This window comes from Lissotriton vulgaris, chromosome 11 (assembly GCF_964263255.1).
Source record: "Lissotriton vulgaris chromosome 11, aLisVul1.2, whole genome shotgun sequence".
Lineage (NCBI taxonomy): Eukaryota > Metazoa > Chordata > Amphibia > Caudata > Salamandridae > Lissotriton > Lissotriton vulgaris.
Window position 1 is genome coordinate 687,692,710 of NC_141699.1, and position 72,089 is coordinate 687,764,798.

Genomic DNA, 72,089 nt, shown 5'->3' on the forward strand with positions numbered 1-72,089 from the left:
AAGCTGGTGCACACTACCCACTTACCCCTTTTACAGATAATTTGTTGTTGTTTCGGAAACAAAATTGTTTGTCACCTAGTGACGTTGGCGTGATTGAAACATGGTGCTCTACGGGTGGAAGAAGCCTTCACTGTAATCAAGAGAGTTAATCATTTCAATTCAGATAAGGTTGTATACAGCAGAGTGGAGATAGCAGCGTCCAAATCTTTAAAAAAGAAAGAGAAATGATGTGATAGATTAAGAAAGAGAAAGGGAAAAGGATATTAAAACGTGGGAGAGACACACACGACAGCTTTAAAGGACCTGTCACGTACTCGGGGGCCTAGAAAGCTATCTCATCCTTGCTGAAGCCCCGTTAGCCCAATGTTTTTTTTGCACCTGCTGCATACTACATATTCTCTCCATTGACAGAAAACTTGTTGTTGTTTCAGAAACAAGCTTGTTTGCTCACCTTGTGCTATTGCTGTTGTCCGTGTTACATAATCCATCCTGAAACTGTACATCTAAAAGATATTAAAAGAAAGATGTTATGATGGGCAATTCTTGCTATATTAATTTGGAGTTAGATAATATTGCGCTTTTATAGACATTTGATTGTCAGATTTCAACGAATTGTTTGTATTGTGATTATGTCTTGGAAATGTCAGCGATTATAAAAACGTTACTGCTATTGGGGAAAAAAATTCAACATGTAAATTAATACATTATGTAGGAGTGTGTTTGTCTAAAATACTAAGTCGCATTTTTGTATGTAGTCAGCTACAACCCTTTGACTCCTTCTGATGCATACTCAAGCCTCACTGCTTACCTTTTCGTGGAAGACACTTTCTTCATGAGGTAGTTCTGATCTCCAACAAAGAAGTCTCATATATGGTGCCGAGTCTTGATTTCTCTATGGCTAACAACATATTCGTGCTCCCTTCATCATCATCCCAGGTTCTTCACCCGCTCAGTGCTTCGGGCACCACTTACTCAGTGACCAAAGAGGCCACGCATGTGCTAGTGGGCCCCTTGTTCGGTGCTTTGGGAACAACTCTAAAATGGCGTAGAACACGTGCGCCCAGTCTTTTTTATACATAGGGGTCACATGTGTAGTGACGGATGTGCTGGATTGGTGTGGTGTGGGTGTATACCAGCCATGATAGAGTGTGTGTCGATCTGACAACTAAACCTGCAACTAAGAAATCACTATAATGGAAATCTGGGCTTTGTACTGTTGTTGTGTTTTTCTGGTAGCGTAAGAGTGGCCTGCATTAACGTATTCAGTCTCGATTAATTTATCACCTCCCCCAGGGGCTTTTAAATGTTGGGAGATAGGTCAATAATTGTGTTGACTTTTCTTCTTTAGTGTGCAGTGCTATATTGTTTTATAAAATGTATAAGTCTTCAAACTATCTTTACTCTTACGATGTACGTGCAATATTTCCGTACTTGATTTTAAAAGTAATATACGCTTTTTTAAAGTTTAAAAAAACTATTTTTATGATTATCCCATATAATGTCTTCTCTTAATATGTACATTAAATACATAAATATATGTTTTTGAATAATTAGAATCTTACATGGAGTACGTGTACGGGGCGCCGTATATGACGTCACACGGGATATTATTTTTTTTATTAAAAAAATGCAGGGTACGTGTTTTGGGTGAAAAAGAAAAAATAAACGCGAAGCCTGCTTTAATGTTAATTAGCCTCGGGGTGGTCAAATCTCTGGGGCTATTTGTTTTTCATAATGGGGGGCCTAGATGGTCTCCCCTGCGCGGGGATCGCTACCCCCGGATGTTTACCTATATGTATGCGGGGGGACTCATGCCCCCCGGAGTTCCAGGGACTGCTTTCTCCTGCACTCGATTCCCTCCCCCTCCCCCACCTCCGGGGCCTCTTTTTATTAAAAAAAATTGTGCAAAGGTGTTGCAAATGAGGTATTTTGGTTTCGTTTCTGTCTTGTAGAGGATCCAAGGGAAATATAACTTTTTTTTGTACAGCCACTACTTTTCTGCCTGTTACTATAGTAACAGTTCATGGATCAGTTGTGTGAGTACAGAGGTTAGAAGTTCACCACCATATGTTGGTAATTGAAATACTTACTGTGCTGGAGATTTATATATTTTTTTTCATAGGAACCATTAGTCGTAGAAGAAGTTTGTGGAAAGGTTTTATTAAGGATTCCTTCCTGTTCGGGGAGTATTAGGGTAACATGCTCCAAGCGGGACTTTACGAAGTTTATTGTTCATTGGCTGTAAAGTATTAAAAGTAGAAGGCTTAGCAGTCATTCCTTGCTCGTCTTTGGAGAACATGGACATTTTATTAGCTAAAGTGTTCCGAACACAAGTTTGCTCCTTATTGGGTGGGAACGGTTCACTGTTGTCAGTGATATTGTGATGCATTTTCCAAAGGAGTATGGGGAAAGAAAGTAGTAGAGGGTAGGTTAGGAAAACTATTAACTGTGTATAGTGCCCATACGGTGGTGGAGAGGAATTATGAGGTAAACAATGTTTTATATTTGTTTTAAGGGCCATTTATATAATTGCAGTGTGGGGTATAAATCACGGCGGAAAAGTGTTTTGTGCCGTTTTCTTTTATCAAGTTTGTAGGTGATATACTTCTTAGTACTACTATTTAATTATAATGTGGTGTTTAGTTTCATGATGGGGAGGTGTGGTTGCGCAGCAAATAATTCAGTCTAGGTTTGAAACAGTTTTTATTAAGCAAATACAAATAAACTTAATTCAGAAACTGTCATAGTATATATTAAAGGGGTGACAATTAAAAATGGAATTTGATAAAATATCAGTTAAGCGTGGCTATATAGTTCATTTTTGTGCTACAGTTTGTAAAAGTGTTGTCCCACATTCTTGTTGATGTAAGAGGGCATCAGTTACTTTTAGATAAAGTAGAATAGAAGTGCTACAACAAACACTCCTGCACTACATTATCTCAGATCAAGAGAACAAGTAAAACATTAAAATCTAAATAGTTTCATATTATTTAGAAATGCATGCATTATTATTTTTAAAATTTGTGTTCTGTACAATTCAGAAACATGCTGTCATAGTGTTTACAAGTTGCAGCCTGTTCCGCTAATAAATCACATACTCACCAAAGAATATACAGAATGTTACTCTTATAATATATAGTAGAGGTCATATATATTCTTTAGGGAGAAGGTGAATAGGAATCGCAAATAAGAATAGAAATTAGAAAATAACATCCAGAAATGTAGGGTTTATTAAATATTTAAAGTAACAAAGTATTCATGATAGCTATATTTTAATATATATAAAAATAGCTGATCAAGCTTTTAAAAATATTTGATAATTATATTACAGATGGCGCTGAAAAATCTCCCATTCCTCTTCTGTAGCAATAGGACAATCTAAAAAGAAAAGGAAAATAAAGTTATGTATTTAACAGAACATCCATAATGAAATAGTTTCGAGCAGTAATTATTTACTGAACTTCTTTTCTCCGGGAGGTGAAAAAATTAGATCTTCGTGGCGACGGGTCATAAACTCCTCTGAGATCATGACGTTGAGAATAATAATATGTATATATTCTCACAGTATATGATCACAAGGGGAAAATAGACTGAAAGCCGCAAGCCGGTAACGTTGCTTACTTATCGTTACTGTTTGCGACGACGGTTTGTGAATTCCACTAGGATCACTAAGACTGTTAATGTTAGAATGTACATATAAACAGTATGTGATCTTCAGGGAAAAAACATAATAACAAGTGTATCATTGTCACGTTGATTGTAAATGTTTAGAGTTTGAGCCAACGGGTTAGCAACACCTCTCGAGTGAAGTACAGTACGAATATTATAATGTAAAAAGTCACTATATATAAGGTAAAAGGAGCCAGAAAAGGAGTAATATTTATTATAATATATCTGTTTCTAAGAACAAGTGGCTGACATTACAGAGAAAAAGAGAAAAACATGCAATACATTTTTTTCTACCAATAAATGTTTAAATATTGACAAATAGTCACAATTTATAACTAAGTACTATGCCTATGCCATCTTGAAACAACTTACAAATCCCAAATATGTTTGTTGACGCAAAAAGAGAATCCGATGCTGGAGAACGGAACCTGCAACAGAGATTGGGGATTCAGAAATAACTCGGGAAAACGAAACTAATTGCACAGTAGGTGTGGTTTATATCTTTTTTTGTTGTTTAGTAGTCTATGGAAGGAAGATGTGGATTCGCCTATGTGGATGCCACGTTTTGCAGTTTACACGTGCTCACGTTTGAACTGTTTTTCATCTGCATGTTTTCGGAAAAGTTTCAAACTGTGAAGCTGTAAAGGTTTCGATTTTGACAGTAACACGTATAAGGTATTATTATCAACATACGTTGGAGTTTTTAAAAAGTGTTACTCGGTAAACTGTGTCCTTTGCATTTTCATGATGAAAAGCATCTAAATAGAAGACGTATAGAAAAATATTGTTATCATGAGAAGAAAAAAAAAGGTTTAATATTTGTTATTTTTATGGTTCTTAATTTAAAAAATTCTACCATTTGTAGATCGTAATCCTACCCTCGGAAGGGTGTGCTGGCGCTTGGGGTTTTGGGAAGGTTATTAACCCCTTCGATGCTCATGACGAGCTCAGCTCGTCATGAGGTACACCTCTCGTGTGCACATGACGAGCTGAGCTCGTCATGACCACTCCCTTTTACATTGAGTCCCAGCACAGCAGAGAAATATGTGCAGCATCCATGTGGTTAAATAATAAATGCCCTTTTCTATGCACCTGTAGACTTGGCTTTTAAACTTTCAATTGCCTAGTCTGTATATTTACACTTCCTCCAAACATTTTGGCACTGCTATTTTAGTATTGCAGTGAGCCATTCAGCAGTATGTGTTTATGTATACACTGTTCTAAAAGTGAAGCTGCTGTACATTTTGCCAGACACTCTCCTTGCAGAACTGTAAGAATTCAGCCAGTACCCAAGTAGCCATGGTGCAAAGTGGGCCTTAGGGCATGGACTGCTTCAAAGTCCTATATACTATGTATGCACTCTTCTATGCACAGGCAAACTTGTCTTTTATAGCTTTTATTATCCAGTTTATGTTCTTACACTTCCAGCAAACTTTTTGTGATTGCTGATTCAGTAATGTAGTGAGCTATTCAGCAGAATGCCCTTATGTATGCACTGTGCTAAAAATGAAGCTCTTTTAAATTCAGACAGACACTCTCCTTGTAGAACTGTAATCATCCAGTCCGTACTCAAGTAATCATGGTGCAAAGTAGGCCTTAGGCCATGTACTGCTTTAAACCTGTATAGACGATGCAGGCAGTCTTCTATGTAGCTGCATATTTGTTTTTTATAGATTCAATTCCCCAGTCTGTATCATTAGACTTTCACAATCACTCTCACTCTACTGTTTCAATATTGTAGTGAGCTATTCAGCAGTATTTCCTTATATATGTACTGTGGTAAAACTGAAGCTCTTATAAATTTAGTCATGCACTCTCTTTGCAGAACTGTAGCCTTAGTACATGGGCTGCTTCAAACTCCTATTTACTATGCAAATACTGTTCTATGCACCTCCAAATTTACATTTTATATTTTGACTTCCTCAGTCTTTATCTTTACACTTCCACCAAGCACTCTGTCATTCCTGTTATAGTTTTGTAGTGACTCATTGATCAGTGTGTAGTAATCCATTCACTACATTCAAACAGTAATCAGCAGATGTACAATAAGTGGTACATCCCCAGAGATATGCCAGTTATTGTGGACTGTGATATCACCACAATGGATGCACGGTATTTACAATGTGGTGTATTATAGAGCAAAAACGGCACAGATATGTGATGTATTTGTGTTGTGAAAGTGGTGCATTGCTTGACTTGCGTTCCAAGCGCAACACAGCTCCAGCAATGCTCTTGGGGTTCTATGCTCACAATGCTGTGTCAATCCTTACACCTGTTTCAAGCAGGTGCAGGGTTTTGACGTAGCATAGGCCTAAAAGTGACTGAGTGAAATCTTATAGATTTTACCTAGTCACTTTTAGGAGGCGTTCCTATGCCAGAACACCTCCACTCCCTCTCCCCCCACTCTCTGCGCAGGAAAGTCTCTTTCTGGCACAGGGCTTTAGAATGTGATGCACCTTCCATATGCATCACATTGTAAATATTAGACACCATGGCACATCTTTTGCACCACCACTGTATCACAAAAGTGACGGAAAAGATGTGTAAAAGAGGCAAAAGGGAGTTGTAAATCGGCTCCTAACACATACAAATTCACCCAGGCAGTTTCACTAGCAGTGCAATTTGAAGTATAGACTTCTAACATATTTATATGGATGTGTTACATTGAAGTGCTTTGGAGGTACTACAGTATAGTATAGGTAAACACCTTATACATTTAAGCTGTAGCACTCTCTTATAGTTTTGCACTTTCACATTCACCATACACTACTAATTCATTAATTCATTTATGCACTACACATTCATTCTGACAAACTTTTACACACTAATATATATATATATTTATTTATTTATTTATTCAATTCATATAGCGCGTTTTCACCAATAGATCTCTAAGCGCTTGTACTTGAAAAACCGAAACATTACAGATTATATCACACCCCATGCATCTCGAAAGAGCACCGTTTTTAACATCCGCCTAAACGGCAGTAGATTAGTCTTCTTTCGAAGGCAGAATGGTAGTTTATTCCAAGCTGCCGGAAGAGTGGTCGAAAAGGCCCGTCCGCCAAGGGTGGACAGGCGGTAGTGAGGGCTAGCCAAAAGAGTATCCTCAGACGAACGCAGAGTCCTCCTAGGGGTGTACGGCGGCAGTCTGGCTTTGATATAGCTAGGTGCATTGCCATAGACTTACTTGTGCGCAATGCATAGGCCTTTGAATATTATCCTCTGCTTAATGGGAAGCCAATGTAGTTGACACAGGAGAGGAGAGGCATGCGTGCTCCTGGGTTTTTTAAAAATCAATCTAGCGGCATCATTCATGACTATTTGTAGTCTTGAGAGTTGTTGCTGGGGAAGCCCAACATAGAGGGCATTCCCATAATCCTAACGTCCTAGGATCTTTGCAGACACCACACTCCTTAAGGTGGAAAAGGACACCAATTGGGACATTTTTCACAGTTGCCTAAGGAGGCCAACGCATGAGCCCACCACAGAAGACACTTGCTTCTTCATGGACAAGTTACCATCAATATGGATGCCCAGACTTTTCACCACGCCTGCTGGCACTGGGGTCCTACCCAACTCCTTGGGCCAGAAACAATCGGTCCATGGGTTGCCCGAGATGGTGATGGGCAACACTTCGGTTTTCTCTGGATTGATCTTCAAGGAGTTGGTGGACATCCAGTTACTCGTAAACTTTAGGATGTTATGCAGCCTGGCTTGTGCTCCTGGTGAGTCCTCAATTTGGATGATGATCTGTGTGTCGTCAGCATAGTTGTATATCTGACGGTCCATCTGATTGAGAGCTGAAATCAATGGCTGCAAGTATATGTTAAAAAGGAGCGGTGAAAGAGCAGAACCTTGCGGAACTCCACAGGTTTTGGCCACTGCTGTAGATACTAGGTCTGACAACTGAACCCTCTGGGATCTTCCCTGCAGGAATGAAGTTAGCCAGCCTAGTGCGGTCCCCCCGGGGCCCAGATCTCTCAGATGCTTTAACAGTAAATTATGACACACCGTGTCAAAAGCGGCGGAGAGATCTAAGAGCACCAGGGCCCCGGGATCTTCTTGTCAGCTCTGCATCTTAGTTCATCCAAAATGGATAGCATCACCAGCTCCGTGCTATGATGTTTCCGAAAGCCAGCCTGATTTCGCTCTAACAGATCATTGATCTCCAGATGTTGCGAGAGATACGTCAGAACATGCTGCTCAACCACCTTAGCTAGAACGGGCAGTTGTAAGATGGGCCTATAGTTCTTTAAATTTTTAACATCCGCCCCTGGCTTCTTAAGAAGCGGAATCAACCGGGCCTCTTTAAAGGAAGTTGGAGCCTGTCCCATCTCCAAAGACCTATTAAGGAGAGTGAGGACGTCCTCCTCAATCCCCGGCATGGTGAGCTTAAAGACTCTGGGAGGGCAGGGATCCACCTGAGAGCCAGATTTCACTCTCTCCACCAAGTTAACTAACATCTCCTTAGTAATCAAGGGTAATGTATTTAGGGAGTAGTGGACCTCAGGGGTGTCTGGCATAATCTGTAGTGGGCAGTCAAGGATTGGGGTACAAGATATTTCACCCCGGAGATCTTCAATTTTACTTATAAAGAAATCCTGAAAGTTCTGGCAGTCCTCCTGCGAGAACTCGGGCTTCTGCTCTTTATTATTCTTCAATTCCGTAAGTAGCTTGAAGATTTCTTTTTGCGGGTCTCAGGCTGTCGCAATTCTGGTCCCAAAAAACTCCGCTTTACGAGCCAGAATAGCCTTTTTATAGAGTGCGAGCTCCTGCACATATAAGCTCTGAGCATTCGTATTATAGTTCCTCCGCCAGGCTCTCTCCACTTTCCGTAGAGCCTGTTTCCTCATTCTAAGAGTGTCATTGAACCAGGGTGCCCCCATTCCTTTATCAGCCAATTTCACCTTTTTTGCCGGCGCGACGGCGTCAATGGCTTTCTTCAATTTGTCAAATAGCTTTTGACTACCAATCTCAATGTTCTCATTGGCTGTGTTTGATGCGGTGGAATTTAATAAATGACCACCCAGCTCTTCCTCATTTATATTATTCCATCTCCTCACCATTTTCCACGCTGCTCTCGGTCTATCTTCGCACCTATGGGCCTTCCTCTGGCCCCTAATTAAATAGTGGTCGGACCAAACACACGGCGTAGTAACGACATGTCCTGGGGCAGAATCCGTCGTCCATACCAAATCCAAGGTATGGCCTTTATCATGGGTAGGGCCGATCACCAATTGGACCATCCCTAAGGCCGTTAAGGCTTCTTCTATGTGGTTAGCTTGCCCTTCTTTAGGGGAGATCGCCCAATGGAAGTTAAAATCTCCCATCACCATCAAATTCTTGTAACGGGATCTAAGGTCATGGGCTACCTCCACGAAGAGATCCAAGAATACTGGTTTAGCCCAGGGGGGGACGATACACCAAAAAGATGACCAGGCAAATAGTGCCTGCCTCAAATTTCACTCCTAGGACCTCTGCTCCGCCTAAATTTTCAGCACAAACTCTTTCTGCTCCCCAACAACTATTATAAAAAAAGCCACCCCCCCTTCTCTCTTTATGCCTGTACGATTATGGCAAATAGCCATAAAATTTGGGGGGAGAGAGGCCACCACATCTGGGGTAGAAGATTCCTCAAGCCACGTTTCTGTGACCCCAAGGATATCAACCTCCCCCTCCTGCAGTAACGAAAAAATTTCTAAATTGTGCCTCTGTAAAGATCGAGTATTTAAAAGACCATACTTCAAAGTTGTATCTGCATTCCTTTTGCCCCTACCCTCCCTTGGCCGCAAGGATTTGAGCAGCCCTTCCTGGCGTAACACGATCATACATTCCTGGGTGAGCTGTGAATCTCCCCTATTAAGCTTCATTAATGCGGCTCTATTATACCTGAGGATTTGGCCAGGGGTTGGGGCCCCTGGTCCCGGTTGGTCGTGGATGGGCGTAGATGGGCGAGCCTCTGGCGCGCCTCCAGCGCGCCCACGGCGCACCAGCTGCACGCACACGCTGCACGCTTGCATGTGGCAGGTTTAAGTAGGCGTCGTAGATATCTGCCTGACAGCTAGAGCGCTGCCCCAAGATGGCGCCCACCAAACGTCCCAACTATCCCCAAGATGGCGGGAATAATTGTAGCTATGACAAGAGACCCGCTAAGCAGCGGTGGGGGTACTATTACAGTGCAGGTAAGCGGGGCATCCAAAGTAAAAAGATGTGCAGCGAGAAATTAGATCCCACCAGACTCCTGTTTAAAAATAAATCCTAAAAACAAAATGCCTCACAAAACAAAGCCAAGCGACACGCTAATTCTATGAGCCTTATCCTGAGCAATTGCAGTGTTATTAGAAATATAGGGGCATATTACCAAGAATAAGCGATAAGTATCGCTAAGCTTGGTTAGCGGCTATAATTTTATCGCTGTGCTTCGCCTATTTTTATCGCTTAGAAACCTTGCTATTATCAAGGTTTATCTCCTAAGCGATAAAAATCGGCCGAAATGCATGAATATTGCTGAAAAGTCAGCGATATTCATGCATTACCGAGCTAATGCTCTTAGCCATGTTATCCACCTACCATTGGATAACATGGCTAAGAACTGCTCTGGGCAGGCATCAGCTTTTGGAGATATTCTCGCTTAGCCGAATATTTCCAAAAGTAGGTAATAGGAGATAGCGATGTTAGCGACTGTTTCCAGTCGCTAACATATTGGCAAGCCCACTTTGCATGTCATTAGCGATAATTATCGCTGACATGCAAAGTGGGCCCCAAGATGATCGCTATTTCCTACTAGCTGTTGCTAACTGGTGTTAGCGACAGCTATGTAATAGGGCGATAAAATTATCACCGCTAAAGCGGCGATAAGGCCCTTGGTAATATGCCCCCTAGTTCTTTCTTAAGGCAGTGGAGGTAGTTCTAAAAAAACTGCTTTTTTTTCTTTTTAGTTTTCAATTTTTTTGTATTTTTTTAGCAAGTTTTTAGTTGTTTTTTTTATTTAAACCAAAAAAAAGAAATTGGAAACAAAAAAACTGTGAAACAGGAACAAAAAAGAAAAAAAAATATTATTGTTTTGGGCAACGATGCTCTTCTTTCCTCTTCACAATGAGGTGAATAGAATGCTCACCGTAACAAAGAAGTTCTCTGCAAAATTTACAATGAATTGTAAGATCCGCAAACTGAGGCACAATAATAGGATGTGGACTGCTCGGAGGAGGTGGTGGTGCAGTTGAGGTAGAAGGAACTGCAGGTTGAGGGTTCTCCTGGAACCTTTGTGTTGCCATTCTTGAATAATTATTTGGATGCAAATGTTTGACATGGCGAACCATTGAGGCTGTCCAGAAAGAGTACTTTTTAGTGGGGTCACCCCTGGAAAGTGAAACCTCACAGATTACTTTTGGCGCATTCACCTTTTTCAGTCCCTCTGGATATGAAAAAATCTCCAAATGAAAGCTTCTTTTCTCTTTTTCTGAGTTCTAAAAGACTACAGCTCCACAGAATAGATGTTTCTCCTGGGAAAGTCCAAGTAGGATGATCAAAATGAGAGGGGTCTTTCAACAGTTGGAATAGGAAGTAATATGAAACAATAAAAACTTTCCTTTTATGGTCACATGACTTTGCATACGCTTACAGTGCTCTTTCGGTGCTCTTACGGTGCGAGTACGTACCACGTACCTCTGCGATTTGCGTATTTGCTTTTAAAAGTAATAATCGCTTATTAAAAGTTAAAAAAACTATTTTCATGATTGTCCTAGATTCTGTCTTCCTTTAATATGTACATTAAATACATAAATATATGTTTTTGAACAATTAGAAACTTTCACGCCGTGCGCCATACATGACGTCACGCAGAAGCGTTGATGTGACGCGCAAGGTCAAAGCGTATCCGTAACGAGTGCGCGGCTACGTGCAGATGACCATTTACCGTTCAAAGTGTGGTGTGATAACTGTACGCGTACGGTGCGATTACCCAAAAAAATATGAAAAAGGAATTATACAGAATTTAATTGGAAAAAATTGGAAAAAAACATTTGATTAAAAAAAAATGTGGGATTAACATTTGTTATTATTTTACATTAAGAATATGAAATATAATTTAAAAAATAAAATACATATAAATATTCATAATAAAAATGTAAGAAATATGTATAAAAAGAAAGAAATATAATAATTTATACATTTAAAAATTATCATTTCCAAAACCTTTGAAATTCACTGAAAAAACCATAGGTTTCAGCAACGTTATAGTTAGGAATTAGCATTTAAAAAACCTTAGAAATTCCCTGAAAAAAAAAGGTTTCACACATGTTTTAGTTAGCTGGACATTTCACTCATACAAAACCATTGAAATTCACCCGTTATAGTTAGTTCAGTTAACTATAACTCGCGCGCCCGCAATGCACTGCTGAAGACGTCACATACGACATCACTCATGACCTGGTCAGTGACATCACTCATGGCATCACTGATGACATCTCAAATGACATCACTGATGACATCACTGATGACATCATCCTTGTGAAAGAGTGGCAGACCTCCTCTCTCCCTAATATAACATTTGATACACACATTCAAAAGTAGAACCTAACATTTTCAAAAAAGATACCAATACCAGTTAGAACAACCTATTCAGTAATTTCAAAATCTACATACACATCCACTCATTCACCAATAGTTCTATATAGCCACTCATACATGTACTCACTCATCATATGTACTCATACACCTATACATCCTGTTACACACCTACACTTATACATAGAGTTATTAACACATATACTCACACATGCAAATAAACTATCAAACATCCATTTACTTGCATATACAGCTCTACACACACCACTACCCTTATTTCTACAGAAACGTACACATACTTACTCTCTTAAACAATCAGTTATAGAAACACATACTTATTTATACAGGAACTCTTCCAATCTATCACTGTCATTTATCCTTACTTATATACATCAATACTCACATATACTCGTTTAAAAGATATGTACTTACTAATAAAAACACTATTGAGGCAGTGTTTAACTCACTAACACACCCATACACACAATCATCCACCCATACAGTACTGCACACATGTTGTCTTCAAAACACATACAAACAGTGAGTCGGTGATTCATGCATCTGGGTGCTAAGTAATACCCCCCACCTAACCATACAGACACTCATTCTGATACTCAAAAAACCAACTAATAACCCATATAAACACTCATGTAGCTACTCACTAACCCATGCAGCCACTTATACACAAAGTGAGACACTGATACAGATATTTACATATATAAACATTACTCGCTAATACATGTATTCACTAAGATATACTTAATAAGTCAGTTATACAATCAATTTTAGAAAAAAAACATTTAGACACTTATTTACCCATTTATTCTTACATCAACCTTTAGATATACATATATAAAAAATATTTATTTTTCAGACAGACACACATTCACTGGATGATGTCATCAGTGATGTCGTTTGAGATGTCATAAGTGATGTCATGAGTGATGTCACTGACCATGTCATGAGTGCTGTAGTATGTGATGTCATCAGCAGTGCATTGCGGGCGTACGAGTTATAGTTAGCTGAACTAACTATAACGGGGGAATTTTAATTGTTTTGTATGAGAGAAATGTCGAGCTAACTATAACATGTGTGAAACCTTTGTTTTTTTTAGTGAATATATATATATATATATACTAGCAGCCCGTTCCGACGTTGTCCGGGTATGAATTGCTGCTGGCCAGTAGTATATTGTTTTGTAGGATTTCGTTTTGATAGCATTTCTTATCTGTGACAGGCCTGTGAAATGCTCCGTTTCACAGTGCACTGCTGATGCACTTAAGAGTGCGCGTTCAGTAGTGTGTGAACTCGAGTTTCCTTACTTTATTTTTCCTTGCAATATTATATAGCGCGAACTCAACAACATGGCATGAGCACAATTTACATTACAGAAGAACACATTAATTTGTGGTAGGCACGGGGAGACAAAGCAATTTGCCTTGAATCACAGGATGTTGAGCTGATGCCGAGATTCGAACGTAGCTCCCCAGATCTAAAGTTCGCAATTCTAGAACTTGTGGCTGGAGGTGTGTCTAAAAGTGTTTGTCGGTGCAGGCCATCAATGAGAGAGACCTGTGCATTTTTCAAATGGGTGGTGAAAAATATGAGTATGTTGCTGGAGATGTGGGCCGCCGTGTCACCAATGTACTTATCGGAGGAGGGTAAACACCCATTATTCCGTAACTTTCTTTCCGCATACCATCACTCCGCATACTTTCATTACGAAAGTACCATGACTCTGCAATGCCATTATAACGCATGGCATTACAATTTATATGCTTTTACCATGCATACATTTACAACAAAATTCGTTGTAAATGCATGAATGGTAAAAGCATGTTTTTTTTAATGTTTGGATGAGGTAAGTATGGGTATAGGGGTATATGTTTTGGGGTACTGAGGTATATGTTTTGGGGTGTTTGGGTATTTTAAGGTTTCAGATATAGTTTTGGGTTATGGGGTACAGGGGTAGTTTTAGGGTTTAGGGATAGGTATGGGATTTGGGGTACAGCGGTATTTTTAGGGTTCAGGGCTAGGTTTGGGTTTTGGGATATAGGGATATTTTTAGGGTTCAGGGGTAGGTTTGGGTTTTGGGGTACAGGGGTATTTTAAGGGTTCAGGGCTAGATTTGGGTTTTGGGGTATAGGGGTATTTTTAGGGTTCAGGGGTAGGTTTGGTTTTGGGGTACAGGGTTATTTTTAGGGTTCAGGGCTAGGTTTGGGTTTTGGGGTACAGGGGTATTTTTAGGGTTCAGGGGTAGGTTTGGGTTTTGTGGTACAGGGGTATTTTAAGGGTTCAGGGCTAGGTTTGGGTTTTGGGGTACAGGGGTATTTTAGGGTTCAGGGGTAGGTTTGGGTTTTGGGGTACAGTGGTATTTTTAGGGTCCAGGGCTAGGTGTGGGTTTTGGGGGACAGGGGTATTTTTAGGGTTCAGGGGTAGGTTTGGGTTTTGAGGTACAGGGTTATTTATAGGGTTCAGGGCTAGGTTTGGGTTTTGGAGTACAGGGGTATTTTTAGAGTTTAGGGATAGGCTTGGGTTTTGGGGCACAGGGTATATTTATAGGGTTAAGATGGGTTAGTGTTTAACGGTGTTGTGGTATTTTAAGGAATAAGGGTGGGTTATGATTATGGGGTGCAGGGGTATTTAAAGGTAGCAGGGTGGGATTAGCATACGATATGAGACATGGCATGAAGGGCGGAACGTACCACATGCCCCCAGCGTTTGTCACGCCCCCAGCACGCTCCCACAGCACAACGCAGACACGCCCACAAGGGACTACTTTGCTGGCATGGTTCTTTTACCTTTTAAATGTATATGGTGGGCGTCTGCGTAGCCTATGTCCTTCTGCTGCAACTGCCCTTTCCAACGCTGTATTGGGTGTTGTGATTGGTGCTGTAGTTCCTGAGATTACCCGCCTCAAAGGATTGGGCTCTCTCTTTATTATATTAGTATATATATATATATATATATATATATATATATATATATATATATATATTACCTACTGGCGGTCGCCAGTAGGTAGTTATAGTTAGGATTTTTTTCAATGCAAAATCTCAAAATTCTTTTTGGAATAACTTTGGCACCGGTTGACGAATCTGCCTGAAAATTTCCTCAAATTTGCCTCGCGGAGCTCCGGTCCTTCCTTGAAAGTTGAGGGGGGATTCGTCAAGCGCGGGCCGAGATAAAAGGGGGTCCCAAAATGTGTTTTCCCCATGTTAATTTCCATAGGGCGGTCGAACTCACTTTTAGCCCGAACGGTTGAATGGATTTCCACCAAACTTGGCAAAATTGTAGGGACTGGTAGCCCGATGTGCCTTTGCTATGTCTCAAGATATGTGCTCCAGTGGATTTTGAGTAATTTAGGTTCAAAAAAATATATATATCTATGGCAGCGCCCCGGTACGCGCACCGGAGCGCGTACCGGGCGCGACACGCGACTTGCGCACGGAAAGCTGATTAGCTCTCGGGTGTCTGTAAACATTCCAAACAGTCCGGAGCGGCCGCCATCTTGTGTCTCGGTAGGATCGAGACACAAGAGGTGGCAAAAACAAAGGGGGAAATGACCAAAAGGGGGCAGGATAGACCCCCCCTGACTCCCTAGGTTTGATGTGGGGGCCATAAAAGGGCCCCACGGGGCCCAAAAAATATATTTTTTTTTTATTTTCGCGGGGGGAGCGCCCGGTACGCGCACTTGGGAGCGGACCGGGGAGCGTACCATGGGGAAAAAGAATGACAGTTCAAAAAAAAGTAGCTGTTTTAAAGAAATGTTCTTTTTGTTGTTTTTTTTTTATTTAAGTACCTACATGTAGGTACCAATGCAGAGACTTAAATTTAATGTACACCGTCTCCTCTGTAGATATCTTGCATGTTGTTACAGAAGTAATTGTGGTATATGGAATCCATAACATAGTCTGTCAGGAAAGCAGAAACAGATCCTTTAAGCACTCCCTGAGAAGTGCTAGGGGATCATGGGTAGTCTATCCTTCTCCCTTATGATGAAAAAGAGATGTGAAATACACATACGAGATAATATAGTGGGAGAAAGGTAGTAACTATGAGTAAACTTACTATGTAACACAAAAAAGTTGCAGAGTATACTATAAGTCTCACTTTATAATATAATTATTTTGGTAATACTTCATGAATTACATATAAAAATGAATATTGTCTCAAAAAATTTAAAATTATTAAATATAAATGTATTCTTCTGATTCTTTTTCATAATTTAATAAAACTTGTAACATAATATTGTCCGGTATTTCCTCATAATTATAAGTACATGATTCCATTTGTTCCAAACATTTTCTTAACTGTTGGTCCAAAGAGTCATCCATGAAATAAACTTTATCTTTTTGCTCTTCAGGATTTTTCACCTTTACTTCGATAGAAGTAACATTTGCTTGTTTTTCTCCTTCCATTTTCTTTCTGAAAATTGCATAAAAATTAACTATATTAGTAGAGTTAGGGTACTGTTGGGTTTAAGTTTAGACAGGTACTTCTGAGTTTTTAACAGTGAAGTAATTTTTGGGCAGTGTATGGTTTCAGGCAGGAAGTAGAACTATTAAAAAGTGCATGTGATGAAGTCTAAGTAAATTCATATTTATACCAGAGAAGCCTAACTCAATCTATAACAATTACACAGGGATAGTATATAACTATCAGAAAACGTTTTCCCAAATTAACTTAAAGTGCACAACATAGTTCCCCTTTCAAATTAACAACTTACCTTTTTCAAAGTAGTTGAAGTTTTCTGTCAAAATTCAATCCAAATGTACCTCAGGTAGTATTAGTCAAAATGGCTGTTTCTCTGTCATTTTTCTTATATATTCATGTACTTAACCAATCAAATGTCAGCACATAAAAGTACAAAATGTAAGTAATATTTTAATTGGTTGTAAATTCCAACACTTTTATATGTGTTTTTGTCATGTAATTTACCTCAGGATATTTAGACAGCGCTACAGCCCAAATGGCTCAATGGAATACCATCAAATGGGGGATAATGGTAGGGACTGGTATGTAGTAAGGTCTATGCTATATTTGGTGAAAGTCTGTCCAGTGGTTTTTATGTAATTTCATTTCCCAAATTATTTTGGTGAGCGCTCACCGGTGTGCGCCCCGGTACGCGTACCGGTAAGCGCTACGGGAGTCCGCCATTTTGTTTTTCGGTTGAATTGAGACACAAGATGGAGGACAAACAATGTTGGGAATGGGTAAAAAGGGGCACAGTAGACACCCCCTGACCCTCTAGGTTTTCTGAGGGGAGTTTAGGAGGGGCATATATGCCAAAAAATAAATAAATTGCAAAATTTCGCGGGGGAGCGCCCGGTACGCGCACCAGGGAGCGTACCGGGGAGCGTACTCTGGTGAAAAATAGTGAAAAAAGTTAGAGAAAGATAATCATTTTGAGTGATCAGAGGTAGGGTAGCTCTGAAAAGAGCTTTTGGGTTCTGTGGCTGATTTAGGTACCTAAAAGTAGGTTCAAATGCACAGTCTTAAATTCAGGAGGAATATTCTTTTCCCCTCATCTGAGAAGTGCACACCATCTCCTCTGTAGATATCTTGCATGTTGAAACACAAGTTATTGTTGTATATTGAACCCATTCCATAGTCTCTCATGTAAGCAGAAACAGATGTATTCACATGTTTCCGTGCTTTCTCAAATTGTGAACAAAATTGGTTGGACCAGTTCCATTTCTGTCTTTGGTATGTATTGGAATATACCAAGGCAGTTTGTGGAAAAAGTGTCATCAATTGATCAAAGGTGTCCTTTAAAAGCATTTCCAGACCAACCCCAGTCAAAGTGCCCAAGTCATTTCCACCACAGTGCACTATTAAGAAGTCAGGGTTTGGCAGATACAAAAAGGGTTTCACCAATGGTATCAATTGGTGACATCTCTATCCTCTCTGGCCAATCCACTTGATTTCCACATTTGATAAATCAAGGTTGTGAAAATTTCTGCTAGCTGCATACCTTTGAGCCCAGTAGATGTAGCTATGTCCAATAATCCACACAGAATACATGATGAGAGAAGGTTTTAGTGCAGTCAGATGAAGTGTGGGAATGAAATGGCAGTTGGAATAGTAGGAGTTTACAAAAAAATTATTGTGGAGTTTCACTGCTCTTGAATCACAAGCAATGATTGGTTGATTCAGATAGTTGAAAAGTAAAAGTTAGGGTGCATGGTTGTGTTTTGTGAAAGAAGCAATTTGAATGGTTAAGAAAAAGTCAATTAAAGAAACATTTCATCGGATAAGCTGGTGTATTGAGAGGTCAAACATCCTTGCTTAGTTTATTTGTAACATTGTAGAATAAACTTTTGAACCGGAGAGTTCAGTGAGGAGGGAGTTGCTATGGTAACAGATAGAAAGGGCTGAGGGGGGAAGGGTGTTGGTTTGAAAATAGTGAGGGAAGAGTTTTGATTGGTTGAAATGAGGCATATCTGTGTAGAATTAGAAATTTTCTGTGCCATTCATGGTTGCAATGTCTGGAGTGCATACCTTTTGCTCTGCTAAAGAAAAATTGGTGTGTGTGCCTGACAGTGTTCTTCATCTCCCAAAGCATTTGTAAAGGTAAGAAATGATTCATTTAATTTAGATAGAGACTTGTATGCTCTATGGAGAAGATTTGGAAGCAAGACTGTTTTTAGGTCTTGCGACCTATCAATGCGCATGCGCATTGAGCGGAGCGAGAATTCAAGTGCTCAAAATACTCGTGAAACCACGTTTTTTTTCGTGCGGTTTTCTTTGAGTTCACGTGGCCACAGGCACGCGCTTTTGGGCCATAAACTTTCACGGCCATCTGTTCCCCAATGTCCCTCCCACCCTTCCTTTGATCTTGCCGCGAGTTCTTACAGGCTAATGGCCCTCCCCCTCCCCCAGCAAAGAGCGCGCATCGCTTGTTTACTCCTGTCTGTCTATCCTCGATCACTCCGCTGCTCTCTAGCTATGCTTGTTATTTATTCCTTTCCGTGTCCGTCTGTTCTCCATGTTACTCTAGGGTTCGGCTGCCTCTCTGCTGCCCTCTTCTGTGGCTGTCTATCCTCGATCACTCCGCTGCTCTCTAGCTATGCTTGTTATTTATTCCTTTTCGTGTCCGTCTGTTCTCCATGTTACTCTCGGCTTCGGCTGCCTCTCTGCTGCCCTCTTCTGTGCCTCACCCCCTTATCTATTCTCCTCTGTGCCTCTTTCTCATTTGTGCTTCTCGTTCTGCCCCATCTCTCCCCCACTGTATCTGTCACTCCTGTCTGTCTATCCTCGGCCCCTGTGTCTCCTCTCCACTGCTGTCCCCCCCTATCGTTTCTCCTCGTGTCCGTCTGTTCTCCATGTTACTCTCTGCTTCGGCTGCCTCTCTACTGCCCTCTTCTGTGGCTCACCCCCTTATCTATTCTCCTCTGTGCCTCTTTCTCATGTGTGCTTCTTGTTCTGCCCCATCTCTCCCCCACTGTATCTGTCACTCCTGTCTGTCTATCCTCAGCCCCTGTCTCCTCTCCACTGCTGCCCCCCCCTATCGTTTCTCCTCTCTCCGTGCAGCCGCTCCTCTGTGCCTGTCTCTCTTCTGTGCCTGTCTGTCTCTCATCTGTGCCTGCCTGTCTGTCTCTCCTCAGTTCTGCTCCTCACACTGTTACCCTGCATGCTTCGAGTGCAGCACTCAGCACGCCGCTCGCTTCATCAGCGTTCTCTCTATTTCTCACACTTCCATCTTCTTGCCTATCCACCTTTCCCTCCCTTTTCACCTCTCCTTTTTTTCTTCTTCCATTTTCCCCCTCCATCTGTTTCTTTATTTATCTGTTTATTTCATTCTTTTTTGTTTCCTACTCCTATTTCTTTGGCTTGTGTTTCTTTCTCTTCGTCCCCTATTTCTTTCTTCCTTCTTCTCTATTTCTTCCTATCACATCTATCAACCTTCTTCCATTCCCTCCCTTCCCTTCATTTGTGTAGCACACTTTTACAATGTATTTTTTCCTTGTTTTGTGCCAGGGCTCTCTTTGTGTAGGGGTCGCCCTCAATAAGCAGCATTCCACCTATTTGATTAAAGTGAGGTGCACTATGAGTGAAGTTTAAAAGAGGAGAGGGAGGTGGCTACTTAGAACTCGCTAGATTGTGTACAAACGCAACAGAGCAAAGAGACTGAAAGATTCAAACCTGGATGTGGTGCCACGCAGCTTGGGAGTGGATAGTTAACAAGATTAACAAGCATTGGCATAGCCAATAGGTCAAGCATTTGGGACCTTATAAGTGTTTAGCCATGCAACAGTTGGTGTTGTTGCACCAAGGATATTCTGCTGCATAACTAAATACTTATAGGGTCCAAAAAGCGAGACCTATTGGCTATATTTATACAGGCACGCGCTTTTGGGCCATAAACTTTCACGGCCATCTGTTCCCCAGCTCCAGCACCTAACCTCTCTCTCCCCGCGCACAGCCTTACTTGCATTTCTCCTCCCCCTCCCCAGCCAGCTTCCCCCAGGCCGTGTTCCCTCCCATCTTTCCTCCTCTCTCCCTGCTGGCATCCCCCCTCCCTTCTTGCCCAGTCCTTCTTGTTTGAGTCTGTCTTGCCCTTTGCCCTCTTCCTTCCTCCTCCATTTGTCCTGGCGCCTCCATTTCTCACCCCGCTTGGCTGCACCGCTTGACACCTCCCGGCTCCTGCTCATATCTCTGCTGTAACGCATTAGACCCACGATGGGTATTCGCCGATTCATCGCATTCCTGCCTCTTAGACTTCCAGTTCCAGTGCTTAAAAGCCTCTTTTCCCCCCAACACCGTCTTGTCAGGCCTCCATCGCGTTCTTTCTATTGTCACTGTTATGACTCCATGGCGTCTTTCCACATAGGTGTCCTTTCAGTCAGAATCTCTGCCTCCAGTTTTTCCCCATCCTCAGAGTCTATTTTACGTTTTTGTCTTTTTGCCGATCTTAATTCATCCCCCGTCTTCAACCATCTGTTTACTTCCATTCCTCTTCCTGTAGTCCCTTCACTTCCATCTGCCGTGGCTCTCCCTCGTCTCTTTTCACATCGTTTGCTCTCCCTTGTGCTTTTCTATCCTTTTCTTTGTCCACTTCCATCCCACCCCCGGTCACTCATCTAAACCCAATTCTTCCGTTATGTTTAATCCCCTTCTATCTCGCCGAAATTTCCCATGTCTTCACCTTTACTCGCATTCCGTTCACGTCAGACTAAATTCTCCCCTCATGCTGATCTAGAAGTCCTATCTCCGCCATCTAGGTTTCAGTTCTATCGCCACCCTCGTTCACTGACTAATATCTCTCCCAGGAGTTGAGTTCCTTGAAGTAAGTGGGCGGTCATGTGGGCGCTATCTGCCAGCACCAAATGTGCACACCAGGGGCCGTGGATGCTAAAACACCACGGTGAAATGAAGTCCCCACAGTACCCTTGTGAGCCTTCTGCCTCCTCCCGCGTGCACGACCTGACCTGCCGGTGACTCACGCGCACACACTCCCTGAACCTCGGCCGGTCACACTCTGAGCCGAGACGCGCGCCTTTATTCCCTCATTCTACCCGAGCTGCGCTGTCTTCACAGCCGGGTGATTGATGCTGTAAGGACTTCCCCAAGGTGAATGCCTTTGAGTGCCCCAACCGATCACCGCCGCCTCTGGGGGTGTCTAGTTACACTGGGGTGTACACGCCGCTCAGCTGCCTCATTGTATTGGTGACCCTTCTTTAGTTCAAGGCCTCTGTTTGGTGCATGAACGAAGCAGGCACTAATATTTCTTTAGGTGTTTTTTAAAGCACCTTTTGTAGATTTATACAGTTTAAGTGCCAGGTCGTTCAGAACAATACATCTTGGCTTTAGGGATAGATGCTCCACTGTGGAGGTGCACGTGTGTTCTTTTACATCTAAACCAGCGTACGGTGTACATTTCTCAGCAATCCCCATACAGACAAGCATTTGCAATGCAATTGGTCTCGCATTCACGAGAGTTTGAGCTATTAAAATTGCAAATAACAATGCCTTTTATTTTTGTTTTCATTTTAAAAACATAAAGGGCTTTGTCATTTACAAAACCAATAGCTCCAACTTTCCTACTGCGAGACCTATTGGCAACGCCAGTCCTTGTTTTTAATGTTGTTCTGTGTCATGTTTTTTGATAATGCTTGGTTAAAACATTTTAATGCATAGAGGAATTGTATTTTGGGAAATAGTGAATTTTCAGTATTGAAATTGAATGCTTGTACATAGGACCTGTGCTGTGTTTCTAAAATGTTATTTAAAAAACGATTTAGGGGTAAATGCATGCTTTTTATATTTTTGAGAATGACTTATTAGTGCTTGCCTCAATAAATAAATATATTTGAACCTTTTACAATGATGTCACCTGCACTACCTCAGATTAGGATGCAGATTGAGTTTATATCTGGTTGGTTTGTGTCATGTTTTTGGATAATGCTTGGTAAATAGGTTTTGCAGCATAGGGGAATTGCATTATGTAAAATTAAGAAGTTTCTCTAGTGACATGGAATGCTTGTACATAGGGCCTGTGCTGTGTTTCTAAAATGTTATTTTAAAAACGATTTTGGTGTAATTGAATGCCTTTTATATTTTTGAGGAGGAATTATTAGTGTTTGCCTCATTAAATAAATATATTTCAACCTTTTACAGTGATGTCACCTGCACTACCTCAGATTAGGATGCAGATTGAGTTTCTTTCTGGTTTGTTTGTGTCATGTTTTTGGATTATGTTTGGTAAATAGGTTTTGCAGCATAGGGGAATTGCATTATGTTAAATTGAGAAGTTTCTCTAGTGACATGGAATGCTTGTACATAGGACCTGCGCTGTGTTTCTAAAATGTTATTCAAAAAACGATTTTGGGGACAAATCAATGGTATTTACATTTGGGCCTTATTTATGATTGCTTTGTGCCACCGGTGCATCACTTTTAACACGGGAAAAAAGTGACGCACCAGTGGCGCAAGGCCTCCATAAATAAGGCCCTGAGTTTCTTTGCTGTTGGTTTGTGTCTTGCTTTTTGATAATGCTTGCTATCATCATTTGCAAGATAGGGGATTTGTATTTTGTGAAACAGTGAGGTTTCAGTAGTGAAATTGAATGCTTGTACATAGGACCTGCGCTGTGTTTCTAAAATGTTATTCCAAAAACGATTTTGGGGGCAAATCAATGGTATTTACATTTGGGCCTTATTTATGATTGCCTTGTGCCGCCGGTGCGTCACTTTTAACATGGGGAAAAAAGTGACGCACCGGTGGCGCAAGGCCTTCATAAATAAGGTCCTGACTTTCTTTGCTGTTGGTTTGTGTCTTGCTTTTTGATAATGCTTGCTATCAACATTTGCAAGATAGAGGATTTGTATTTTGTGAAACAGTGAGGTTTCAGTAGTGAAATTGAATGCTTGTACATAGGACCTGCGCTGTGTTTCTAAAATGTTATTCAAAAAACGATTTTAGGGGCAAATCAATGGTATTTACATTTGGGCCTTATTTATGATTGCTTTGTGCCGCCGGTGCGTCACTTTTAACACGGGAAAAAAGTGACGCACCAGTGGCGCAAGGCCTTCATAAATAAGGCCCTGAGTTTCTTTGCTGTTGGTTTGTGTCTTGCTTTTTGATAATGCTTGCTATCAACATTTGCAAGATAGAGGATTTGTATTTTGTGAAACAGTGATGTTTCAGTAGTGAAATTGAATGCTTGTACATAGGACCTGCGCTGTGTTTCTAAAATGTTATTCCAAAAACGATTTTGGGGGCAAATCAATGGTATTTACATTTGTGCCTTATTTATGATTGCCTTCTGCCGCCGGTGCGTCACTTTTAACATGGGGAAAAAAAGTGACGCACCGGTGGCGCAAGGCCTTCATAAATAAGGCCCTGAGTTTCTTTGCTGTTGGTTTGTGTCGTGCTTTTTGATAATGCTTGCTAACAACATTTGCAAGATAGAGGATTTTTCAAACACAGCACAGGTCGTATGTAGAAGCATTCCAGGTCACTAGTGAAACTTCTCAATTTTACATAATACAATTCCTCTAGTCAGCAAAATCTTTTTACCAAGCATTATCAAAAAACATGCCACAAACCAACAAGAAAGAAGCTCAATCTGTTTCCTAATCTGAGGTAATGCAGATTACATCATTGTAAAAGGTTCAAATATATGTATTTAATGAGGAAGACACTATTAATTTCCTATGAAAAATATAAAAGCCATTCAATTACCCCAAAGTCGTTTTTAAAATTACATTTTAGAAACACAGCACAGGTCCTATGTACAAGCATTCAATTTCACTACTAAAAATTTACTATTTCACAAAAGACAATTTCTCTATGCAACAAAATGTTTAAACCAAGCATTATCCAAAAATATGACTAATCTGTAATCTGAGGAAACATAGATGACATGATTGTGAAATGTGCTAATATATTTTTTGAATCATGCAGATATTATCTAATCAACCTTTTCCTTTGTAATATTCTATCCTTGAGTTACTCCCTATTACACCTTTTGTCTGTTTTATACCGTCTCTCTTTCTCTTTCTGACTTTTTTTTCTCCCTTCCTGTTACACCCTCTGTCTGACCTACTTCTTGTAACATCCTGTCTCTGATTTACTTCCTCTTACACCCTCTCTCAAACTTACTCTCTGTCTCTTCCTTTACAGGCTTTCTCTGTTTTAGTCTCTTTTACAACCTTTTCTCTTCTAACACCCTCTCTCTGTGTTACTTCCTGTTACACCCTCTCTCTGTTTTGCACCCGGTTACATCCTTTTTCTGACTTAGTCCTTTTTTTTACTTACTCCCTCCCCCTATTACATCCTTTTTCTGTCTTTCAACATATTATACACTCTCTTTGTCTTAGTCCTTTTGTATGTTTTACTCCCTCTACCTGTTTCTTTGTCTGAGTTTCTCTGTGTTTTTGTGTTACTCCCTCTAGCTGTTTTTCTTTGTCTTACTCCTAGTTATATAGTTGCTGTGGTATAAACTTAGATATGTTGCAAATTAGTGTTTATATCGTTTGCTTATTGTCATTGCTTTGTTGTTTGCTAATAGTGCTCTATAATGTGTTATTTTTTTCTTTACCACAGATTGAAATCAACATTTGAAAAGTAAGCAAAAATGCCGTCAAGGCAAAGGAGAAGAAAAAATACCATACGGAATACAACAAAATCAGCAACAGAATTAAAGGAATCCTCTACAACAAGTACTTCAAAAAACACCAAAAAAGCTCCTGGTAAGACAACTAAGTCTTTTTTCGCAACATATGTAGAACAAAAACAAATGTTAACGGTAATGTGAAGATCCAGAAGGACAGAGCAACTTTGAAAAGGAAGGAGAGGCCCTCAAAAAATGTCTCTACTGGAGCAGGAGAGAAGAGTATGGATAGCAATAGAAGGCAAAATGTATTTAGGGACATTCGTAGACGAATGTTTCGCAATAGGATAGTTTTAAGTTTGCTAAAAAATGAAAAGAAAGGTAAACAGAGAGCTGATTTTTACAAGAAAAAGAAAAGTGTAGAGAAGATTGTTGATCAGGCTTTTGAAGTTAAGAAAAAATTACTTATTTTAGTAATTAATAGAATTAGGATACTTAACAAGGCAATTGATGTTTTCAGATCAAACAGTAGATGGAAAAAATAATTAATCGAACTAATTTTTGTGAAGTATTTTCTGGAGAATGGATGCATAGTTCAAGTTCTGAGCCATTTTTTAATGAGGAGAGTTACTTTCAGGAAAATGATTTGGTGCATGCAGTTGACACCAGTGGTCGAGCATATGAGGTGAAAGATGGTTGTCCGATGGAAAAAGAGAAACTTCTGTCTAGAGATGCAGAAGAGGTGTTAGCAGATGAAGTTTTAGGGAGACGTACTAAGGGTCCAGTGTATACAGGATTCAATCGATTTGCTTCGACATTTCTTACGTACATATAGTAAGAAAAGTGTAAAACAGAAAGTGAAGATCTTGCAAGAGTTAGATCCTTGCAGAGTGAGAGAAAACACAGGTTTGCATGGGCATTCACTGGCTTGTCTTTCTAGAAAAGTATGTCAGAGTGTTTTTCACCATTTTAGGATGTTAGCAGTGCATCATAATAAGGTGAGGAAATTAGTGAGAAGGTTGTATTATGCAAAAAGTCCAGCACTTAAGCTGAAACAGTGCTATTTATCATGGATCTGAAGTAGATGTGAAGACTATTTGTGAAGAAATTGAGTTTTGTTATTTTGGGAACAAAGAGGACAGTGTAGAAATGGATATAGTAATGGATGGTAATGTGGAAGACAATGTACAGATTTCAAGTATAGAAAAGTTTGACGAGGAAATTACCAAGTTTAAGGTGAAATCAAGTGAAAGGCCTAATTTAACTTGTGTGTGTTGTCGACGGACTCATTATAAGATTCAGACTAGGTTAGTTGATTTATATGCAAAATGTGAATTGGAAAATAATAGTGAATGGAAGGATTTTGTAAGTTATTTGTTGGTGGAGAATTCTTTTGATTTGAGTTTTGATCAACGTATTTGTACTTATTGTTTGAAAAAATTAAATGAAAATAGAATGCCTGCTAGAGCTGTTCATAATAATCTTCAGTTGATCGATATTCCTACTGAATTGATGGATTTAAATACTTATGAATCAATTTTGATCCAATGTGTCCATCCTTTTCAAGCTATTGTTCGCATGGAGCCTAAGATAGGGAAATTACCTCCTACAGATTTACAAAGAGGATTAAAGGGAAGAGTTCTTTATTTGCCTCTAGATGTCAAGAAAAATATTGATAAAATTGGTGTAGAAAGAGTAAAAGAGGATCCTCTGGTTATTCTAGTTAATGGGGTTCCGACAAAGAGTAAGAAAATCTGGCAAGATTTAGTGGATGTTAGGAAAGTCAAAAATGCAATGTTCTATTTGGTCAAAAACAATGAGTACTATAAAGATGTAAGTGTTGGAGCAGAGGAAACAGCTACAGAAGAAGACAGTGATTGTTCAGTTGGCCAAATTGAAAAAGTTGATGTGTCTAGAAGTGAAGAAATATATGAACATTATACTGTTCATCCTTTGCATTCCAAAGAAGTAATGGGGAATGCAATTGATTTGTTTCAAATGAAAGCAGCAAAAGGAAGTCCTATTAGTGTATGGGAAGAAAGTTTGGAAGCTCGTTGTTTTCCACAGTTATTTCCAACAGGTCGAGGTGGACGATATGACGATCGACCAGTTCAAATTCCTGCAGCTGAATACCGGACTTTAAGATTATATGCTGAAGATCCAAGGTTTTGTCAATGCATTCCGTATTTGTTTCATCTACTGTATGAAAGTGATTTGTCTGGGCTTTCTTATGCAGTTAATCATATACTGAAAAGTGGAGCTCATCTGCAAAATGTTTCGGCGAGGGACTTTATGGAGAAAGTCAATCTGCAAGACAGTATTTTGGAATCTCAGCTAATCAATCTCATGGCATGTCAGCATGGAACAAACGAGTATTGGTTCCGTCGCCATGGGGAATTGAAATGTATGCTAAGAAACTTAGGAACTCCTACATGGTTCCTCACTCTTAGCTGTGCTGAGTATGCATGGGACGACTTACTTCAATTTCTATGAGAGGCAAATGGAAACATACAAAATATAGAATTGAAAACACCTGGAGAACTGTGTTCTTTGGATCCAGTGAATGTTTGCAGATATTTTAATCATAGATTTGAAGGTATGATTTCTTTTATTACCAACAAAAAAAAATCCTCCCCTTGGAGAGGTTTTGGATTTCTTTTGGAGGAAGGAATATCAAGCGAGAGGTGCTCCTCACATACATATGTTGTTATGGATTAAAGATGCACCAAAATTTGGAACTGATTCAGATGACACAGTGATGAGTTTCATTGAAGAATATTCAACATGTGCTGTTCCAAAAACTACTGAAGAAAACAGTTTAAGGCAACAAGTTTTACGTTTTCAATCTCATCGTTGTGGAAAGTACTGTCGTCGAAAATTTAAAAACAAGAACAAATTCTACACGAAATGTCATTTCGCGTTTCCACGACCAGTGATTTCTAAAGGAAGAGTAAATAATTTGATGTCTTCTCTGCGACATACTGTGACAAGGAAATCACCAAAAAATACATACAATTTAAAAAGAAACGAAGAGTCCAAGTACATCAACGGCTACAACCCAGTGATTTTATCCTTGTGGAATGCTAACATGGATATTCAGTTCGTTGCTGACAACTCTAGTGCTGTGGCTCGATATGTGACGTCTTACATCACAAAAAAAGAAAGGACTGAACTGAAGGAAATGTGGGAAGACATTTCACATGAAAAGAGTATAAGTAAAAAATTATATAGTTTCAGTCTGAAGATGTTGTTGCATCAAGAAATTGGAGCATATGAATGTTCTGATCGGTTATCATCAGCAAGTCTCTATGCCAAATCAAGAACAATCATTTGGGTGAGTCTAGGTCTTGCTGCAACATGAAACCGAGTTTTGACATCTGTACAAGAAATTGAATATTTGGCGGAAAAAGAACCAAACAGTACAGATATTTTGAAGACAAACATGTTGGATACATACTATCCAAATAGAAGTACTCACCTTGAGAACACTTGTTTGTATGAAGTTCTGCAAAACTACAGTTATAAGAGGAACATCACAGAAGATATCAATAATGGAAAATATGCTGTCATTGGGTATGAAGGATGTCTAGTGAAGCAGAGAAAAGGCCATTTGATTAATCATCGAAAATTGAGTTGCGAATCTCCAGACAAAAGAGAATTTTACTATTTAGCTCTTTTGCAACTCTTTAAGCCATGGCGTACAGAAGAGGAACTACTTGGAGATTTTCTCTGTTATGAAGACTCTTTTAATGCAACCAAGGATACCATAGAATGTCCTGTTTTTCCAAATTATCTGCAAATGCTGAACGAAGAAATAGAGCAAGAAACCACAATTGCTGAAGAGATTGCTAGAGACAGTTCTCAAGACAGTCAGAGTTCTACTTCATTGAGTCAGGATCCACTAGGAGGACCAATTATCCAAAATGAAGCTGCAACTGCCATGGATGAGGTGGAAAGAGCTATGGAACAAGCTCAGGAGGATGTAGTTAACTTAGAAGATTTGGTAAAGCAACTAAACGTTGAGCAGAAAATTATCTATGACGAAGTCACAGAACAGATAGAACATGGATTCAGACATGAGAAAAAAAGAGTGCTCATGTACATCATTTAAGCCTGTCCGACTGTACATAAGTGGAGAAGCGGGAACAGGAAAAAGTTTTCTGATTAAAGCCATTGCAACTTATTTGCAGAAAAGGACTGAATCACCGCTGTCTTGTGTTGTAACCGCTCCAACTGGACTGGCAGCACATAACATTAAAGGGATTACTCTACATCGTTTACTGATGCTGCCAGTTGAGCATGATAATAAATTGCATTACAACAAGCTATCTGGAGATGCGTGTTCTGAAGTTTCCAGAGTACTGAAGAAAATGAAACTTCTTATCATTGATGAAGTAAGCATGGTCTCAAATCTAATGCTTGCTTTTGTGCATTTGAGAATGCAAGAAATTCTTAGAACAGAGTATGATGTGTTATTTGGAGGAAAACACATTATTGTTTTTGGAGATCTACTGCAGTTGACTCCAGTAAAAGGACAACCAGTGTTTAAAATGCTCACGCATGACGATACCAGGAAGTCGCTTGGAAGCATTGGAAACGTTAATATATGGTTAAATTTTAAATATGCAGAACTGCTTCAAAATATGTGACAGGCAAAGGATGAAGATTATAAAAATATTCTACAAGATGTAAGAATCGGAAAAGTAAGTGAGCTTGGGAAAGAAGCGTTACATGCTCGATTAATTTCAAATTTGTATCCAAATGAAAACATTCTTCCAGAGAATATTTTAAAAAAAATTACTGAGAAGAAATCTGGGATATGTTTGATGCCAACTCTGCAAGAATGTTCCATCTTCAACAACAAAATGTTAAAGTTAGAAAATGAAGAGATTGTGAAACTGGAAGCAATAGATAAAATAGAGCATATGGGTGCAACAATTGTTTTGTCAGAAAATTTGAAAACAAAATTGGATTAATTAGAGAAGAGTATATCTAAAACAGCTGGTTTTGAAAAGACTCTGAATGTGTGTTTAAATTGTCGTATAATTTTGAGAAGGAATTTAAATGTTGAAAGAGGTCTGGTAAATGTAGCAATGGGTCATGTTGTTGATTTTGTGAATTATAGAAATAGAGATGGAATTGAATTTTTAAAAATAAAATTTTATGGCATTGAGCAAGTACAACAAATCAGTCGTTGTTCTGCTTGATTTTTGCTTGTAAAAGACTTATATGTTCGCCGAAAACAGTTTCCTGTTTGTTTGGCATATGCGGTGACAATTCATAAATCTCAAGGTTTAAGTGTAGATAGTGCTTTGGTGAACATTGGTAGTTCTGTGTTTAAAGAGGGTATGGCATATGTGGCATTATCATGAGTCAGAACTTTATCAGGATTGTACTTGATTGAGTGTGATGAGACAAAGATTTGTGCAGATCTAGATTGTGTTAAAGAATACAATAGGTTAAGAAGAGAGTATGCTCCACATTTGCCTCAATATCCTCTGTTTGAAAAATGTGTGGTAGGCCGAAAAAGAAGAAATGAAAATAATTGCAGTGAGGTAGTAGCAAAAAGACAAAAAGTAGATGAAACTGTAATTGTAAGCAGAAAGAAAAAGCATTCTGTTCAAGATGTTGTTGGATTTCAATTTGAAAACAGTTCTGGTGTCAGCTACTATGCTAATGTAGTGGTTAATGTTGTTTTTTTTCTTAAAACTTTACAAGAACAGATTGTTGAAAATCGGGATCAAAGATTCTGCGGTTTATTGAATTCTGTGTTTCAGAAATGTAGTAGTGATAGAGCAAAAATAGAAAGTGTAACAGAAATTCGAAATATTTTAGACATGTGTTCTGGTCAAGATACATTTTCACAGAACATTCAGCAGGATTGTCAGGAATTTTTAATGTATATGTTTGGTGTTTTGGAAGATGAAGGAGTAGATGTAGAAAATCTTTTTAGCCTTTCTTATCAATGGCAGCATGATTGCCACAATTGTAGTTTATCAAGTACTACTAGAATAGACACTGAAAGATTTATATATTTGACTTTACCAGACTGCAAATCAGTGTCATTTAATAATCTAGTTAAAGTAGCTGATCATAATATGGTGTGTACCCAATGTAAGTGTCCAATGCTGTCCACATTATTTATACAAACCTATGGTCAGTATGTCATTTTAGTTTTCCAACGATGTAGACCTGATGGAACTAAATTGACAACTTGTATCAAAAATGTTGTGGCTTCTCAGTTATCAATTTCAGGAAGAACATTTAGAACTGTAGCTATTATTTATCATGACGGTCCTTCGACAACATCAGGACATTATACATGCTACTTAAAATGACAAAAAGGTTGGAGTTACTGCAATGATTCTCATTTGACTTATAAACAACGTTTGCCTTTTGACTTAAAACATTCTTACCTAGTGTTTTTAGAACCAAAGTTTTAGTAAAGGTAATTGGCCTTTGAAGACGGGAGCAGTTAATAAAAGGTAGTTAGTTAGTTAGTCTAATGTTTAAAATTATTTATCTCATATAGGTACTGTAAGTGGATCTCATAGTAAGTGATATCAGTTTTATATGAAATGTTGAACATGAGTGATCAAGAAAGAGAATATGAATTTTTAAACATTGTGAAAATGTCATATGAGCTTTTCTTTGAAAACTTCGGGTAAACGGTAATTTCAGAGTTTAATTAGAGAAAATTCAAAATATACTCATATCTGACACTATTTGGCCGTAGGGAAAGTTCAAGGTATAAGTAATAAGTCATAACTTAACACAAGGAGGAAAATGAAAACGTTGAGAAGTATTTCAGATGTTCTTAGATCTTTTTTCATAGAAAGTCGATAAAATGGAAGTTTCAGAGAACAGCAGAGTATTTTCCTACAAAAAGGACCTTCACTATCAACTATTTGGCCTCAAGGAAAAGTAAGTGAATCAAAGATTAGTGTACATATATGATTTGTAAGTTTATATGTTTTTTTTAAACACAATCTTTTAGATTGTGTTTTTTTCTCGCTGTTATATGATGAAGAGTTTGAACTCACTGTTTTAAGTGAAATTCAATATATTCTGAGAACAGCAAAAATAAACAATGTAACATATTGAATAAGTCATTCTATAGTTTGCATTATGTAATTTATATTGTATTCCCATTGTCTCACACTCATTTTCCTTTTTCTACCCTTATTCAGCTCTCTTTACTCACTTACACTGCCTTTCTTTCACTTTGTTTCATCGGTGTTCCTTTACTCCACTTCTTTCACAACTCCTCAATCCAATTTCAACTGTCTGCATTTCCTCTCTCCCTTGCACCACTTTTCAGCTTTCTCACATTCTCTCAGTACCACTGCTTTAGTTCTCTTCCCCTCTTTCCTTCTTTTGCTCCTTTACTTTTTTTCCTTTCTTCACTCATTGTACTGCACTTTACTCAGTCCTTCTCTTTGTCTTTCTGTGTACTTACTTCCTCACTCATTTTTCCTCTATCGTTCTATATTAACCTCATTCCTTTCATCCCTTCACTCTGTGACTCTCCTTCACTCACTCTCAGTCATCTTCAATTCCTCTTTCTTGTAAATAGATCCTCATTTAGACTCCTTTCCCTTTCACTCATTTTCCTTTTACTTACTTCTCTTTCCTGATTTCGTTTTGGTATGTCACATTCTTTTAGTATCTTACTTACCTTCAGTAATTTGTTCTCCCTCTATTTCTTTTTCCCTCTTTTTTGTCTTTCTACATTACTTTATTTACGTTTCTGTATCCTTCACTCTTGCTTTATTTCTTAGTACAATTTTTTTTATTTTTTACCTCTTGACTTGTTTCTTCTATTTTAAAATATATATTTTACTAATTATAACTTTTTTTTCTTTTGTCTTTCACAGATATAAAGTGTAGTTTAAACATGCAAGTAAGTTTTCATTAATTATATGGTAAGTGTGACTAAAAAATGTAGTTTGTCATCACCCTTTGCTTTAACCTCACTACTTTTCTCACACCCTACCTCACCTCTGTTTCCTTAATCTGCTTCCCTCACTTATTCTTATCCTCCATGTTTATTTCCCTTTTCCTTACTTTCCTAATACATTCAACTTCTTTCAGTCTTCCTGCTCACCCACACTCCCTCACTTTCCTTTCTTTTCTGGTTCACTCAGTCCCTTTCTATCCTTCCTTCCTTTACTCTCTCTGTTCTTTCTCTCTGTCACTCCCCATATCTTACCCTTATTCACTTTTATCCACTTTCTTTCACTTCTCTTTACTTACATTCACTGCTCTTTTCTTTCCCTCCGTTACCGCTGTTCCTTTTCTCTGGTTCCGTCACTACCCGTCATTCCCCATCCTTTAATTTCCTTCCTTTTACTTTCATCACCCATTCACATTCTCCCAGAACCTCTGCTGTAGTCTTCTTCCTCTTTCTTCTCTTCTTTTGCTCCCTTATTCATCTTCCTTTTCTCAGTTACTTCGACTTATACCTTTTCTCTGTTTTACTATCTATTACACAGTCCCTCTGTGTTCTTCCTTCTAGCTCTCTTTCTCTTTACACCACTATCTCTGTCTCCTTTGCTCATGCTCACTCCTTCATTACTTTTTTTTTTGGTACGCTCCCGGCACGCGCCCCATTATGCACACCGGGCCGCGCACCGGGAGCGCTCCAGGATGAAACATTAAAAAAAAATGAATATACTTTAAAAAAAAGGTATTATATTAATATACATATATATTCACTGAAAAAACCATAGGTTGCACACTAGTTATAGTTAGGGATTAGCATTTAATAAACCTTTGAAATTCACTGAAAAAACCATAGGTTTCACACCAGTTATAGTTAGGAATTAGCATTTAAAAAACCTATTAAATTCACTGAAAAAAACATAGGTTTCACACCAGTTATAGTTAGCTGGAAATTTTACTGACATAAAACCATTGAAATTCCACGTTATAGTTAGTTGGACTCACTATAACTTGCGAGTGTAATGCACTGCTGATGACATCACATATTACATCACTCATGACAATGCCAGTGACATCACTGACATCTTATCTGTACTCAGTGTTGATATTGCTGCAAATGTGAAATTATTGATTAAAAAGCTGTGCTTTGTGGGTGCGAAAGTTATAGTGACATTAGGCATAAGTTTTAGTTACTTGAGATAACTTAATGGTTTTGTGTATGTAAAATGTGAACCCAACTATAATGACCCTCTAACCTTTCTTTTTTCAGTGAATTTCTAAGGTGTTTTATTCTATTTCCTAACTATTATGTCCATGTAATCTTTGGGTTTTTTCAGTGAAGAGATATGTATGAGCAAGGTAGTTGAACCACAAAAACGTGACAGGATCCTTTGTGTTCAATAAATCCTTAACACTTTCACCCAGTGGCTGTTTCGAAGTTACAGTGAAGTAGCATTGGAGTGCATATATATATATTCACTGAAAAAAGCCAAAGGTTTCAGGGACGTCATAGTTAGTTGGACATTTCACTCTTACAAAACTAGAAAAATGTGTCCGTTATAGTTAGTAGAGCTAACTATAACTCACACCACTGCAATGAACTGCTGATGATGTCACATATGACATCACTCATGACATGGCCAGTGACATCACTGATGACATCATTGATGACATCATCCAGTGAATATGTGGGTCTGTAAAGTTTAAATAGGTTTTATATATATATATTGTATGTTGTATGTATCCTGAAATAAGTTTACAAGATACGCGCAAGTTTGAACAGCAATGATTGATTTGCTAGCCCTTTTTCCATTGTTGCACTGTTATCTTTAAACCAATTGGAGAGATCGAATCATGTGCTATGTATTTTCACTATATATACTTGTTCATAGGTCCAGCGTGTCATGTGATAAAGACTGCCGTTGGCAGTCAAAACGCGTCAGGCTGGGCACTTGCTAAGAAGATGAAAACACACTTGCACTTTTAATCTGCATCAATAAAAGAATATTTCAAATCTCTACTTCTGTGGTCCATACCTGTTGTTCGAGACATTGAGCGAATTCAGGATTGTGGATTTTATATATATATATATATATATATATATATATATATATATATATATATATTACCTACTGGCGGTCGCCAGTAGGTAGTTATAGTTAGGAATTTTTTCAATGTTAAATCTCAAAATTCTATTTGGAATAACTTTGGCACCGGTTGACGAATCTGCCTGAAAATTTCCTGAAAATGGCCTCGTCGAGCTCCGGTCCTTCCTTGAAAGTTTGGGGGGGATTCGTCAAGCGGGGGCCGAGATAAAAGGGGGGTCCCAAAACGCGTTTTCCCCATGTTAATTTCCATAGGGCGGTCGATTTCACTTTTAGCCCGAACGGCTGAATGGATTTGCACGAAACTTGGCAAAATTGTAGGGACTGGTAGCCCGATGTGCCTTTGCTATGTCTCAAGATATGTGCTCCAGTGGATTTTGAGTAATTTAGGTTCAAAAAAATATATATATCTATAGGCGCTCTCCGGTGCGCGCACCGGAGTGCGCTCCAGGCGCGACACGCGACTTGCGCGCAGAAAGCTGATTGGCTCTTGGGTGTCTGTAAACATTCTAAACAGTCCGGAGCGGCCGCCATCTTGTGTCTCGGTAGGATCGAGACACGAGAGGTGGCCAAAACAAAGGGGGAAATGACCATAAGGGGGCAGAGTAGACACTCCCTGTACCCCTAGGTTTGATGTGGGGGCCATTAAAGGGCCCCGCGGGGTCTCACCCCTTTTTTTTTTTTTTTTCGATTTTCGCGGGGGAAGCGCCTGGTGCGCGCACGGGGGAGCGTATCGAGGAGGGTACTATGGAAAAATAATCACTTTTAAAAATTGTATGTTTATTAATTGTTTTTTTTTTATTTTTTTATTTTATGTAAGTACCTACATGTAGGTACTAATGAAGAGACTTAAATTTAATGTTCACCATCTTCTTTGTAGACATCTTGCATGTTGTTATTGTATTTTTTGTGGTATATGGAATTCATAACATAGTCTGTCTGGAAAGGAGAAACAGATCTTTTAAGCACTCCCTGAGAATTTCTAGGGGATCATGAGTAGTCTATCCTGCTCACTTATGAAAATGAGGTGTAAAATATTCATATGAGATAATATAGTGGGAGAAAGGTAGTAACTATGAGTAAACTTACTATGTAACAGAAAAATAGTTGAACAGTATACTATAAGTCTCACTTTATATTTTAAACATTTTTGGTAATACTTTATGAATTACATATAAAAAAGAATATTGTCTGAAACAATTTGAAATTATTAAAGATAAATGTATTCCTCTGATTCTTTTTCATAATTTAATAAAATCTCTAACATAATATTGTCCGGAATTTCCTCATAATTATATGTACATGATTCCATTTCTTCCAAACATTCTATAAACTGTTCATCCAAAGAGTCATCCATGAAATCAACTTTTTTTTTTTGATCTTCTGGTTTTTCCACCTTTACTTTGATAGAAGTATCATTTGCCTGATTTTCTCCTTCCATTTTCTTTCTGAAAATTGCATACAAATTAACTATATTAGTAGAGTTAGGGTACTGTATACCAGAGAAGCCTAACTCAATCCATAACTATTACAGAGAAGTCTATCTCTAACTATTAAAGAGGGATAGCATATCACTAACAGAATATTTTTTCAGAAATTAACTTAAAGTGTACAATATACTTCCATAATTAGAACTTACCTTAGAGAAATCAGTTGAAGTTGTCAGTGAAATTTGTTTTCAAATGTACTTCTGGAAGCAGTAGTCAAAATGGCTGTGTTTCCCTCTCTTCTTTTATATATATTCTTGTACTTAACCAATCAAACGTCAGGAAATAATCGTAGAAAATGAAAGATACTTTTTAATTGGTTGTAAATTCTAACATTACAAGTGTGTTTTTGTCATGTAATTTACCTCAGGATATTTAGACAGGCCTGTAGCCTAAATGTCTCAATGGAATTTCACCAAATTTGGGCAAATGGTAGGGACTGCTATGTAGTAGGGCCTATTCTATATTTGATGAAAGTGTCTCCAGTGGTTTTTTTGTAAATTGCTTTCCCACCTTTTTTTATCGAGCGCTTAGCGGTGCGCGCTCCTTTACGCGCACTGGCAGCGTTACGGGAGTCCTCCATTTTGTGTTTCGGTACAATCGAGACACAAGATGGAGGGTAAACAATGTTCGGTATGGGTAGAAGGGGGCACTGTAGAGACTTCTTGACCCTCTAGGTTTTCTGAGGGGGGCTTAGGAGGCTCATAAACGTAAAAAAAAAAAAAATTCTTTAATTTTCCACGGGGGTAGCGCCTGGTGCGCGCACCGTTAAGCGTACCCGAAAGCGTACTTTGGTGAAAAATAGTGAAAAAAGTTAGAAAAAAATAAACGCTTTGAATGATCAGAGGTAGGGTAGCTCTGAAAAGAGCTTTTGGGTTCTGTGGTTGATTTAGGTACCTACAAGTAGGTTCCAATACACATTCTTAAATTCAGGAGGAATATTCTATTCCCCTCATCTGAGAAGTGCACTCCATCTCCTCTGTAGATGTCTTGCATGTTGTAACGCAAGTTATTATTGTATATTGAACCCATTCCATAGTCTCTCATGTAAGCAGAAACAGATTTATTCACATGTTTCCGTGCTTTCTCAAATTGTGGACAAAATTGGTTGGACCAGTTCCATTTCTGTCTTTGGCATATATTGGAATATACCAAGGCAGTGTGGGGAAAAAGTATCATCAATTGATGAAAGGTGTCCTTTAAAAGCATTTCCAGACCTACCCCAGTCAATGTGCCTAGATCGTTTCCACCACAGTGCACAATTATAAGGTCAGGTTCTGGCAGATGCAAAAAGGTTTTCACCAATGGTATCAATTGGTGACATTTTAATCCTCTGTGGCCAATCCACTTGATTTCCACATTTGATAAATCAAGGTTATGAAAATTTCTGCTAGCTGCATACCTTTGAGCCCAGTGGATGTAGCTATGTCCAATAATCCAAACAGAGTACATGATGTGAGAAGGTTCTGGTCCAGTCAGATGAAGTGTGGGAATGAAATGGCAGTTGGAACAGTAGGAGTTTACAAAAAAATAATTGTGGAGTTTCTCTGCTCTTGAATCACAAGCAATGATTGGTGGATTCAGATAGTTGAAATCTGAAAGTTAGGGTGCATGGTTATGTTGTGTGAAAGAAGCAATTTGAATGGTTTAAAAAAAGTCACGAAAAGCAAAAATACCCTGTATAGGCTGCTGAATTGAGAGGTCAAACATCCTTGCTGAGTTAATTTACAACATTGTAAGATAAACTTTTGAACCTTAGAGTTCAGTTAGGAGGGAGTTGCTATGGTAACAGATAGAAAGGTGTGGGAGGGGGATGGGTGTTGGTTTGAAAATAGTGAGGGAAGACTTTTGATTGGTTGAATTAAGGCATATGTGTACAAAGATAGAGATTTTCTATGCCAGTCTTAGATTTCAGTGTATTGAGAGCACACCTTTTGCTCTGCTAAAGAAAAATTGGTGTGTGTGTCTGACACTGTTCTCAATCTCCAAAAGCATTTGTAAAGGTAAGTAATGATTCATTTAATTTAGATAGAGACTTATTTGCTCTATGGAGAATATTTGGAAGCAGATAGTTATGTTTTAGAAGTGAAATTGTATGTTAGTATATAAGTCCTGCGCAGTGTTTCTTACATGTTATTCAAAAATCGATTTTGGGTGCAAATGAATGGTATTTTTATTTGGCCTTTTTTTATGATTGCCATGTGCAGTTGATGCATCACTTTAAACATGGGTAATAAGTGATGGAGTGGTGGCGCAAGGCTTTCATAAATAAGGCTCTGACTTTGTTTTATGATATTGAGTGGTTGTACATAGGTTCTGCGCAGTGTTTCTTACATGTTATTCAAAAATCGATTTTTGGGTGCAATTGATTGGTATTTGCATTTGGCCCTTATTTATGAATGCCATGTGCAGCTGATGCATCACTTTAAACATGGGTAATAAGTGATGCACTGGTGGCGCAAGGCCTTTATAAATCAGACCCTGACTTTGTTTGATGATATTGAGTGGTTGTACTTAGGTTCTGCGCAGTGTTTCTTACATGTTATTCAAAAATCGATTTTTGGGTGCAATTGATTGGTATATGTATTTGGCCCTTATTTATGATTGCCATGTGCAGCTGAAGCATGACTTTAAACATGGGTAATAAGTGACGCACTGGTGGCGCAAGGCTTTCATAAATAAGGCCCTGACTTTGTTTGATGATATTGAGTGGTTGTACTTAGGTTCTGCGCAGTGTTTCTTACATGTTATTCAAAAATCGATTTTTGGGTGCAATTGATTGGTATTTTCATTTGGCCCTTTTTTATGATTGCCTTGTGCAGCTGATGCATGACTTTAAACATGGGTAATAAGTGACGCACTGGTGGCGCAAGGCTTTCATAAATAAGGCCCTGACTTTGTTTGATGATATTGAGTGGTTGTACAAAGGTTCTGCGCAGTGTTTCTTACATGTTATTCAAAAATCGATTTTTGGGTGCAATTGATTGGTATTTGCATTTGGCCCTTATTTATGAATGCCATGTGCAGCTGATGCATCACTTTAAACATGGGTAATAAGTGATGCACTGGTGGCGCAAGGCCTTTATAAATGAGGCCCTGACTTTGTTTGATGATATTGAGTGGTTGTACATAGATTCTGCGCAGTGTTTCTTACATGTTATTCAAAAATCGATTTTTGGGTGTAATTGATTGGTATTTGCATTTGGCCCTTAGTTATGAATGCCATGTGCAGCTGATGCATCACTTTAAACATGGGTAATAAGTGATGCACTTGTGGCGCAAGGCCTTTATAAATGAGACCCTGACTTTGTTTGATGATATTGAGTGGTTGTACTTAGGTTCTGTGCAGTGTTTCTTACATGTTATTCAAAAATCGATTTTTGGATGCAATTGATTGGTATATGTATTTGGCCCTTATTTATTTTTGCCATGTGTAGCTGATGCATGACTTTAAACATGGGTAATAAGTGACGCACTGGTGGTGCAAGGCTTTCATAAATAAGGCCCTGACTTTGTTTGATGATATTGATTGGTTGTACATAGGTTCTGCGCAGTGTTTCTTACATGTTATTCAAAAATCGATTTTTGGGTGTAATTGATTGGTATTTGCATTTGGCCCTTAGTTATGAATGCCATGTGCAGCTGATGCATGACTTTAAACATGGGTAATAAGTGATGCACTGGTGGCGCAAGGCCTTTATAAATTAGACCCTGACTTTGTTTGATGATATTGAGTGGTTGTACATAGGTTCTGCGCAGTGTTTCTTACATGTTATTCAAAAATCGATTTTTGTGTGCAATTGATTGGTATATGTATTTGGCCCTTATTTATGATTGCCATGTGCAGCTGATGCATGACTTTAAACATGGGTAATAAGTGACGCACTGGTGGCGCAAGGCTTTCATAAATAAGGCCCTGACTTTGTTTGATGATATTGAGTGGTTGTACATAGGTTCTGTGCAGTGTTTCTTACATGTTATTCAAAAATCGATTTTTGGGTGCAATTGATTGGTATTTGCATTTGGCCCTTATTTATGAATGCCATGTGCAGCTGATGCATCACTTTAAACATGGGTAATAAGTGATGCACTGGTGGCGCAAGGCCTTTATAAATGAGACCCTGACTTTGTTTGATGATATTGAGTGGTTGTACTTAGGTTCTGCGCAGTGTTTCTTACATGTTATTCAAAAATCGATTTTTGGATGCAATTGATTGGTATATGTATTTGGCCCTTATTTATGATTGCCATGTGCAGCTGATGCATGACTTTAAACATGGGTAATAAGTGATGCACTGGTGGCGCAAGGCTTTCATAAATAAGGCCCTGACTTTGTTTGATGATATTGAGTGGTTGTACATAGGTTCTGCGCAGTGTTTCTTACATGTTATTCAAAAATCGATTTTTGGGTGTAATTGATTGGTATTTGCATTTGGCCCTTAGCTATGAATGCCATGTGCAGCTGATGCATCACTTTAAACATGGGTAATAAGTGATGCACTGGTGGCGCAAGGCCTTTATAAATGAGACCCTGACTTTGTTTGATGATATTGAGTGGTTGTACATAGGTTCTGCGCAGTGTTTCTTACATGTTATTGAAAAATCGATTTTTGGGTGCAATTGATTGGTATATGTATTTGGCCCTTATTTATGATTGCCATGTGCAGCTGATGCATGACTTTAAACATGGGTAATAAGTGACGCACTGGTGGCGCAAGGCCTTTATAAATGAGGCCCTGACTTTGTTTGATGATATTGAGTGGTTGTACTTAGGTTCTGCGCAGGGTTTCTTACATGTTATTCAAAAATCGATTTTTGGGTGCAATTGATTGGTATTTGCATTTGGCCCTTATTTATGATTGCCATGTGCAGCTGGTGCATTACTTTAAACATGGGTAAAAAGTGACGCACTGGTGGCGCAAGGCCTTTATAAATAAAGCCATGAGTTGCTATTGTATAAACTTAAATATGTTGCAATTTATTGTATATATTGTTTGCTTTTTAACATTACTTTGTTGTTTGCTAATAGTGGTCTTTCATGTGTTTTTTTAACAGAACAACAGATTCAAATCAGCTTCTGAAAAGGAAGCAAAAATGCCTTCAAAGCAAAGAAATATCAAAAATAACATACGGAAAAGGAGAACATCAACAACAGAGTTTATGGAATCCTCTTCAACAAGTACTTCAAAAAACACCAGAAAAGCTTCTGGTAAGCCAATTAAGTCTTTTCTTCGCAACATATGTCGTAGAAAAAAAAATGATATTGCTAATGTGAATATACAGAAAAAGTCAACAAATCTAAAAAGGAAAGAGAAGCCCACAAAAAATGTTTCCATTGGAGCAGGAGAGAAGAGAATGGATAGCAATAGAAGGGTAAATGTTTTTAGGGACATTCGTAGGCGAATGTTTCGCAATAGGGTAGTTTTAAATTTGCTAAAAAATGATAAGAAAAGTAAACTAAAAGCTGCTTTTTACAAGAAAAAGAAAAGTGTAGAAAAGATTGTTGATCAGGCTTTTGAAGTTAAGAAAAAATTATTTATTTTAATAATCAATAGAATTAGGATACTTAATAAGGCAATTGATGTTTTCAAATCGAACAGTAGATGGAAAAGAATTATTAATCGGAGTAATTTTTGTGAAGTATTTTCTGGTGAATGGATGCATAGTTCAAGTTCTGAGCCTTTTTTCAATGAGGAGAGTTACTTTCAGGAATATGATTTGGTGCATGCAGTTGACACCAGTGGTCGTGCATATGAGGTGAAAGATAGTTGTGTGATGGAAAAAGAGAAACTTGTATCTAGAGATGCAGAAGAGGTGTTAGCTGATGAAGTTTTAGGGAGACGTACTAAGGGTCCAGTGTACACATGGAAATGCAGTAGTATTTGTAGTGTGCGACAGGAATCAATCGATTTGCTTCGAAATTTCTTACGTACATATAGTAAAAAAAGTCTCAAACAAAAAATGAAGATCCTGCAAGAGTTAGATCCTTGCAGAGTGAGAGAAAGCACAGGTTTGCAAGGGCATTCACTAGCTTGTCTTTCTAGAAAAGTTTGTCGGAGTGTTTTTCATCATTTTAGGATGTTAGCAGTGCATCATAATAACGTAAGGAAATTAGTGAGGAAGTTGTATTATGCAAAAAGTCCTGCACTTAAGCTTAAACAGTTAAATAGTGCTCTTTTGCATGGATCTGAAGTGGATGTGAAGACTATTTGTGAAGAAATTGAGTTTTGTTATTTTGGGAACAAAGAGGACAGTGTAGAAATAGATATAGTAATGGATGGTAATGCAGAAGATAATGGACAAATTTCAAGTATTGAAAAGTTTGATGAGGAAATTATCAAGTTTAAGGTGAAATCAAGTGAGAGGCCTAATTTAACTTGTGTGTGTTGTCGACGGACTCATTATAAAATTCAGACCAGGTTAGTTGATTTATATGCAAAAAGTGAATTGGAAAATAATAGTCAATGGGAGGATTTTGTAAGTTATTTGTTGGTGGAGAATTCTTTTGATTTGAGTTTGGATCAGCGTATTTGTAATTATTGTTTGAAAAAATTAAATGAAAATAGAATGCCTGCTAGAGCAGTTTATAATAATCTTCAGTTGATAGATATTCCTTCTGAATTGATGGATCTAAATACTTATGAATCTATTTTGATTCAATGTGTCCATCCTTTTCAGGCTATTGTACGCATGGAGCCTAAGACAGGGAAATTGCCTCCATCAGATTTACCGAGAGGATTAAAGGGAAGAGTTGTTTATTTGCCTCTAGATGTAAAGAAAAATATTAATACAATTGGTGTAGAAAGAGTAGAAGAAGATCCTTTAGTTATTCTAGTTAATGGGGTTCCAACAAAGAGTAAGAAAATTTGGCAAGATTTAGTGGATGTTAAAAAAGTCAAGAAGGCAACGTTGTATTTGGTCAAAAACAATGAGTACTACAAAGATGTAAGTGTTGGAGCAGAGGAAACAGCTATAGAAGAAGATAGTGATTCTTCAGTTGGTCAAATTGAAAAAGTTGATGTGTCTAGAACTGAAGAAATATATGAACATTATACTGTTCATCCTTTGCATTCCAAAGAAGTAATGGGAAATGCAATTGACTTGTTTCAAATGAAAGCAGCAAAAGGAAGTCCCATTAGTGTATGGGAAGAAAGTTTGGAAGCTCGTTGTTTTCCACAATTATTTCCAACAGGTTGTGGTGGACGATATGATGATCGACCAGTTCAAATTCCTGCAGCTGAATACCGGACTCTAAGATTATATGCAGAAGATCCAAGGTTTCGTCAATGCATTCCATATTTATTTCATCTACTATTTGAAAGTGATTTGTCTGGGCTTTCTTATGCAGTTAATCATATATTAAAAAGTGGACCTCATTTGCAGAATGTTTGTGCAAGGGACTTTATGGAGAAAGTTAATCTGCAAGACAGTATTTTGGAATCTCAGCTAATCAATCTCATGGCATGTCAACGTGGAACCAACGAGTATTGGTTTCGTCGTCATGGAGAATTGAAATGTATGCTAAGAAACTTAGGAACTCCTACATGGTTCCTCACTCTTAGCTGTGCTGAGTATGCATGGGACGATTTACTTCAATTTCTACGAGAGGCAAATGAAAACATACCAAATATAGAATTGAAAACACCAGGAGAACTGTGTTCTTTAGATCCAGTGAATGTTTGCAGATATTTTAATCATAGATTTGAAGCTATGATGTCTTTTATTACCAACAAAAAAAATCCTCCCCTTGGAGAGGTTTTGGATTTCTTTTGGAGGAAGGAATATCAAGCGAGAGGTGCTCCTCATATACATATGTTGTTGTGGATTAAAGATGCACCCAAATTTGGATCAGATTCAGATGAAACAGTGATGAGTTTCATTGAAGAGTATTCAACATGTGCTGTTCCAAAATCTACTGAAGAAAACAATTTAAGGCAACAAGTTTTACGTTTTCAATCTCATCGTTGTGGAAAGTACTGTCGACGAAAATTTAAAAACAAGGAAAAGTACTACACGAAATGTCGTTTTGCATTTCCTCGACCAGTGATTTCTAAGGGAAGAGTAAATAATTTGATGTCATCTCTACGACATACTGTGACGAGGAAATCTCCCAAAAATACATATAATTTGAAAAGAAATGAAGAATCTAAGTACATCAACGATTACAACCCAGTGATTTTGTCCATGTGGAATGCTAACATGGATATTCAGTTCGTTGCTGACAACTCTATTGCTGTGGCTCGATATGTGACATCTTACATCACCAAAAAAGAAAAGACAGAATTGAAGGAAATGTGGGAGGATATTTCACATGAAAAGAGTCTAAGCAAGAAATTATACAGTTTCAGTCTGAAGATGTTGTCGCATCGAGAAATTGGAGCATATGAATGTTCTGATCGGTTATCATCAGCAAGTCTCTATGCCAAATCAAGAACAATCATTTGGGTGAGTCTTGGTCTTGCTGCAACACGAAACCGAGTTTTGAAATCTGTACAAGAAATTGAATATTTGGCGGAAAAAGAACCAAACAGTACAGATATTTTGAAGACAAATATGTTGGATACATACTATCCAAATAGAAGTACTCACCTTGAGAACACATGTTTGTATGAAGTTCTTCAAAACTACAGTTATAAGAGGAACATCACAGAAGATATCAATAATGGAAAATATGCACTCATTGGCTATGAAGGATGTCTAGTGAAGCAGAAAAAAGGCCATTTGATTAATCATCGAAAATTGAGTTGTGAAGTTCCAGACAAAAGAGAATTTTACTATTTAGCTCTTTTGCAACTCTTTAAGCCATGGCGTACAGAAGAGGAACTACTTGGAGATTTTCTCTGTTATGAAGACTCTTTTAATGCAACTAAGGATACCATAGAATGTCCTATTTTTCTAAATTATCTGCAAATGTTGAATGAAGAAATGGAGCAAGAAACTACAATTGCTGAAGAGATAGCTAGAAACAGTTCTCAAGATAGTCAGAGTTCTACTTCATTGAGCCAGGATCCACTAGGAGGACCAATTATCCAAAATGAAGCTGCCACTGCCATGGATGAGGTGGAAAGAGCTATGGAACAAGCTCAAGAGGATGGAGTTAACTTAGAAGATTTGGTAAAGCAACTAAACATTGAGCAGAAAAAGATATATGATGAAGTCACAGAGCAGATTGAACATGGATTCAGACATGAGAAAAAAGAGTGCTCATGTATATTATTTGACCCTGTCCGATTGTACGTAAGTGGAGAAGCGGGGACAGGAAAAAGTTTTCTAATTAAAGTCGTTGCAAGTTATCTGCAGAAACGGACTGATTCACCACTGTCTTGTGTTGTAACTGCTCCAACTGGTCTGGCAGCACATAACATTAAAGGGATTACTCTACATCGTTTATTGATGCTGCCAGTTGAACATGATAATAAATTGCATTACAACAAGCTATCTGGAGATGCGTGTTCTGAAGTTTCAAGAGTCTTGAAGAAAATGAAACTTCTTATCATAGATGAAGTAAGCATGGTCTCAAATCTAATGCTTGCTTTTGTGCATTTGAGAATGCAAGAAATTCTTAAAACAGACTATGATGTGTTATTTGGAGGAAAACACATTATTGTTTTTGGAGATCTATTGCAGTTGACTCCAGTAAAAGGACAACCAGTGTTTAAAATGCTCACGCATGAAGATACCAGGAAGTCCCTTGGAAGCATTGGAAATGTTAATATATGGCTAAATTTTAAATATGCTGAACTGCTTCAAAATATGCGACAGGCCAAGGATGAAGATTATAAAAATATTCTACAAGATGTAAGAATTGGAAAAGTGACTGAGAAAGGGAAAAAAGCTTTGCATAGTCGATTAATTTCAAATTTGTATCCAAATGAAAACATTCTTCCAGAGAATATTTTTAAAAAAATGACTGAGAAGAAATCTGGGATATGTTTGATGCCAACTCTGCAAGAATGTTCCATCTTCAACCAAAAAATGTTAGACTTAGAAAATGAAGAGATTGTGAAACTGGAAGCAATAGATAAAATAGAGCATATGGGTGCAACAATTGTTTTGTCAGAAAATTTGAAAACTAAATTGCATTCATTGGAGAAAAGTATTTCAAAAACAGCTGGTTTTGAAAAGACTCTGAATGTGTGTTTAAATTGTCGTATCATTTTGAGAAGGAATTTAAATGTTGAAAGCGGTCTGGTAAATGGAGCAATGGGTTATGTTGTTGATTTTGTGAACTACAGAAATAGAGATGGAATTGAATTTTTAAAAATAAAATTTGATGGCATTGAAGAAGTACAACAAATAAGTCGTTGTTCTGCTAGATTTTTACTTGTAAAAGACTTATATGTTCGCCGAAAACAGTTTCCTGTTTGTTTGGCGTATGCGGTGACAATTCATAAATCTCAAGGTTTAAGTGTAGATAGTGCTTTGGTGAACATTGGAAGATCTGTGTTTAAAGAGGGTATGGCATATGTGGCATTATCTCGAGTCAGAACTTTATCAGGATTGTACTTGATTGCGTGTGATGAGACAAAGATTTCTGCAGATCTAGATTGTGTTAAAGAATACAATAGGTTAAGAAGAGAGTATGCTCCACACTTGCCTCAATATCCTCTGTTTGAAAAACGTGTGGTAGGCCGAAAAAGAAGAAATGAGGATAATTGTAGTGAGGTAGTTGCAAAAAGACAAAAAGTAGAGAAAACTGTAATTGAAAACAGGAAGAAAAAGAATTGTGGAGAAAATGTTGTTGGATTTCAGTTTGAAAATAGTTCTGGTGTCAACTGCTATGCTAATGTAGTGGTTAATGTTGTTTTTTTTCTTAAAAGTTTACAAGAACAGATTGATGAAAATCGGGATCAAAGAATGTGTGGTTTATTGAATTCTGTGTTTCAGAAATGTAGCAGTGGTACACCACAAATAGAAAGTGTAACAGAAATTCGAAATATTTTAGATTTGTGTTCTGGTCAAGATAAATTTTCACAGAACATTCAACAGGATTGTCAGGAATTTTTAATGTATATGTTTGGTGTTTTGGAAGATGAAGGTGTAGATGTAGATAATCTTTTCAGTCTTTCTTATCAATGGCAGCATGACTGCCACAATTGTAGTTTATCAAGTACTACTAGAATAGACACTGAAAGATTTATATATTTGACTTTACCAGACTGTAAATCAGTGTCTTTTAAAAATCTAGTTAAAGCAGCAGATCATAATATGGTGTGTACCCAATGTAAATGTACAATGCTGTCCACATTATTTATACAAAGGTATGGGCAGTATATCATTTTAGTTTTCCAACGATGTAGACCTGATGGAACTAAATTGACAACTTCTATCAAAAATTTTGTGGCTTCTCAGTTATCAATTTCTGGAAGGACCTTTACAACTGAAGCTATTATTTATCATGATGGATCTTCGACCACCTCAGGACATTATACATGCTACTTAAAATCTGAAAATGGATGGAGTTACTGCAATGATTCTCATTTAACTTATAAACAACGTTTGCCTTATGACTCTACAAATTCTTATCTAGTGTTTTTAAAACCAAAGTTTTAGTAAAGGGAATTGGCCTTTGAAGACGGGAATAGTAAATAAAAGTTACTTAGTTAGTTAGTTAATCTAATATTTTAAATTATTTATCTCATGTAGATACTTTAAGTGGATCTCAAAGTAAAAAATACTGATATATCAGACACAAATTGGCCGTGAGGATTGTGTATGGTATGATGTTTTTAGATCTTTTTTCATAGGACGTTGATGAAATGGAACTTATAAGGCACAGCAGACTTTTTTCCACGAAAAGAACCTTCACTATCTTCTATTTGGCCTCATGGAAAAGTAAGTGAATCAAAGATTAGTGTACATATATGAGATGTATGTTTGAATGGGTTTTTTTAAACACAATCTTTTAGATTGTGTTTTTTTTTCCCGCTGTTATATGATGAAGACTTTGAACTCACTAATTTAAGTGGAATTCAATATATTCTGAGAACAGCAAAAATAAATAATGTAACATATTGTAGAAGTTATTGTGTAGTTTGCATTGTGTAATTTATATTGTGTTCACATTGTTATACACTCATTTTATTTTTCACCCTTATTTACCTCTCTTTACTAATTTACACTCTTTTTTCATTGCTGTTTCTTTACTGCACTTCATTCACAACTTCTTAATCTAATAGGAACTATCTGCATTTCCTCTGTTCCTTCCACCACTTTTTATCTTTTTCATATTCTCTTAGTACCACTGCTTTAGTTTCCTAACCCTCTTTCTCTTTCTCCATTTTTTTTTCTTTCACACTCACTGTACTGTAGTTCAGTCAGTTCTTCATTTTGTCTTTCTTTGTACTTACTCTCTCACTCCTGTTTTATCCATCGTTCTATAATAACTTCATTTCTTTCATCCCTTCACTCTGTGACTTCACTTCACTCACTCTCAATCATCTTCTATTCCTCTATTTTATTTATAGTTTATCAATCTGACTTCTCTCCTTTTCACTCATTTTTCTTTTACTTTCTTATCTTTACTCATTTTGTTTTGATATTTTACATTCTTTTAGTATCTTATTTACCTTTAGGAATTTGTTCTCTAACTATTTCTTTTTCCTTTTTTTTTTTCTTTCTACATTACTTTCTTTATGTTTTTGTATCCTTCACTATTGCTTCATTTCTTAGTAAACTTTTGTAGATTTTTAAACCTCATGAACTGTTTCTTCTATTTTATTATACATTTTTATGTAATTATAACATGTTTTTTCCTTTATCTTTCACAGATACAAATTTGCATAGATTATATGGTAAGTGTGTTTGTAAAATGTTTTTTGTTATCACCTTTTGTTTTATTTTCACTATTTTTCTGTCACCCTACCGCACACCTATTTCCTTACTTTGCTTTCCTCACTTATTCTTTTCTTCCATGTTTACTTCCTACCACATTCAATTTCTTTCAGTACTTCTGCCTATGCACACTCCTTCACTTACCTTTTTTACTGGTTCACTTAGTCCCTTTGTGACAGTCCTTCTTTTACTCTCTCTCTCTTCTTTCTCTCTATTACTCCCCATGTGTTACCCTTATTCACTTACATGTACCCTCTTTCACCCCTCTTTACTTATATTCACTGCTATTTACTTTCCCTCCATCACTGCTATTCTTTTCCTCTGATTCCGTCACTACCTGTCATTCCCAAACTTAACTGTCCTTCTTTTTATTTTCAACATCCATTTACATTCTCCCTTAACCTCTGCTTTAGTCTTCTTCCTATGTCTTCTTTCTTTTGCTCCCTTATTCATTTTTCTTTTTCTCAGTTACTTCCTCTTAAATTTTTTCTCTGTCTTACTATCTATTACTCAGTCTCTCTGTGTTCCTCCCTTTAGCTCTCTTTCTCTTAACACCACTCTCTCTGTTACCATTCCTTATGGTTACTCCTTCATTATTTTTTTTTATTTTTTTTTTGTTAGTGCGCTGACGGTACGCGCACCGGTGTGCGTACCGGAAGCGCACCAGGGTGAAATATAAAAAAAAAACTATTTTAAATTAAAAATATTATCTCAATATACATTATAGTGTTCATTTTTACAAAAACATACTTTAGCAATTCACTAAAAAACACATAGGTATGAGTCTGTATAAAAAGTTAGGAATTAGCATTAAAAAAACCTATGAAATTCACTGAAAAAACCAAAGGTTTCACACCAGTTATAGTTAGGAATTAGCATTTAAAAAACCTATGAAATTCACTGAAAAAACCATAGGTTTCACACCAGTTATAGTTAGGAATTAGCATTTAAAAAACCTATGAAATTCACTGAAAAAACCATAGGTTTCACACCGGTTATAGTTAGGAATTAGCATTTAAAAAACCTATTAAATTCACTGAAAAAACCATAGGTTTCACACCAGTTATAGTTAGCTGGAAATTTTACTGATATAAAACCATTGAAATTCCCACGTTATAGTTAGTCGGACTCACTATAACTTGCGCGTGCAATGCACTGCTGATGACGTCACATATTACATCACTCATGACATGGTCAGTGACAACACTCATGACATCACTGATGACACCATCCTTGTAACACAGTGACAGACGTCCTTTCACTGTAAAGTAACCTTTGAAACACATATTCAAAAATAGAAACTAACATTAACAAAAAAGTGGATATACCCATACCAGTTACAACAACCAATTCAGTAATTTCACCATCTATATACAAATTCACACATTCACCAACAGTTTTATGTATTCACTCATACATATACTCACTCATCATATGTAGTGATACCCCTATTCATTCTGTTACACACTGACAGTCATCAAAAACTTACTCATACAGATACTCACACATGCAAATAAACTAATAAACATCCATTTATTTGCATATACAACTATACACACATTAGCACATTACTTCTAAGGAAACTTACACATACTTACTCTCTTAAACAATCACTTATAGAAACACATATTTATTTAAACAGGAACTCTTTCAATCTCTCAGTCTCACATATACTTACTTATATACATTAATTCTCATATATACAAGATTAAAACATATGTAGTTACTCATAAAGACACTAGTGAGAGAGGCATTCACTCTCTAACACACACATATACACACTCATCCACCCATACAATCCTACACAAATGCTGTCTTCAAAACACATACAAACAGTGAGTCAGTCATTGATGCATCTATGTGCTAAGTAACAGCCCCACCAAACCATACAGACACACATACTGATACTAAAAAAAACATCTAATAACCCATATACACACATATGTAGCTACTCACCAACCCATGCAGCCACTTATACACAAAGTAAAACACTGATACATATATTTAAATATATAAACATTACTCGCTAATATATGTATTCACTAAGATACACTTAATAAGCCAGTTAACCAATCAATTTTTTAAAAAACAACATCCATTTAGACACTTATTTAAACATTTATTCTTACATCGATCTTAATATATACAAATATAAAATATATTTATTTTTCAGAAAGGCACACATTCACTGGATGGTGTCATCAGTGATGTCATGAGTGATGTCACTGACCATGTCATGAGTGATGTAATATGTGACGTCATCAGCAGTGCATTGCACGCGCAAGTTATAGTGAGTCCGACTAACTATAACGTGGGAATTTCAATGGTTTTATATCAGTAAAATTTCCAGCTAACTATAACTGGTGTGAAACCTATGGTTTTTTCAGTGAATATATATATATATATGTATACCAAGGTGTATTGAAGAATGAGTGGGTTTATAAGCGTCTGAATGGATGATTTAGTGGGTGCATGACTGATTGTATAAGTGACTGATTAAGCGTATCTTACTGAATGCATGGGTTAGTGAGTAAACTGGGTAAATGTCTGTATCAGTCTGTCAGTTGGTGTATAAGTGGCTGCATGGGTTGGTGAGTAGCTACATGATTGTCTATATGGGTTATTGATTGGTTGTCTGAGTATCTGTATGGGTGTCTGAGTATCTGTGTGAGTGGGTGGGGGGTGGGTGACTGTGCATAGATGTGTGAGTGGGGGCTTTACTGGGTGTATGGGTTCAAAAGTGCATCTGTGAAGGGCTGGGTGGGTGAGTGTGTGTATGGGTGTGTTGGTGTGTGAATGGATGTCTCATTGGTATATGTGTGAGTAACTACTTATGTGAAAGGCAGTATACGTGAGTGTTGGAGTATATAAATGACTATACGTGAGAGTGAGTGATTGTGAGAGTGCCTATATGGATGAGTGTGTGCTTGTATCAGTGATTGTATAGGAGAGTAAGTATGTGTTAGTATTTGCATAAATAAGTGAGGTGATCTGTGTATAACTGTATAGGTGAGTACATGGATGTGATTGATTCTTTGCATGGATGAATAGGTGTGTGAGCAAGTCTATGGACGAGTGTTTAAATTTCTTTATTGATTTTTCAATTTTCATGTACTACAGCGATTACAACCTTAAAAATGGCAGATTTGCCTTCCTAATATACTATTTTGGCACACAATATAACCCTTTGAGTTGCCCTTAACTTTACAAGGACCGATGCTAATCAGGGTTCTGTATATATTACTACAACATAAGGTTTGCTCCTGCGCATCTAACTCTGTGTTGTATATGATTTTGCTGTAAATAACATGCCAGTCTGTAGTGGGAAAACGATAAAACAGGGCAAAGGGGGCGTCTCACTATGTTGGTATATGAAATGTGAGTGGTACTATTGCTGCTATGTACAATGTTTAGATCCTGCCACTTTGTTTGTCACCTTCGCTTTGTTATCTTAAGCCCTATTCCAGTGCCTGTCACCTTGAATACTTGTCAGGGGTTGTCTCACGCTTGTTGTTCATACTCTGCACCTGGATTCACGCCCGCTAGGTGCAAGGGGGGAGAGAATGCGAGAGGGTGGTGAGTTTTGGGGGGAACGGGTTTTGATTACTGTGGGGGCCCAGCCACATGCTCTTGCACCTCTTCCGCTGCCTAGGGTGAGCCCTGTGTCTCAGAGTGTTCCTGCCCGTGCTTCGGAGGTCTGAGTATTGTGTCCAAAGCCATGGCTAGGGGCGTCTTGCATATGCCAATGGTATCATCTCTTCGAAGTGCCACACTTTCAGCCTGTGCCCAGCAGATCATGGAGTGGTACAATGCTTTCACTGACGGGGGTCAGGGGATTTCCAGCGCTTGGTAATTAGGTGCTTTGCCACTGTAAGTCCCAGGTCTATAAAGCAGGTAGTCATCTTGTATTTCTCCTGCCTCCGGTACAGCCCCAGCAAGCACACCTCCTAGTTCCATTCAGCGTATGGTTAGTGCATCGTGCTAATTGTGTTGTGATGAATTCCCAAATGTCGGTTAGCTTGTCCATAACATGTGTATCAGGTCACTGGCCACCGATCCGCAGCGTTGGCACTGCGCATCTACTCAATTGAATATTCTATTGATTTAGGCCGGTGTCATGTACGCCCGTTGTATTATGTAATATTGTTTTAGCCTAAACCTGGTGTTTTGTGGAATAGTGGTGGGGCTTGCTAGTATTGCTGCCCATTCTTGATCTGTGCTCTGTCTCTTCAGATCTACATCCCAGCGTTCTCTGAGCTTCACCAGAGGTACTGCTGCATGTGTCCGCAATGACCTGGCCAACCACCGTACGAGATGTCGACCTGGCCCCACTATATGTAGAAATTAAGGTGTTAGGTGCGTTTATGGTTCTTCCGTCATGTCGCCTCATAGCAACCGCAATGATCTAATGAGTGCTGCGTGGATCAAGAATTGGCCTCGTAGTAAGCCATAGTTGTCTACTAGCACATAAAATGTTAGTAGCTGCCTGTTTTGATACAGGTCTCCCACCGGCTGTAGCCCAGCTTTCTTTGATGCGTGTAGTATCCCCGCTGCAATCACTCGTCGTTGCCCAGGCGTGCCCAGTAGTGGGAAAGAGGGTGCATATGTGGTGACCTCTCTAGTGAGTCGTATCACTTGTCAAAAACAGGTGTATGCCACTTTCACTAGCGGCTGGGTGGGACCCTGCCCCTTCCTTCCCGGGTGAAATAGGGACACTATCTGCCCCTGGCTATAACCTGGTTGCAGTGTGGATTCCCCTCCCCAATCCAGCAGGCCACCCGCTGTATCTGTGCTGCCAGATAATAATGTACCCTGTGTGTGACCGCCACCATCCACAGGCAAGTACATTTTTGCCAATGCCACTCGATTTTGGCTGCCACACCAAATAAATTGCTTCATGTCCGTCTAAAATGAGCAGAACACCACAGGCTTAATGTATACCGGCAGGTTTGCAAAGTGGTACAGAAACCATGGGAGTGCCACTATTTCCAATAGTGCCACTCTGCCCATAAGGGCAAGCGGCAGTGTATGCCCAAACGCCATCTGCGTCCGGAGTGCCGTCACTGTTTTAGTGTAGGTGCCCTCAAACAGGTCCAGGGGCTCTCTATATATCCTAATCCCGAGGTACCAAATTGCATTTTGCTGCCATCGTACCGGTATGTAATTGACTGTTAGCGCAGGATCCGAGGTGGTATCATTGAAGGGATAAAGGCAGGACTTGCCCCAATTAAAATTTAACCCAGACAGAGCAGCACAATCTGAAAGGGCCTTTGCTATTGCATCACATGGCTGTCGGATGTCCCTCAAGTATATCAAAAGGTCATATGCATAAAGTGACACAGCGTGTACCTCGTCCCCTAGTGGTATTCCCGAGTCTGCCCTCGTGCTATGTAACAACTTCAACAAATATGGCAGCACAACTGTACTGCCAATCCAATCGCACAGCTTGAAAAAGATGCTTCAAAACATTTTTTCGCGTTCCAAACATCTTATTTATTCAACTTTCATCAATCTTTTTTTAAACTTGTTTATCACTTTGTTTTTTGCTTTGCTATTCACAACAAGGCTGTTCAGAAACCCAATTTTTTTCAAATGGAGCAGTTGTGCTCATCCAAGCCTCTTACTGTCCCACGTGGGCATCGCAATTCACAAGAGAGTTCAAGATGTAACAAATCCCAATGCATTTTGGGCCCATTTGTTTAGCCCTTCGTCAGGGGTCACTGTTTAAATAAAATGAAATTAAACCACCATTAGTCTTCTATTACCAAGCACTTCACTGTTTTGTCAAACATGCATGCTAAAATAACCCATCTCTGCACAAACAAATGATAATGTAAAAATAAAATAAACAAGCAAAAATAATCGTGCTATGTAAGGCATTCGCCAGTGGTTCGATGGCTAGCGCGAATAGCACCAGGGAAAGGGGGCAACCTTGCTGCGTTCCTCGTTCAATGGGGATGGGATCAGAAACATAGGGGCCTGTCCCGACTTTATCCATAGGTCGCGTGTATAGCAGTCTATTTAGGCTGATGTAGTCATCTCCTAGCTCGCATTTGGCTAAGGTGGCAAAGAGAAAATCCCACTCGAGCTTGTTAAACGCTTCCTCTAGGTCTAACACCAGGTACCCTGAGTGCGCCCAGCGCACTCTTGAGTAGTGGGCGACTCTGAAAAACTGTTGCAAGTTAAGAGACGTGCTGCGTGCTGGCACAAACTCGTTTTAGTCCTCATGTACTAGTCGCAGGACCATCGGAGCCAGCCAGTTTGCCAATACTTTGACAAGTATTTTATAGTCCAAGTTTAGCAGCGCCAGTGGGCGACAGGAGCTCAAGATTTCTGTATCCCTACCCAGCTTAGGTAGCGAGATGAGCAAAGAGTCGCATAATGAGTGGGGTAAAATGGCTATCTCTTGTGCGCTGTTATACAGCGCCAGCAATTTCGAGGCTAGTGTGCCTGGTATGCCTTGTAAAATTCAGCCGGCAGCCCATCTGGTCCTGGTGCCTTGCCCGTGGCCAAGGACCGGATCGCTAACTGCATTTCTAACAGCGCTAGGTGCTCATTCAGCTCAGCTCGGTGGGAGTCATCTACCATTGGCATTGGCAGTTGGAACAGATACTCTTCCAATTCCTCTGGGGTTGCCTGTACCACTGACATACATATGCCAGTGTAGTGAGCTGTAAATTTGCGGTGTATTTCGCATTGGCGTGCCAACAGTTAACCCACTTCGGATCGCAAGTTCAGTATCTAGTTCGGCATTCGATATTGTTATATAAGATGTGCCAATAGCTTCCCCACCCTGTCAATGGAGACCTGCTTGTGGGCTGAATGCACTGCATAATTTAGACACTGCAACCTTTCCATCACCTCAGGATATTCATGTCTTTAGTCATCTAGCGCCTGCTGTGTGGCAATGCCCTCTGCTATGTCTGTTTCAAGGCTGATAAGGATGTCCTCCATGTGCTTGGCTTCACAGTCTAACTGCCGATGCATGCTCCAAGTTAAACTTAGCCAGCGCCCCCTTACCACCACTTTCTAAGCATCCCAGAGTGTCTCATGGTCAGACTCCAAGCCTCCGTTTGTGTTGAAGTATTCGCCTATGGCCAACCCCACTGAGTCACTAAAGGGGGGTCCTCCAGCCCCACTGCCTGAAGACACCATATATTAGTTACTGCCGTTGGGTCGGCCCCACTCAGCTGCACTATGTGTGCGCCTCAAATAGTCAGCATTCACACACTCCGCTACTAGCACCATGCTTCACATAAATTGGTCTAGTCGTACGTGCAGGTCATGTGGATGTGGGTAGTGGGAGTAAAGGTAGGTGTGTAGGTTTAACATCCTCCATAAGTCAGTAAGCCCCCACCCTTGAATCCACTAATTCAAGCCTTTAGCATTGGTTGCTGCAGCTGTCTGCTGTAGTTGTGGGAAGGACCTGTCTAGACTTGTGTCTAATACCACGTTATAGTCCCCCCCAACAGCTAGGGAGCAATACGCCATTGGGACAGCCTCGCTGACAGTGCATGTCAAAATGGGGCCTCGTCAGTGTTTGGGGCATATATTGAACCTAACACTATTGTCCTGCGTTGAGCCTATATGTTCAAAAAGGAGCACAGAGGGAAAAGAAAGCTAGGTCGCCCTCAACTCAAAAATCATCAAAACACCAAAACCTGGTTTCTAAGGCGCCTTTTTTTCAGGTTCAATGCTTTCACAATGTATGCGAAATGCTGTCAATTACTAAATTCATACACTCCTCTTTTTTCTTATTCATGAGATAGTCGCAAAACATATCCCGCCTTTCTTTAAAAACCTAATTTTTATAGTTGGCAGTCTCCTAAACGTAAAAATACTGAGGTCCTTTCAATTTAACTGCGTGTACATTCAGAACCAAAGTGAATTCCTGAAACAGCAGGAGAATGTGTAAAAAAAAAAAAATTGTGAAAGACAAAATGACCCCTCACAAGCGCACCACCAACGGGGTCACTGGTTAGTACTCACCAGTTATGCCCACTTTTGTCATCATTAGTGGTAATTTTGTCCGAAAGAAAAAAGTGTCAAGGGGAAAAAGAATCAAGTGCAGTGAAGTGAAACAGGTCACATCACACAATGTAACCAAATGTGATTAAAATTAACAAAAACACTCCTATAGCAATCACTCTATTATTTACTAAATGTTTTTTATCAAGTTAAAATGGACAGGTTGCTATTCATGCATACCATTTCCAACACCAATATGTTTCTTTGCCACAGTAGTTTAGGCAAATTCTTCACGGCCAATCACTTCGCCAAAGCACCAGTATTGGACATGCCGTTATAGAGGACTGTCAATTGTAAAAACAAAGCACACAACATAATACATCACTCTCCCTTCTACCAATTACAAAATGAGTTCTGTTTTGCACATGTTTCAATGATCATATTTACCCTCAAATAGCCACTGTCTCTCGTACCAGCTTTCACTGTTGAGGTCAACCGGAAAACTCCTTAAATGAGTCCTCCTTGTGGATTGACCATTCGAGTCTAGTGTCAATCTAAAAGAGTACCCAGGAAAGATTAAAAACTGTTACAGTGACATACAGCATATTTGTAAAGTGAAAAGTTACCGTTTAAAATACCAGATGTACAAAGCAATCATCTATTCGAATTTCGAATGCTCACTCCATGTTGCCCATTCACATGCTTGTTTTCCTGTATGTTAATTCCCAGCACAAGCTTCCTAACTAACATGTATCTCATTCAAAAATCAAACGTCAGTAATCAAAACAGGGCTCTTTGAATCTATTGCCCGTTAAGAGCATAACCCGCTTGTATACAGAAATGCGGCCCCAACACCTCCCCGTTCCTCCTTACCACGCGTGGCGTCATGGAGCGCGTAGTCACCTCCCGTTTTTTCCCGGTGTGGACAAGCCCTGTATAAACACTTCTGCGTTTGATCACGTGGGCGCGTGTGATCACGTGTGCGCGTGAGCACTTCTATCACGCAAGGGGAAACGAAGCACGCCATTTTAGATTGGGGAAGAAATCTAAAAGAACAGTAATTCAATTAAGACAGCGTTTATGCATTGTATAACGCTGCAAGTAGCAATCTTTAATTCCAGTATTTATCACTTTTTTTAGAATTTGTTACATTTTTAATTTTTAATTTTTGCCATTTTGATAGGGTCACTTGCCCTAAAGATTTCGTTTTTGTGAACATGAGGCCATCTTAAGTACCATGGTCACAAGCTTGTTTATCATATCTACCCAAAGCACCAAGGTCACGCGCTTTTAACTATAACGCTGTCAGTGGAATTGTACTGCAAGCGACAACACCATCATCAACTGCACTCCTCAGTACAGCAGAAAAGTGTCAAGTAGACAATAGCCTTTGCCCCAATTTCAGAATGTTTCCGAATGTTTATTTTGGTAGGCCTACGAGGGAGCAAAGCTCTCATCAAGATGTTTTATATTTTATATTTTAAATCCATAGAGGGCTTCATTGTGTTGTACTTCTACCAATGATACCAATAAAGCACTGGATCTTCAATAATCCTTCAACACACAAGGAGCCCCAAGAAGTCAAAGGACTCTACCAAGGCCTAGTTATGGTACAGTAAGGATAAAGACCATGGGGCAGATTTATGTTGGACTTGCACCACGTTTGCGTCACGCAACGGCGGCGTAAACGTGGTGCATTCCTGCGACCCATTTACAACGTAAGGCATCTAGGCAGATGCGTCACGTTGTAAAGCCCTGCGCCACATGTGGGTGTTCCGGTACAGGGTGGGCGTTCCGGGGCAGGTGCGCCTCGCAAAAGTGGCTTAGTGAAATCTACAAGATTTCACTCAGTCACTTTTATGCCAATGCTGCGTCAAAACCCTGCGCCTGCTTGAAGCAGGTGTAAGGCTTGATGCAGCATTGGACAGATAGGGCACCCCCGAGCCTTGCTGGAGCTGCGTCGTGCTTGCGACGCAACTCCAGCAATGCGCCACAGTTACGGCACAGATGCGTCATGCATCTGTGCCATTTTTGCCCCATGGTGCGCCGCATTGTAAATTGTAAGTTATTGTGCGCCGCAGCTCCGCCACCCATGGTGCGCCGCATTTACAATGCGGCGCACCATGGGTGGCGGAGCTGCGGCGTACAATAACTGGCGCATCCCTGGGGTTGTGCCAGTTATTGTAAATCTGCCCCCACTTATTCTAATAGCGTCCTATTGATAACAGTATTGGACCATCTTAGACTGTAGCCATCCTTATTCCACTCAATAAGTTTGCTAAGCCCATATTGGTCACTTTTTTCTTGGAATATCCAGCGTGCTTCCCTAGAAGCCAGGATTCTGTCAAAATTCTGTGGGTTCCCCAATACCTTCTCTAGAACTACCCAGTTAAAATAGTGTTTTTGCATATGGCAGTGTTGCACCAATTTTGTGGTTAATTTTCCTGTCTTTATAGTACTCAAATGCTCCTGTATTCTGATTTTAATTTTTCTAGTTGTAAGCTCTATATTTTGAAGGCCACATTCACAAGTTAGCCTATATATCACATTTGTGGTATTACAGTTACTGAAGTGTGTAAGGAACCATTCTCTCACAGAATGAAGGATCACATTCTAGGCTTTTTTTTTCAAAGGACACACCGAGCATGTTCCACAAGGAAAATGACCCTGTGAAATCGTGTTTTCATTAGGCCTCTGTACCAAAACAGCTCGAGTATGAACAAGTTTGTCCCTTGCTTGACCTTTAAAAAGCAAATCTTGGCGTGGCATCTTAAAGTCCTTATTAGATAGAAGTGGCCAGTGTTTCTGTATGGATTTTCGAATCCTAGTTGCTAATGGATCAAACGTCATCACCACCGGGATGCATTCATCTTTAGCTTTCTCGTTTTTCTCCAACAGCGCACTGCGCAGAGTATTTGAGGCCCTTTTCTTTGCTTGTTTTATTATTCTCGGGGGATAATTTCTCTGTTTCAGCTTCTTACTGAGTTCTTCAGATTGTTCCATGTATGTATTAGTAGAGGAGCAGTTCCTACAGTTAAGCAGGAATTGTCCCACTGGCAGATTGTCCCTCAATGTTCTCGGGTGGTAGGAGTCATATAACAAGAGTGAATTCTTGTCAGTGGCTTTTTGATGGACACGTGTGGTCAATGACTCCTCATTGACCTCAATATCCAAATCCAAATAAACAGCGGAGCTGTTACTGTATGACCAAGTAAATCTTAAACTGGGGTCCTGATAATTCAACCAGTTCAGGAATTCCAATAATGTCTCTTCTCCCGACCACATGCAGAGCAGGTCGTCTATATATCTCTTCCAAAGTCGTAGGTAACTCTGGAAGAGGTTGGTGGAATGATAGGTGACGTGCTCCTCAAATTGGCCGACATATATACATGCCAGACTGGGCGCCATCATAGCGCCCATTGATGTACCTGTTGTCTGGCGGTAAAGCTTATCTTTGTAGCGAAAATAATTCCGAGTTCAGGCCAACTCAACACATTACAGTACAAAGGATTGTGGTGCATCATAAAACCACTCTTGCTACCCCAGTGCATGCGCTGCTGCCACCAACGTTGCATCCTGGGGGATGCAAGTGTAGAGTGATTCTATGTCGATGTTAACCAAGAGTTCCTGATTACAATCAAATTGCATACCATTCCCGGGTGGTAGGAAGGAACGGGGAGGTGCTGCAGCCGCATTTCTGTATACAAGCGGGTTGTGCTCTTAATGGGCAATAGATTCGAAGAGCCCTGTTTTGATTGCTGACGATTGATTTTTGAACGAGATACATGTTAGTTAGGGCGCTTGTTCTGTGAATTAACATACAGGAAAACAAGCATGTGAATGGGCAACATGATGTGAGCATTCAAAATTCGAATAGATGATTGCTCTAAACAGCTGGTATTTAAAATGTTAATGTTTTACTTTACAAATATGCTGTATGTCACTGAAACAGTTTTTAATCTTTCCTGGGTACTGTTTTAGATTGACACTAGACTCGAATGGTCAATCCACAAGGAGGACTTGTTTAAGGAGTTTTCCAATTTACCTCAACAGTGAAAACCGGTACAAAAGACAGTGGCTATTTGAAGGTAAACATGATCATTGAAACAAGTGCAAACAGAACTCATGTTGTAATTGGTAGAAGGGAGAGTGACGTAGTATGTTGTATGTTTTGTTTTTACAATTGACAGTCCTCCATAACGGTGTGTCTAATACTGGTGCTTTGGCGAAGTGATTGGCCGTGAAGAATTTACCTAAACTACTGTGGCAAAGAAACATGTTGGCGTTGAAAATGGTATGCATGAATATCAACCTGTCCATTTTACCTTGATAAAAACACTCAGTAAATAATAAAGTGATTGCTATAGGAGTGTTTATGTAAATTTTATTCACATTTGGTTACATCGTGTGATGTGACCTGTTTCACTCCATTGCACTTGATTGTTTTTCCTTTGGACACTTTTTTCTTTCAGATAAAATGACCACCGATGATGACAAAAGTGGGCACAACTGGTGTTATGTTATGTTATGTTAAATTGCTTTTGTAAGGAGCACAGCTACCTAAAAAGGGTTTCCCGGCGCCAGCCAGGCTGGGAGCAAGCATGGAAATTATTGGTTGAATAGCCATGTTTATAAATTCTTGCGAAAACTTGCGAAATTTGTTTCAAGATGAAGTGATGCAGGCAAAGTGTTCCACAAAGTAGGACCAAGAAAGGCAAAAGAGCGACCTCCCATCCGTGAGAGTCTAATCCTGGGCACCAACATTTTTCGCTGAGTAGTAGAACGCAAGTGCCTTGAAGGATAGTAAGGTTGGGCCAAGGCCTGCAGGTACAGAGGAGCAGTGCCAGACTTGATCTTAAATAAAAAGCTCAATGTTTAAAACTTAACACGACTTTCCACTTTCAACCAGTGGAGATCGCGTAAGTAGCTAGTGATGGATGTGAATTTGGGAATACAGCATAATAATCTCGCTGCCGCGTTTTTCACTACCTGTATCTTCCGCACTATATCTTCATTGGCCCCTAGATAGAGAACGTTGCCATAGGCCATTCTTGAGGTCACAAGTGCCTGAACCACCATTTTCTGGGTGGAACAAAGAAGCATCCTGACCACTTTTTCAACCACTTCAATACAGTGAAGCAGGTAGGTGCCACTTTTAGAGTTTGCTGTCTCATCGACAGCTGATCATCAACAATAAAACCCAAGTTACGGGCCTGTTGAGTGGGATGGGGGGCATTACTCAGTTCAGTAGGCCAATGACAGGGGCCCCATAGTTCTTTGTTATTCCCAAATATAAGAACTTCGGTCTTGTCACCATTGAGTTTAAGCATGTTTGTTTGCATCCATGCACCAACTTTCCTTAAGCCATCTTGTAAAGCTGACGGACCGGATCCCTTCTCGTAGGAAAGAGTGAAGATGATCTGGGTCATCTGCGTAAGAGTATAGAGATAGCCCAGCTACCAGCTATATAATACAAACCAGTGACCCCGTTGGTGGTGCGCACGTGAAGGGTCATTTTGTCTTTCACAATTTTTTGTTTTCACACATTTTCCTGCTGATTCAGGAATTCACTTTGGTTTTGAATGTACACACAGTTAAATTGATAGGACCTCAGTATTTTTACGTTTAGGAGACTGTCATCTGTAAAAATTAGGTTTTAAAGAAAGGCTGGAAACGTTTTGCGACTACCTAATAAATAAGAAAAAAGAGGAATGTATGAATTTAGTAATTTACAGTATTTTGCATACATTGTAAAAGCATTGAACCTGAAAAAAGGCACCTTAGAAACCAGGTTTTGGTGTTTTGATGACTGCGTTGAGCCTACCCTTCGCTAACACATACCGACCATGAACATCTATTTCCATTGCCTCTGATGCAAAATGCGTTCCTGGCCTAACCCCCGTGCATATGATGAGTAGCCTATGGCAAATTTCTGTCCCCTCCATTTGTGCTGCCTAAGTCTATGGATGAGTGGCAGTGTGTGATTGTATGTATAGGTGTATGACTGCATACAATAGTGCTGTATTGATGAGGGACTGCATGTATGAGTTACTGTATGGGTGAATGAGTGGATGAGTGTGTGTAGACCTAGGAATCACTGAGCTGGTATGTGCTAATTGCTATTGGTCTGTCTATGGTTCAGATATGAGTAGTCTGTTTTTTAGAGTTAGTATATAAAAGGTTTTATTAGGGTGTGAGGAGTTGCATCAGATCATCACAAGGATGATGTTATCAGTGATATCATCAGTGATGTCATTTGAGATGTCATGAGTGATGTCACTGACCATGTCATGAGTGATGTAATATGTGACATCATCAACAGTGCATTGCGGGGACACGAGTAATAGTTAGCTCTACTAACTATAACGGCCAAATTTCTCTGGTTTTGTATGAGTGAAATGTCCAACTAACTATAACATCCCTGAAGCCTGTGTTTTTTCAGTGAATTTCTAAGGTTTTTTAAATGCTAATTTATAACTATAATATCCTTGAAACCTATGTTTTTTTCAAATAATTTCTAAGGTTTTTTAAATGCTAATTTTGAACTATAACGTCCCTGAAACCTATGTTTTTTTCCAGTTCATTGCTAAGGTTTTTTAAATGCTAATTTCTAACTTTAACATCCCTAAAACCTATGTTTTTTCCAGTGAATTTCTAAGGTTGTTTTTAATGTCAATTTCTAACTATAACGTCCCTATTAAGTCCCCTTGAATCCAGAGTGCCCCTGGGGGCCAACTAGCCCACCAGGTACCTCCAATAAGCTCCACACAGCTGGATTGCAGAGGGGTGGTTCGAGACGATCCCCTCTTTGCACCACCCTGCAAACGCGCCTCTTGGTTCACTGCTCCTTGGAGGATGAAGTCCACTTGTCTCTTGCAGTCCTCAGGACTCAAGAGGACCTCATTGCACAACCTCCAGTGCACCAACCAGTTTTTTTGCAGAGTGGTGTAAAAAGGGACGTGGCATCGGACCACCTCTCTGCCACACAGCTCTGTGGCGCATGCTGGAGGTACCTGAAGGGTTAGTTGGCCCTCTGGAACCCCCAATATTCAAGAGGAATTAATTCCCAACTTACAACATACCACAGGGTGCGTTTGCAGAGTGGTGCTGGGAGGGTGTTTGCCTCCAGCGAGATGCCAGATTTTATTTTTGTTTAGAAGGGGGCTGTATGGCCCCCTTTCTTTAACTATTTTTTGGGCCCTGGGGACCCCATTTCCCAGGGCCTGACCCCATTTAAAAAAAAAAAATTGAAACTTGAAGGGGATGCATGGCCCCCCTCCCAAGGCCAATAATGACCCTGTGGACCCCATCACTGGGGGGTGGTGGTCCTCAGGGCCATCAAGGGCTCGAGGAGAGGGACCGCGCGGCCCCCTTCCCTTCATTTCTAATGCCCTTGGGAGGTGGTAGTTCCCGGCGCTTGAGGGTTTGTAACAGCCCCCAAATTTAAATATAGAGTGCCTCAGGGAGGTGGTGGTCCCCAGGGCATGTGGGGGTCTCAAACTTCCCCATACACATCTTTAACCCCTCCCCTGCTGATGACAGAACCGCTCCGTCATCAGCTACAGTTGAGCTGTGCTGATGACGGAGCGGTTCCGTCATGGCCCAGCCGCCGCGCCTGCGCGGCGCTGATTTCGCGCCTGCGCGGGCGTTCTAATGAGCGGGCGGGTCATGACGGAACCGCTCCGTCACTAGCATAGCTCAACCGCGGCTGGTGACGGAGCGTCTCCATCACCAGCATGCGGCCGCCGCGCGGCCGCCCCGCCCCTTTAGCGCTGCGGTGGAATAGCCGCCGCAGCGAAGGGGTTAAAATTAAAAACAGAGCCTCAGGGAGGTGGTGGTTCCTGGGGGTGTAGGGGCTGCGTGCCCCTATGTTTAATTAGCAAAGCCTCGGGAAGGTGGTGGTCCCGGGGCGTGTGGGGGCTCAACCCCCTGCACATTTTAATATTAACTATAATGAGAGCCTCTGGAAGGTGATGGTCCCCGGGGCTGCAGTGGGCTGTGTGCCCCCCAAGAATCCTGCAAATCATCAATCAAGTCCCGGGAGTTGGCGGTCCCCAGGGTTGTTGGTGCCCCCGCTATATAATTTGGGATTCCCCCAGGACCTGGCCCACCAAGGCAAAAAATCTAGATGTGTGGTGGCAAGAGCTCCCCAACGCGCCCAGGGGAACACCACCTCCCCTGGGCACTTACTTATTTAAATTTGTGGGTCCGTAGCGGACCCCCAGCCCTGTGGACCACAACCTCCCCAGGGCTATTTTGGCAAAGGGAGGGAGGCCGCGCGGCCCCCCTCCAGGAGCCCTTGATGGCCCTTGGGACCTCCACCCCTAGCTCCTGAAGTGTCCCAGGGTGCCCACCCCCGGGACACTGCTGATTGCTATGGCAGGGCGGGAGCCGTGCAGCTCCTGCCCTGTCATAGCAAACTCTACTTTGCTTCATTGAAGCGAGAGCAGGGAAAACCTGCCCTCGTTTCAACCAAGCAAAGCAGGATTGCTTTTCCACAAGGGGAGCTGCATCTCAGCAGCTCCCCTTCTTGTGGAAAAGCTATGCCGGCTTCTGCAGGAGGTGGGGAACCGGCAGGACCGTGGGGTCATTGGGACTCCCCCCACGTCCAAAATGGAGTGGACAGGCCCCAGGGGATAGGTTCCCCAGGGCCAGAAGTGGCCTGGGAGAGGGCCACGGGGCCCCCCTCCCCTATGAAAAAATTGTTTTTAAAAAGGAAAGGAAAAGCCAGCCCCAGGGGATGGGGTTCCCAGGGCCATAATTGGCCTGTGGAGGGGGGCCATATGGCCCCCATTCAAATCAAATAAAAAATAAAAAAGTCTGGCCAAGCCTCGGGGGATGGGGTCCCCAGGACCGAAATTGGCCTCCCGAGGGGGAACAACGCTACCCCCTTCCCAATTTTTTTTAAATAGGGGTCAGGCCCTCGGGGATGGGGTCCCCAGGGCCCATAAAATGGGAAAAGAAGGGGAGCCACACAGCCCCCATTCCAAAAAAAAAAAGCTGACATGCACCGGAGGCCCGCACCCTCCCTGAAGCACTCCACAAAGGCGCCCTCTGACACTTTGTAAGTTGGGAAATTGATTCCCCTTGAATACTGAGGGTCCCTGGGGACCAACTAGCCCACCAGAAACCTCCAGTATGTGCTAGGGAGCTATGTTGCAGAGAGGTTGTCCAAGGCCATGCCCCCTTTTTACACCACTCTGCAACACATCTCTGTGGTGCTTACTGGAGGTAATGGTGGACTAGTTGGCTCCCAGGGACCCTCAGGACTCAAGAGGACTTAATCCTCCTTCCCCCACTCGCAATATCACACCTTTCATGTACTAGGCGCACGCCAACCAGGCCACCACATCTCAGTCCTCTGCACGCCGCGGTCCATCCCTCGACTTCCCAGACACCAGTCCACCCTCTGAACATCATATGCCTCCTTCCACACCTCCTACTCCTGCCCACCAACATGGCAAACCCTCTATCCAACCATCTACAACACTTTCCCTACCACACACGCACACAGCTGAACAGTTGAACTCACACACCCCGTTACTAGCACATTCACCCAACCCGCTCACACCCCAGACACACACACTCAGCGCACCTTCCCCCCACCACAACCTCAGCAGACACTAGCCTGGATGAGATCATGTCCATACTTCATCTAATTAAAGAAGACCTCCACGCGTTTAAAATCATTCTATCGAATCATCCATGGCTCCCAAGATCCAAAATTCCTGACAAGTCCCCCACACACCGCCACTACACCAAACACATTGCTCCCAAGTGGATATCAGTTCCCTCCCGTAACCTACCCTCCCACCTATCGCGTACCAACAACCATCTCTCCGAGACATATCTTCTCTCTCTCCTGCTCTCCTATGAACTGCCCTCCACTACCACTGATCATCTCACACACATGCTCATCCCCTCTATCCTCGCAAACCCTCACAGGCCCTCAACTCACAATAACAGAGGATTCATCGCCAATAATCTCTGTAAAGTCCCACTCATCCATAATTAAATAAATAATTAATTAAACCTTATCCCCCGCCACCCCGTCTTAAATGCTCACTCTTGAATTGCAGATCGGCATTGAAACACGCCACTGACATAGCCGACCTCATTACCTCGACTAACCTTGACATCATCATTCTCACTGAAACATGGCTTACAGATTCTTCCTCGCCCCTCATAGACATTTTGGTTCCGCCAAACTATAACATCATCAGACTAGACAGGTTGGGAGGCAAGATTGGAGGTGGTATTGCGTGTATACACCGGAGCAACATCACCATAAACAGTGCCATACCTTTGCTACTCCCTTCATGTGAATACATCAGACTCAACATAAACAGTAATGGTAAACCTGTCTGCTCGATCCACATCATCTATCACCCACCTGGCGACAAGCTCCTATTCACAGAACACCTCATGGACCTGATAATATAACTCACTGGTCGACGAAACACACAAATTTTCCTGGGTGACTTTAACCTCCACTGGAACGACCCTAACGACACAGTGGTCAACAGCTCCAAAAACGTCCTCAACGCCTTAGACCAATTTTGCAACAGCCCGACACACGATAAAGGCACAATCTTGGACTTAATAATCGCTAAGACTGATTCCACCCATCTGGAATCAATCCTCCCCTGTGACTGGTCTGACCATCACATCATCTCCTTCGTCATCAATGAAACAATCAAGCTGACCTCTGCCCAAGCTACAAAACCTAAGGTATGGAAAAGGGACTGGAAAAAGCTTGACACAAACACCTTACCCGCCCCTAGTAAGAATCTACTTCTACCCCCTGCGGGAACTTCCAACGTAACTGATCTCACCAACCAATACCTAAACTCCATGACCTCGATAATTAACGAATTTGCTCCCCTGCAACTAAAGAGAGTCTCCACGAAAGACTCTAAACCCTGGTTCAACAGTCTCCTTAACGATGACAGACGTTCTCTCAGAACTGCCGAACGCAACTGGAGATCAGTATCTTCCACCAAGCTCCTCCTGACTCTAAAAAGAAAGAGAAATGTAAATGTAAATGTGTAATGTAATTGTGGCGTATTTGTATAGCGCGAACAGTGACCCGGAGGCATCCCGGCGCTTGTACTCCTACCACAAGGGAACCCCTCCTGGCTTTTCCTTGTGGGGTGTCCACTCCTGGGCATCCCATGGTGAAACCAGGCATCCCTTGTGTATCAGGGGGCCTTTGTGGAGACTAAGCAAGCTATTGCCCAGAGTTGCAGCGTGGGACCCATGCTTAGAATCGGCACTGAGGCGAGAATATCCGGTCAGAGGAATTTAAGCACGAAACCCGCCGAGGCGGGAATCGAACCCTGGTCCCTGGCCAGCGTTCTGCATCAAGGTCTGCCGCTCTAAGCATTGAGCCACACTTACTTACTTTCATATGGTCAAACGCACTAAAGCAGACTTCTTTACCCAACAACTTGACCAGGCAAGAAATCGACCAGACAAACATTTTGAATTAATCAAAACGCAATCTAAGGACCAACCTCAACGGCCACTTGAACTAACTCACCCACAACCATGTTGTGATGACTTTTCTAACCACTTTAACCTAAAGACGGAGAACATCAAGAAGGATCTCCTCAAGGACCTAATCTCTCATTCTGACCCCTTCACCAAATCCCCCCCTACCCCCAAACGCTTCTCAACAAATCATATCAAAGTTTACCTTGTAAAACAACGCAACATGGTCATACTTCTACTCCTATTCTGAAGAAGCAATAGGCAAATTTCTCAGTGCCCTGAAGCCTTCCAATCACCTAACTGACCCACTCCCCGCAAATGCGGTTAAAGATCTTACTCCTATGCTACTACCCATATGGACCAAGATCATCAACAGCTCACTTCAGCAAGGCTGCATCCCGGACTCCCTGAAGGTAGTGCAAGTGTCTCCCATCCTTAAGAAACCCACAGCTGACCCCACGGACCTCAACAACTACCGCCCAATCTCCAATATTCCCACCCTGGCCAAACTTCTGGAAAAATGTGTTCATCACCAACTAACAAAACATATCGACCACTTCAAGCTCCTAAATAAACACCAATCCGGCTTTCGTGCAAATCACAGCACGGAATCAGCCATGACACACATCATTGATGATGCACTTCAACTACTTGATGATAAAGAAGCATGTCTCCTCATCTTATTAGACCTCTCCTCAGCATTTGACACGGTCAAACACGAACACTTGATAGATCTGTTGAAACACAGAATGGGTCTTTCAGGACCAGTGCTCGGCTGGTTTACCTCTTTTCTGCATAACCGGACTCAAAAATTCAAGGTCAACAACACACTGTCCAAACCAGTTCCTGTTACGCTAGGAGTCCCACAAGGTTCCTCGTTATCCCCTACACTCTTCAACCTCTTCATGGAACCACTCTCCGATCTGTTACAAACATCCAACATGCAATTCCACATTTATGCAGACAATACCCAACTTTACCTCAAGATCAACACCTTGGTGACATTACTTTGCTCAACAATACTCTTAAGACCACCCAAACATGGCTGGCAGTGAATCACCTCAAACTGAATGCTTTAAAAACTGAATTCCTCCATAATGCTCTACCCGCCAAAGTCCCCACTATGCACAATTTGATAAAACACCTCACAGCACTCGATGTTCAACCAACCATTGTGGATTCGGCGAAATCACTGGGTATAACTTTGGACTGTAACCTTAATATGCAGAAGCATATTAGTAATGCAACGAAGGGAGCAAACTTTCAGATCAATACACTAAGGAAGCTGAAGCCCTTCCTACCTCCGAATGACTTCAAGTTAGCGGTTCAGGCTCTAGTTCTACCTCGGCTGGACTATGGAAGTGTTGCATTATGCGGTCTCCCCAAATCTACCACAGCTCCTATAAGAGCCTCCACCAACGCGGCAGCGAGACTCATCACTAGCTCGAAAAAAGGGCCCGCATTTCCCTGGATCTAAAATCTTTAAACTGGCTGCCATTTGAAGCCAGAATCCACCTGAAAATAGCTTGCATGACGCACAAGGCCCTACATCATAGTGCACCCAGCTATCTCACACAAAAACTCACAATATCTGGAGGATCAAGATCAACAAGAAGTGCAGAAAACCTCCTTCTGAAACCACAAAAATTCAATAAGAAAAAAAACTTATAATCGTTCCTTTTCAGGAATAGCACCCAGGATATGGAATGCCCTACCACCAGAAGTAAGACTGAACCCCTCCACCTCCTCCTTCAAATTGGAAGTAAAAGGCATCCTTATGGCTAAATTTAGGTAAGCATAGCTTCACATGACTGTGGAGAACCCCTATTCCACTCTTTTTACCTACCAATCGAATGCTTGGCTTTTTATATGTACAGTTTTGTTCCACTTATTGTGACGTTTTCTGCATCAATGTATTACCATCATCCTTCAAAACCGACCGGTTTAGTTTTTGCTCCTTATCTGATGTGCCCTTTTATCTGTGATTGTTCTCTGCTACCATTCTCTATGGCCATGTTTACCCTTAAATGTTTGATCTGTCCTTTTGCTTGTTTATTAAGCTTTTTGATGTTATTCCTACGGTCCTGCTTATTTTTATTGTTTGATATGCCTATACACATTTACTGTAAAGTGCTCTGATACCCACAATGGTCTTGTTCGCGCTCTATAAAGCTTTCTAAATAAATAAATAAATAAATAAATACAGCATCCCTGAGGCCAACTAGCCCAGCAGGTACCTCCAGAAAGCACCACAGATCTGCGTTGCAGAGAGGTGGTCCGAGGCCACTCCCCTTTTTACACCTCCCTGCAACACAGTTCTGTGGCGCTTACTGCAGGTACCTGGTGGGCTGATTGGCCCCCAGGGACCCTCAGTATTCAAGGGGACTTAATCCCCCAACTCACAACGTGCCAGAGGTCATGTTTTACACAGTGGTGAAGGGAGAGGATGGGCCTGATATTACAAGTGTGCAAACACACCCCCTGGTGTGTTGCAAATTGGGGGATTAAGTCCCCATGAATCCTGAGGGTGCCTGAGGGCCAACTAGGGCAACAAGAAACCTCAACCTCCAGTAAGTGCCAGAAAGCTGTGTTGCAGAGAGGTGGTCTAAGGTCACGCCCCTTTTTACACCGCTCCACAAACGCGGCTTCTGGTGCACTGTTGGTCTGGTGATGAGGTCCTCTTGTGTCCTGAGGACCTCAGGACACAAGTGGACTTCATCGTCCGAGCAGCAGGGCGCCAGAAGCTGCATTTGCAGCGTGGTGTAAAAAGGGGCATGGCCTAGGTATACCTCTCTGCAACGCAGTTCTGTGGCACTTACTGGAGGGACCTGGTGGGCTACTTGGCCACCAGGGACCTTCAGGATTCAAGGGGACTTAATAGGGATGTTATAGTTAGAACTTAGCATTAATAAAACCTTGGAAATTAACTAAAAAACCATAGGATTGAGGCACATTATAATT